The 72,089-nt window shown below is 45.1% G+C and overlaps 1 protein-coding gene across 1 annotated transcript; it reads right to left on the bottom strand.

Annotated features, from left to right (window-relative positions):
* Positions 1–26,413: 26,413 nt before the first annotated feature.
* Positions 26,414–49,143, bottom strand: STC2 (stanniocalcin 2). Its single transcript, XM_073650648.1, has 4 exons — positions 48,821–49,143; positions 30,016–30,158; positions 28,772–28,983; positions 26,414–27,120 (listed from the first exon to the last, which is right to left on the bottom strand). The coding sequence occupies exons 1-4, from the start codon at positions 48,975–48,977 to the stop codon at positions 26,718–26,720; spliced, it is 915 nt and encodes a 304-aa protein (XP_073506749.1). The 5' UTR covers positions 48,978–49,143; the 3' UTR covers positions 26,414–26,717.
* Between the last annotated feature and the right edge of the window lie 22,946 nt (positions 49,144–72,089).

Genomic DNA, 72,089 nt, shown 5'->3' with positions numbered 1-72,089 from the left:
ATATTAGCAAACAACATTGTTTCCAAGAGAAGACCACAATCAGGGTTAGACAAATACTGGTCTGACACAAACATGTACAAGATTTTACTCTGTATCGTCACACCATCCTCCATCAATTAAATAAAAAAAACAGTCCTACTCACCTTTCCATTGCTCCACTGCAGCTCCATTGCAGTGGAGCATTAATAGGCTATTAATATCAGCCCCCAGCTGTCGGCCTAGCCTTTGCTAGCTATTAAAATAGGGGGACCCCACGTCATTTTTTTTTGGGTCCCCCATTTTAATAGCTAGTAAAGGCTAGGTATTCAGCTGGGGGCTGATATTAGTAGCCTGGGGAGCTCGGTGGGTATTATCCCCTTTCCAGACTTCAAACATCTGCCCCAGCCGTCTGCTTAACCTCCGCTAGAGACTAAAATTACGGGGAACCCCACGCCAATTTTTTTCTTAATAAATCCTTTAATTTAACACCAAATGACAAGTACAGTAACCAACACTGTCACTGTACTTATTATATATGTGACTGACATGTTTCTATCTATCTAATCTATGTGTGATGCTCTATTCTTTCTGTTCTAAATTGTCAGGTACCGGTGTTATAACTGTGTGCGGCTCCTGAATTGCTGGCTTTTTTAAAGAGACAGGTGCATGAAAATCAGAGGGTTCCCAGTGCCCTGCTATGTTTTTCATGCACCCTCCTATATACCCTGCCTGCCTGTCTGCCTATATATTCTGCCTGCCTGCCATGCTTCATTGAGCACTGTTCGCATCGATTTGGGCAATTTTTGACCCTCTGCAGACCGCCCGGGAGGACCGCCAGAAAAATACTCAAGTTTCCCATAGACTTACATTGGGCTCATTGCTCGGGTCGAGCACCCGAGTATCACGATGTGCTCGGCCTGAGCTTTGAGCAACCGAGCATTTTAGTGCTCGCTCATCACTAGTCTTCACTAAAATGGCATTGGATAGCGCGCTATGCGCCGATTCTGACGCCACACTCCTCCCCCCCGGTCTCCGGCCCGAACAGAGGAGCTGCGGCAACACTCCTCCCGGTCAGGTATGTGCTTATGGTGCCGGAGATCACGGTATGCGTTCAGTGTCTATGCATACTTTGATCTCCGGCCCCACGCTCCTCTTACCTGTTACCTTGTATTGGCTGGATGCGTTCTTCTGTCTGGGGCCAGACTGCGCAGGCACATGTGCTCCCTCTTCCTAGTATTTGTGCTCCCCCTTCTTGTTATTTGCGTCCCCATCATGGCCCAGGCTCCCCCCATCCTGGTATTTGCACCCCCATCATGGCCCCCCATCCTGGTACTTGTGCTCCAGCCATTCTTGTACTTGTGCTCCCCCCATCCTGGTGAAGCTATGTAGTTCGCAGCTACACGGCGCATGCGCTATGGCGCTCTATTCCCCGTGCATGCACAGTGAGGCTGTGTGATTACCAGCTTCACTGCGCATGTGCTATGACGTGTTATGCTCCCGGTGCATGTGCAGTGAAGATGGTAATCACACAGCCTCACTGCGCAGGCGGCCGAACATATACAAGTGCACCTGTGTCCCACAATATCAGCTCTTGCCGAGAGCAGGATTCAAATACATGGGCGGCGCCAGCAGTGAGTGAATGCTGCGCCCGCGCATGACTGAATATGACAAGCACGCCCCATGACTGAATGAGCAGGTAGGATCTAAGTATATTAAACATTATAAAATCTTTATAGCTGCACCAATTTTCATGAAAACAGCTTTGAGTGATGCATATTGCATCACTAACAGCGCTATGGGGGCAGTCTGGAGGGTAGATAGGACGTGACAGGTTCCCTTTAAGATCTTTCCACAGGTGTTCAATATATATATACAGTACAGACCAAAAGTTTGGACACACCTTCTCATTTAAAGATTTTTCTGCATTTTCATGACTATGAAAATTGTACATTCAAACTGAAGGCATCAAAACTATGTATTAACACATGTGGAATTATATACTTAACAAAAAAAGTGTGAAACAACTGAAAATATGTCTTATATTCTAGGTTCTTCAAAGTAGCCAGCTTTTGCTTTGATGACTGCTTTGCACACTCTTGGCATTCTCTTGATGAGCTTCAAGAGGTAGTCACCGGAAATGGTCTTCCAACAATCTTGGATTGGAGTTCCCAGAGATGCTTAGCACTTGTTTGCCCTTTTGCCTTCACTCTGCGGTCCAGCTCACCCCAAACCATCTTGATTGGGTTCATGTCTGGTGACTGTGGAGGCCAGGTCATCTGGCGTAGCACCCCATCACTCTCCTTCTTGGTCAGATAGCCCTTACACAACCTGGAGGTGTGTTTGGGGTTATTGTCCTGTTGAAAAATAAATGATGGTCCAACTAAATGCAAACCGGATGGAATAGCATGCCGCTGCGAGATGCTGAGGTAGCCATGCTGGTTCAGTATGCCTTCAATTTTGAATAAATCCCCAACAGTGTCACCAGCAAAGCACCCCCACACCATCACACCTCCTCCTCCATGCTTCACGGTGGGAACCAGGCATGTAGAGTCCATCCGTTCACCTTTTCTGCGTCGCACAAAGACACGGTGGTTGGAACCAAAGATCTCAAATTTGGACTCATCAGACCAAAGCACAGATTTCCACTGGTCTAATGTCCATTCCTTGTGTTCTTTAGCCCAAACAAGTCTCTTCTGCTTGTTGCCTGTCCTTAGCAGTGGTTTCCTAGCAGCTATTTTACCATGAAGGCCTGCTGCACAAAGTTTCCTCTTAACAGTTGTTGTAGAGATGTGTCTGCTGCTAGAACTCTGTGTGGCATTGACCTGGTCTCTAATCTGAGCTGCTGTTAACCTGCGATTTCTGAGGCTGGTGACTCGGATAAACTTATCCTCAGAAGCAGAGGTGACTCTTGGTCTTCCTTTCCTGGGGCAGTCCTCATGTGAGCCAGTTTCTTTGTAGCGCTTGATGGTTTTTGCACTGCACTTGGGGACACTTTCAAAGTTTGCCCAATTTTTCAGACTGACTGACCTTCATTTCGTAAAGTAATGATGGCCACTCGTTTTTCTTTACTTAGCTGCTTTTTTCTTGCCATAATACAAATTCTAACAGTCTATTCAGTAGGACTATCAGCTGTGTATCCACCAGACTTCTGCACAACACAATTGATGGTCCCAACTCCATTTATAAGGCAAGAAATCCCACTTTTTAAACCTGACAGAGCACACCTGTGAAGTGAAAACCATTTCCAGTGACTACCTCTTGAAGCTCATCAAGAGAATGCCAAGAGTGTGCAAAGAAGCTGACTCGCCCCCTGGGCCGTGGGGCACGCGGATCCGGGCGATAGGGGAACGATGGGGGTAGTAGTGGTGGCGGCCCGGTCCCGCGGCTCAGGGTGGTCAGGCCAATGGTAGTCTGCTACGTGCTTCAGGTAATGTCTGACTACGCCACCCGTGGATTGCGGTTATTAGGAACCGCCGCTGCATGCAGACCGCTGGGGCTGATGAGGTGTGCAGCTAGGGTAGTGTGACTCCCCACGGGAAGAGTGCGGCCCCAGGGCAGTGTAGTGGATGGTGGGAGTGATGGTGGTGAAGGTCCCAGTACCGGTAGTGCCGGAGGAGCGAAGGAGCACATGGACAACAAGTTACAGTCCAGGGTCTTTACTCACAGTTCGTTTGTCCCGGGTCACTTCCGTCGGCAGTGAACGCCCGAGCCGTGCTGCGTCCACCAGGTGAGGGGCTCGGTCAACTCCCAGGCAGTTCAGGAGCATGGCACAGGACCCCCTTTAATCCTTTCTCTGGCCTGCCTCACCAGTGACCCACTTTTGTCCGGCTGCCACGGACTCGTGCGGTTAAACGTGGGCCCCGTCCTCCGCTGTCCTATATGGTGCCTTTCTAGCAGGTTTGATGAGGTGTCGCACCAATAAATGATCACGACGACCGGTCTTTGGCTGAGGGTAGTTTCTCCTCCACCAACTTGGGATCCGGTACCCTTAATCTGCCTGACCCTGCACCCTGGATTCTCGTGGGTTCTTAGGGTCCCTTCCACCTTCTTGTTCCTGAACCCTTCTGTTTCTCTGTCTCGCCTTGTCTTTCTCTGTTCCTTTCTGTTCCTTTCTTGTTCCGTTCTCTTGGAGCTGAGATGAGTCAGAATCTCAGCTCCCCTTCACCTCCTCCTCAGCCTCTCACTAGGCCCTTCTGGAGTAGAGCTCCTACAGAGCCTCTACTCCCTGTCTTCTCCTCTGGCTGAACTGACCCAGAACTAAGATGGTGCCCACCTTTTATACCTCCCTCTGACCATGAGCCCAGGTGACCAGCAACCAATGGGCTCCTATCTACGCTCAGGAACCAACCCCTATCTGCTCCTACAGCACTGGGTGTTCCACCCCCCTCCCCACTCCAGGCAGGGACATAGTCGGTTGTGCCTGCACTTATGTCTAGTGGGAGCACCGTTGAGCTGTCCCTCGGAAATGGGGTGTGTGTGCTGTATGCAGCTAACTGAGCCCTGGTCCATACTCCATCCTTACCTGGGAGTGGAATATCACACCTCTGGTCTGAGGTGCAATACCCCTGTAGCGGCCGAACCCTCGGGGCGCTACATTCCCCCCTGGTAAAGCACAGCACGTCCTCGGGCTGGAAAAGAGCAAAAACAGTTAATTACAGGACATGCAAAACTTTTTAAAACTTTTCACATCAGAAAACAGGCAACATGGTTCAATTCCCTTTATGGGAAACGCTTTCCTTTTCTTGTCACACTATTATAAAACACTTTGCTAATGCCTCTGGAACTCTTTTGTCATATAACACACCTTGTAAAACATTTGCATTATCACCTAACAGCATATTAAACTTTCTCATGTAAAACATTTTTAAGTAAAGCACATTCTTGGATTCTTGGATCATGGCCGCGGTGCAACTTGCGACCAGGTAAAGGTGCAACAGTCCAGTAAATCTTGAGGTAGACGTTGCGGTTTTTGTATAAAACCAGTAGGGGGCGCTTTAGGAAGCGCAACTATATACAAGGGATTTGACCGCTCTCAGTCCTCGGCCAGTTTTGGGAAGGGAATGGCTGCTCACAGTCCTTAGCCTGGTAGGGGATGAGGGGCACACAGGTAACAGTTCAATATTTGTCCCAACGGGGACCACACTTTCAAGACGGGAACAGTCCCAAAAACAGTTCTGATACCCTGACGGGTAACTATGTACACAGGAACTTTGCTACTTACTAGTAGCGGTGTCCTCCATATGCTCCTTCTTCCTCCTCATATGGTTCTTCAGACCCGTCCGGGTCCTCTTGGCTCTCCTCATAGCCGCGGTATTGTAGCTCCTCCTCGGTGAGCCAATGGACATGTAGGGCGTATGGTCCTTTTGCACCTACGTGGCGGGTAAAGGCGACCACATCACCAGGGTATAGGTCACGGCCACGATGTCCCTCAGGTAGATGACTCTCCACGTCCCTGCGGGTCACAAAGACGTCGCCTGCGGTTTCTGGGCCACTGATGAAGCCCCAGCCGTTCTCCATGTGGAACTTGACTATGGTCCCGGTGATTCGGGGACCACGGGCTGCTTGGGGGTCTTGGCGGGCCTTGCGCTTTTGTTCAGCACTCTGGGCTTGGAGCCGTTCCTCCCTGACGCGCCTCTCTCGTCGCTCCCGCTCAAAGGTCGCCAGTTGCTGGTGACAGGCCTCCAGACGACGGACCGCGTCTGCCCGGGTCTCTTGAGAGAACCCCATCAAGTTCTCGCTGGTGGGGTCCCACGCAAATTGGACGTCCTCCAGTGGGGGTAGGGTGACCTCGACGGGTTCAGGAGCCGGTATCAGAGGCTCACGCGGGGGCTGGGCCTTCCATGGCTGATTGCCGGTCACTTCAGCCGGCCACTCTAGCGGCAGTCCATCCGGACCGGTGTGATGTGCCAATAGGTCCACGCCCAGCGATGGTATAGTGGGGGGACCTAATCTTGGAGCAGCGCCCGGGGGCACTCGGCCTTGCGACCAGGCCGGGGGTCTTGTGGCTGCGCTAGGTGGCAGTCCCATCCGGGACAGGGGCGCAGGCTTAGCGATGGCGCCCGGGTCATCCAGGCCTTGCGACCGGGCCGATGATACTTCCTGCTTTACGGCGCCCGGGGTCAAGGGGCGTGGCGCTGGGCGGGGCGTGGGCGTGGCGCTGGGCGGGGCGTGGCCGCGGCGCTCGCCGCTTGAGGCCTAGCCGGGAGCAGTGGCGGCGCGGCAACAGGTGCGGTGAGTGGGGCTTCTGGTGCTACGACGGGAGGCTGGGGCAGGCTTGCGGGTGCTGGGCTTGGGATGGTGACGTCCCCTTCACTTGCCTCAGTCCTCGTTGCTCCCTCCGCGGCGTCGCCTCCGGTCCTCTCTCCTCTTGCGCCATCCTCAGAGGCAGGCAAACCCCAGGGTGCGGCTGAGGCCTGTCGCTGGTGGGTCTCGGCCTGCCGGGCCAGTTCCTCTCTCCACTCGGTGAGTGCACTCCGCTGCGCCCGGACCATCCTCCGCTCCAGGTCCTCCAGTGCAGCTTGCGCACGCTCCGGGTCTCTGGGGAGCTGCGCTAGGACTTCTGCTAGGCTGCAGAGCGGTTCGGCCTGCAGCAGGCTTCGGGCCAGGAGGCTGGTGCTGCTCAGGGAGTCCATCCCCGGGTGCGGTCTGTCTGGACTGATCCAGACCACCCCCTGCCCCGCAGTTTTCTTTCCTATCCGCCCCCATGGGGGGTGGTCCTGGGGCATTCTGCTGACAATCACTCTCAGGGGCAGCCCCCCCACGTTGACGGACATTTCCACAGCAGTGCTCATGGTTGTTGGGGGTGGGCTTCCTCTTTGGCGCCATTCTGGGACCCGGCCCACGATGGGAGGCGGCCTCCTGTGGTCTTTTGGCGCGCACATTATGGCGCTCGTTCTTCTGGGGCGGGCGCCATCTTTAGTACCGTGAAACAGTCTCTTTTCAGGCGCGCAGTACCCGTGGTTAGCTGGCACGAAATCCTGCCGACTACGCCAAAGCTGACTCGCCCCCTGGGCCGTGGGGCACGCGGATCCGGGCGATAGGGGAACGATGGGGGTAGTAGTGGTGGCGGCCCGGTCCCGCGGCTCAAGGTGGTCAGGCCAATGGTAGTCTGCTACGTGCTTCAGGTAATGTCCGACTACGCCACCCATGGATTGCGGTTATTAGGAACCGCCGCTGCATGCAGACCGCTGGGGCTGATGAGGTGTGCAGCTAGGGTAGTGTGACTCCCCACGGGAAGAGTGCGGCCCCAGGGCAGTGTAGTAGTGGATGGTGGGAGTGATGGTGGTGAAGGTCCCAGTACCGGTAGTGCCGGAGGAGCGAAGGAGCACACGGACAACAAGTTACAGTCCAGGGTCTTTACTCACAGTTCGTTTGTCCCGGGTCACTTCCGTCGGCAGTGACCGCCCGAGCCGTGCTGCGTCCACCAGGTGAGGGGCTCGGTCAACTCCCAGGCAGTTCAGGAGCATGGCACAGGACCCCCTTTAATCCTTTGTCTGGCCTGCCTCACCAGTGACCCACTTTTGTCCGGCTGCCGCGGACTCGTGCGGTTAAACGTGGGCCCCGTCCTCCGCTGTCCTATATGGTGCCTTCCTAGCAGGTTTGATGAGGTGTCGCACCAATAAATGATCACGACGACCGGTCTTTGGCTGAGGGTAGTTTCTCCTCCACCAACTTGGGATCCGGTACCCTTAATCTGCCTGACCCTGCACCCTGGATTCTCGTGGGTTCTTAGGGTCCCTTCCACCTTCTTGTTCCTGAGCCCTTCTGTTTCTCTGTCTCTCCTTCTCTTTCTCTGTTCCTTTCTGTTCCTTTCTTGTTCCGTTCTCTTGGAGCTGAGATGAGCCAGAATCTCAGCTCCCCTTCACCTCCTCCTCGGCCTCTCACTAGGCCCTTCTGGAGTAGAGCTCCTACAGAGCCTCTACTCCCTGTCTTCTCCTCTGGCTGAACTGACCCAGAACTAAGATGGTGCCCACCTTTTATACCTCCCTCTGACCATGAGCCCAGGTGACCAGCAACCAATGGGCTCCTATCTACGCTCAGGAACCAACCCCTATCTGCTCCTACAGCACTGGGTGTTCCACCCCCCTCCCCACTCCAGGCAGGGACATAGTCGGTCGTGCCTGCACTTATGTCTAGTGGGAGCACCGTTGAGCTGTCCCTCAGAAATGGGGTGTGTGTGCTGTATGCAGCTAACTGAGCCCTGGTCCATACTCCATCCTTACCTGGGAGTGGAATATCACACCTCTGGTCTGAGGTGCAATACCCCTGTAGCGGCCGAACCCTCGGGGCGCTACACAGTCATCAAAGCAAAAGGTGGCTACTTTGAAGAACCTAGAATATAAGACATATTTTCAGTTGTTTCACACTTTTTTGTTAAGTATATAATTCCACATGTGTTAATTCATAGTTTTGATGCCTTCAGTGTGAATGTACAATTTTAAAAGTCATGAAAATACAGAAAAATCTTTAAATGAGAAGGTGTGTCCAAACTTTTGGTCTGTACTGTATATAGTGAGACAGTGAGGGCAATCATATGCGAGGGCAGTTATGTATCTCCCAGAATGTGCTTAGAAGCATACTGAACCGCTGGAGTGCATTGTAATCAGAGCCACGGCTGTGGTTACCATGCAAAGTAAAAGTAAGTGTGACATGTGTAAAGTTATTTGACCAACTCAGTTTAGGAAATCCTGAATTGGGCTTTTATTTTTGGATAGATCTGTAGGATGGTAGTGGGACGGATTTCTCCCTCCAGTCCAGGTCTTACAAGTTGCCCATAGCCATGATTTTCATTTAAACCTGCAATTAAGGTTTGAGTGGTCAGTTTCTGTTTGGATTACACAGAGCTGAAGGTGCTCTGGACGTATGCCTGGTTGTGTGAAGCTAACACAGGCCAGAGCCAGGGACGTGGACAACCACAATAGCACCCGACAACCTTACGGGGGGGTCAAGTGCCATCAGGACTGGACTTTAGTTACGTGTTCCCGGCTGCGAACCGAAGGTGAGCAATTTTCATGTGTGCAATATTTGGACAATAAAGGACCTGTTATTCAACTTGCCTGGGTCACTGCCTTGCTAAATTCACTGGCGGAAACGCCGCTGCCTTACTGTATATACTGTATACATATATATATATACATATATATCAACTAAACCATCCATTGGCAGCTCACGAAAATAGTAAAAAAAGCATTTTTAAAGGGAATCTGTCAGCAGTTTTTTGCTATGTAATCTAAGGACAGCATGATATAGCAGCTGAGATACGGATTTCAGCAATGTGTGACTCATCGGGCTGAATGCTATTCTTTACTTACAATGAAGTTTTTATCACCAGGGCATTATCACTAACAGGACTGATGCCCGCAGGAGCAGTTTTTACATATATATATATATATACAAAAACAACTGGAGGCAGCACACCAAAAATATAGCAAAAAGTGGCTTTTAACCCCTTAAGGACTGAGTCACTTTGTAGGTTAATGACTGGGCCTCATTTTTCAAATATGACCAGTGACAATTTATGAGGTAATAACTCTAGAATGCTTCAATGGATCCTGCTGATTCTGAGAATTTTTTTTCAGACATATTATACTTCATGGTAGTGGTAAAATTTCTTCGATATGACTTGCGTTTACTTGTGAAAAAATTGGAAATTCGGCAAAAAATTTAAAAATTTCACAATTTTAAAACTTTGAATGTTTATGACTTTAAATCAGAGAGTTATGTCACACAAAATAGTTAATAAACATTTCCCACATGTCTACTTTACATCTGCATAATTTTTTAAACCAAAATTTTTTTTTTGCTAGGAAGTTATGCGGGTTAAAAGTTGAGCAGCAATTTCACAATTTTCCAACAAAATTTACAAAAACATTTTTTTAGGGACCACATCACATTTGAAGTGACTTTGACGGGTCTATATGACAGAAAATGCCCAAAAGTGACGCCATTCTAAAATCTGCACTCTGCAAGGTGCTTAAAACCACATTCAAGAAGTTTATTAACCCTTCAGGTGCTTCACAGGAACTGAAACAATGTGGAAAGAAAAAAATTAACATTTAACTTTTTTTCACTAAAATTTTACTTTAGACCCAAATTTCTTTATTTTCATAAGGGTAACAGGAAAAAAATGGACACCAAAAATTATTATGCAATTTCTTCAGAGTTTGCTGATACCCAATATGTGGAGGAAAACCACTGTTTGGGCACACGGCAGGGCTCGGGAAGGAGCACCGTTTGACTTTTCGAACACAAAATTGCCTGGAATCGAGACGGGAGCAGACGCCATGTCACGTTTGGAGGGCCCCTGATGTGCAGTATAAATCCCCCACTAATGACACCATTTTGGAAACTAGACCCCTCAAGGAACTTATGTAGATGTGTGGTGAGCATCTTGAACCCCCAGATGCTTCACAGAAGTTTATAACATAGAGCTGTGAAAATAAAAAATCTAATTTTATCCACAAATAATGATCTTTTAGACCCAAATTTTTTATTTTACCAAGGAAAACAAGAGGAAACGGGCCAACAAAATTGTTGTGCAATTTTTCCTGAGTATGGCGATACCCAATATGGGGGGGGGGGGGGACCACTTTTTGGGCGTGCGGCAGGGCTCGGAAGGGAAAGAACACTGTTTGACTTTTTGAACGCAAAATTGGCTGGCATCGAGAGAGGACGCCATGTCACTTTTCTAGAGCCCCTGATGTGCCTAAACAGTAGAAAACCCCTCAAATGACTCCATTTTGGAAACTAGACCCCTCAAGGAATGTATCTAGATGTGTGGTGAGCAATTTGAACCCCCAGGTGCTTCACAGAAGTTTATAACGTAGAGCCAAGAAAATAAAAAAATCACATTTTTCCCACAAAAATTTTCTTTTAGCCTCAAATTTTTTATTTTCATAAGGGTTAACAGAAGAAAATGGGCCACAAAATGTGTTGTGCAATTTCTCCTGAGTGTGCCAATACCCCATGTGTGTGGGAAAACTACTTTTGAGACACAATGCAAAGTTTAGAAGGGAAGAAGCGCCATATTGGAATTCAGATTTTGCAGAATGGTTTGAGAGTGTCATGTCACATTGGCAGAGCTCTTGACAGCAGAACCTCCTCAGAAGTGACATCATTTTATAAACGACACCTCTCAATAAATTCATCTAAGGGTGTAGTGGTCATCATGGGCGTACCCAGGATCAAAACTAGGGGGGGGAAGCCATGGTCACAGATACCGAAGAGAAATATATATATAGTACAATGCAAAGATTTCACTTCTTACATTACATGAGTGATATCTATTGTAAATTCCACAATAGCTCAGAAACCGGCGAATCGCTCGACACAGTATACTGGCCGCCATAAAATGCCCCATACAGGATACTGGTCCCCATATAACGCTCCATACAGGATACTGGCCCCCATATAACGCTCCATACAGAATACTGGCTCCCATATAATGCTCCATACAGGATACTGGACCCCATATAATGCTCCATACAGAATACTGGCCCCCATATAACGCTCCAGGCAGAATACTGGTCCCCATATAACGCTCCATGCAGGATACTGGCCCCCATATAACGCTCCATACAGAATACTGGCTCCCATATAACGCTCCATACAGGATACTGGCCCCCATATATGGCTCCATACAGAATACTGGCCCCCATATAACGCTCCATACAGAATACTGGCCCCCATATAACGCTCCATACAGGATACTGGCCCTCATATAATGCTTCATACAGAATACTGGCCCCCATAAAATGCTCCATACAGAATACTGGCCCCCATATAACGCTCCATACGGAATACTGGCCCCCATATAACACTCCATACAGGATACTGGCCCCCATATAATGCTCCATGCAGAATATTGGCCCCCATATAACACTCCATACAGGATACTGGCCCCCATATAACGCTCCATACAGAATACTGGCCCCCATATAACGCTCCATACAGAATACTGGCCCCCATATAACGCTCCATACAGAATACTGGCCCCCATATAACGCTCCATACAGGCTGTTCCCCACACATAATGCCTCATGCAGGCTGTTCCCTCCCCCACATAATTCCCCACGCAGGCTGTTCCCCCCACATAATGCCCCACGCAGGCTGTTCCCCCCACTTAATGTCCCATGCAGGCTGTTCCCCCCCATATAATGCCCCATGTAGGATGTCACCCCACCTTATAATGCCCCATGCAGGATAACACTCCCCCCCTTCCTTATAATGCCCCATGCAGGATGTCACACACCCCCTCCCTTATAATGCCCCATGCAGGATGTCACACCCCCCTCCCTTATAATGCCCCATGCAGGATGTCACACACCCCCTCCCTTATAATGCCCCATGCATGATGTCACCCCCCCTTATAATGCCCCATGCAGGATGTCACCCCTCTTATAATGCCCCATGCAGGATGTCACACACCCCCTCCCTTATAATGCCCCATGCAGGATGTCACACACACCCCCATCCCTTATAATGCCCCATGCAGGATGTCACACACACCCTTATAATGCCCCATGCAGGATGTCACACACCCCCACCTCACCCCCCTCCCTTATATTGCCACAGGCCTCCATATAATAAAAAAAAAAATCAAATACTCACCTCACATCTCACCTGCTGCCGCTGCTCCGGACTCCAGCATCGCCGGCCTCATCCCGCTCTGCGCTGTGACTGCTCAGGAGAGACCGCGGTGTAAAGACGTCACTGCTATCTCTGATTGACGACTAGCACATCAGGTCCTTCCACCTACCTACCATTAGGAACAACCTCAAAACTAATACCAATTGGGGAGGCTTACCCACAATTGAATTTACCTCGGGAAGACACATAAATAAAAAATCCTAGTAAAGTGTTTAAGAATCATCAGGTAAAACAGGTGCTTCAAGTGATTAGCACATCCCCCCCCCCCCTTGTTTTTTACTGAAGTCTTACCATTTCTTACCTTCCTCTAGGAAATTAGGTGCTCTGCTCTACCTCCAATAAGATCCCTTTATATCCACAAGCACCATCCCAGGATCATATACAGAACTCCCACATCAGGTATCTTGTTGGATTAAAAATTATAAAAATATATAAATTATATAATGTATAAAATTATATAATATTATACATTTTCTCTATTTCTCATATCTAGTGGAACTTCTTGTACATTAGGCACCTGTATGCCCTAGCCACCTGTATACCATACTCGGTGAAAATAATTTAGGAACGCACCAATACGAGGAAGGTAATTACTCCTCTTCATTAGCCTCTGTAATGGAGCAATGATACATCGTAACTTACACACTTCCTTTCTTTCCCTCTAGGGGTCATTACAAACCTATGATCTCTCTGATAATACTGACTGCCTACTATCAAATCGGATCTCAACTTATCTACTTTTTTGGACACAACCCTAATGACTTTTATATATTAAACATTGCTATTTACGTATTTTTAATTCTACTTCAAATAAACTTATTTTATCGATTTTAAAAAAACTCTACTCCTTTTCTATATCCGACAGCTGAGCGCGAATTATTATATCTATTTATTAACGTTTTTAGACAACTGTGGTTTTGTTTACAATTCGCCGCAGACCTGTTGGTCTTATTCCCGAGAGTGCCACTGTATACTTTTCCCTTCTGAAATAGTAAATTTATATGCCTTACCAGTTGAAAGCTGCCAGATTTAAATTGAATTTAGATATAAAATCCATGCTAAATCTTAACAGAATACTCAACGCATGACCATAGTCTAAAAGTAATATTAAAGAAAATTATACAGAAGTAGATGAAGATAAAACACTAATGTACAAAATATGCAGCTTTATGTTATACATAATAAAACTATGACTTTATAATAAATCATATGCTTCTTTCATTAAACTTAGAATGTAGAAGAGACATAAGGTTCCAAAATATTAACCAAATAACCAAAGTGTGTACTTTGACCATGGATAGAGGTCTGGCAGACAATGGAAACAACTCAGTCAATAAAAACTGCCTAGGAAGACAAAGTTCTTGCTGACCATTGCAACTAATAAGAATTTTGCTTTAGATCAGTGAGCTGCGCCTATAAAATTAAATATTGACCCTGATTGATAAGGGTAGAAAGGTAATTATTCATCTAAGCTTGGATATACAATAGTCTGCAATTTTCCTCCAAGCACCACAAGATGGCAGAAAAGAACAAGTCACTGTCTATATTATTTGGATACTATTACAGGGGAAACCAAGGGAAATCTACTTAACACTACACTGCAAAGCAGAGGTTGTGGGATAAAGGAGAAGCGAAGTGATTAACTGCTATGGACAACTGCTCCTTTTTTATCCTTTTCCTCTAGCAGTTTCACTGGGTAGGTTCTCATGTAACTGCTTTGCTTGGTTCTATTATCTTTGCTGCTATGGCCCTTTTCTGCCAACACAGGAAAGAGGGACATGCATATTGGTGCATGCTGCAGCAATCTTTTTTATGCTAAATCACACACCTAATCCATGCCCAGTTCTTTTTATGCACCCACCCACGAATAATACCACCAGTGAAGTCCCTTAGTGTTTCCACATATTACGATACCCCTTTTACGGCTCCAACACAGCATGATGTCTTCAAAACCAGTATGACACCATCAAAATGCCTCTTCACATAGTATAATGAAACCCACATACGATGTATGGCACAGGGCTAATAGTGGCAGACCACAAGGCTGATATGGGGTTCAGGAGTTGGGTGGACGAGGGGTGCCAAGCGGCTCTGCTTATCCCTCAGTCCAGGTTGGGTGTAACACATTTAATTGTGCCCCCAACCCATATGTACAATTATGCAGGCTTGTAATATATAGTGGCAAGGACCAAGAACTAACACTCACTAGTAGCCGGGGTGTTTTGGGCTCCCCAACAAGACACAATGCTGAGATTGTACTTCATAAAAACAAAAGGTACAAGTAGCAAAACCCAAGAAATGAGCGGAAGCATAAGTTGGTATACATGCGCCCTGTAGAAGCATGTTCACTCTGTGGACATTTAACAGTCAAAATCGAAGATAGAAGCAAAATGAGCAAATATCCTACAGTAAGTAAAAAAGTAAATAGTAATAGCACATATAAATAGCAAAGGATATTTAGTAAACACTGTTTTTGATCAAAAGAGCGTAAAAGCCACCCCACTGCGACAAGGTGTAACCCAATCGGGACAGTCCTATCTTCTAATATTAACCCCTTTCCGTCGTGTGTCGTAATAGTACGACACACGTCGACTCCCTACCTTTGGGGAGGCTCAGCGCCGGAGCCCGCACTTTTCCTGGCACATGACAGCGATCCACCCACGACTGTTAACTAGTTAAATGCCGCTGTCAATCTCTGACAGCGGCATTTAACTCGCACAAACCGGATGCGCGTCATTGGCCCCAGTCATCAGTGACCCCGTCACATGATCAAGGGTCGCCGATGGGTTGGCATGACTGCAGGAGACCCCTGCGGTTGTCATTGGCAGAGAGCTATGAGCACCGCCCAGTGGTCGGCGCTCATAGCAAGTGAGCAATTCTGCTACACACAGGCGATCTGATGGTCGCCTGTGCGTAGCATAGTCAATGAGATAATTGCAGCTTTAAGTCTCCTATGAAGACTATTGAAGCATGCAAAAAGTTAAAAAAGTTTTTAAAAATATTAAAAAAATAAAAAATATATAAAAGTTTAAATCACCCTCCTTTCACCCCATTCAAAATAAAACAATAAAAAAATCAAATATACACATATTTTGTATCGCCGTGTTCAGAATCACCCAATCTATCAATAAAAAATCCGATCGGTAAACGGCGTAACCAAAAAAAATTTCAAAACGCCAGAATTACGTTTTCTTGGTCACTGCTATATTGCAATAAAATGCAATAATGGCCAATCAAAACATCATATCTACCCCAAAATGGTATAAATAAAAACGTCAGCTCGACGCACAAAAATTAAGCCTTCACCCAGCCCCAGATTCCGAAAAATGGAGACTCTACAGGTCTCGGAAAATGTGGCCTTTTTTTTTTTAAAAAAAACCTTTGGATTTTTTTTTTCACTGCTTAAATAAAAAAGAACCTATACATGTTTTGTATCTACAAACTCATAATGACCTGGGGAATAATAATGGCAGGTCAGTTTTAGCATTTAGTGAACATGGTAAAAAAAACAAAAAAAACAACTGTGAAATTGCACTTTTTTTGCAATTTTACTACATTTGGAATTTTTTTCTCGTTTTTCAGTACACGATATGGTAAAACCAATGGTGTCGTTAAAAAGTACAACTTGTCAAAAAAAATAAGCCCTCACATGGCCATATTAACAGAAAAATAAAAAGTTATGGCTCTGGGAAGAACGGGAGCAAAAACAAAAGCGCAAAACGGAAAATGGCCAGGTCATGAAGGGGCTAAAGCCTCACCTTCTGTCAGCCGTCCTCAATGTAGATGGGGACAGAGCAGGACAGGATCCTGACTGTTTCAGACACCTACCCATGGGAAGCTATATAAATGAAATTCCTATCTCAAAAAAGGGGGCCACACCTAATAGCGGCAGACAACAAGGCTGATATGGGGTTCAGGAGCTGGGAGAGGGGGTAAGGTGCCAAATGCATTTGCTTATCCCTCAGTCAAGAAATGGTGAAACACATTTAATTGGGCCTCCAACCCATATTTACAATTACGCAGGCTTGTAAGATACAGTGGCAAGGACCAAGGACTAACACTTACTTATTGCTGGTTGGAGAGTTTTGGGCTCCCCAACAAGTCACAAGGCTCAGACTGTACTTAATAAAATACAATGTGAAGGCATTTCTTGTCTGAATGTTACTATAGAACTTTCAACAGCAATTCACAGTAGTCCAGTGTTAGCCTGAATGACTTGCTGTGCACCAGCTTATGCCACGGCCTATTCCTATTCCTGTCCCGATAGGTCTCTCCCATTCAGACCTCTCCGGTTATATTCAGGTTGCTGACCCAGTATTGCACTGGTTGCTCAACTAGGTCCCCATTAATCTGGTTCCACCTGTGCCACCTATAGCACAGTATCTGCTGTTCAGCAAATAAGCTCACTCTTTTCGAAAGACAATTGGCTCCCAAAACTGGTCACTACTCTTCTTCTAAGTGAACCTTCCATTTCTTCCCATGAGATTGTGGGGTTACGATTTTCCTCTTTATGACTTTTCTTCTCTATCTATCTGGTTCCTTCCTCTGCTGTGTTTTTCTTTGTCAACTCAAACAAGCCGCCGTCCCTCCGCTTCTCTATATATCCAGCACACCCAAATATTTCTAGCGCCACCAATTCATTCATCAATCACACTCCCTTATCTTGCCATTCCATCACTATCTGCACATTAATCAATCCTATCTCACACAGAGAAAGGAGAAGGCACTGTATTATGTAACAGTTTATTTTATACCTTAAAACTCACAGCACAAACTAATAACAAAATTATGTATTTCTTTAATAAATCACAGGCTCCTCCTAATTATAGTGGGCATAGTGAGGACCCCAGCAGACTACAATCCTGTTACTGAATGAAAATCATCATAAAAAAAGACCAAGACCAATATCACCACCATATACTGGCCATTTAGTAGTAGATACCAGTTCTGTAGATTGTATAAGAAATTACAGTACAGTTACATCCTATTTAAAAGTAATAATGCTGCAGAAAAAAATCACCTAACTCCAAGTTCCTAACAAGCCCACTAGCCTTCTTCTATACACTCCATCTAAGATGGAACGTTGCTGCAGGTCCCTTCAGAAGACAGAAAGTGGTATAGCAGGCCAGTTTTATGACAGGGTCTAACAGTCTTGGGGTTCTGTGCTCGTGTAATTGCAGTGTCATTTCGGCAGAAAATTATTCAGTTTGGGGGCTTTAGCGGGAGTCAAAGCCCTTTTTAGTAGGTCGTATATTTGAAGAAGTGGTGTCTGCATTATAAACTGTTCTGTTGGTTGTAGTTACAATATGCACTATATATCTTCCCTAAGGAGGAGAGGTTACTGTTCCGTAATTTTTTCCATCAATCTCCTTTGACATTCCAAACCATGAATCACATACTGAGGTATCGAGTAAAGCTATTGCATCATTATGTTTCTCATTTGATGTTGAGGCATATTCTTTTTCATAGTTTATGGTCATATACCATTACAGTTACCTTGACATTCAACTAAACATTTCTGTTAAACTTAGTGACCTGTCATGTTAAAGCAAAAAGCTATGGTATATTAATGATACATACAGTGCCTTGAAAAAGTATTCATACCCCACAAACTTTTCCACATTTTTTCACGTTACACCCACAAACGTAAACATTTTTTATTGGGATTTTATGTGATATACCAACACAAAGTAACAGGTATTTGTGATGTGTAAATGGAATGATAAATGGTTGTCTAAATATTTCAAAAATATAAATCTGAAAATTGTGACATGCATTTGTATTTATCCCACCAGTGTCAATACTTTGTTGGACCACCTTTAGCTGCAATAACTGTTGCAAGTCTTTTGGGGGATGTCTCTGCCAGCTTTGTACATCTTGAGGTGACATTTTTGCGGATTCATCTTTGCAATTTAGCTCCAGCTCAGTGAGACTGGATGGAGGCGTCTGTGAACAGCAGTTTTCAAGTTTTGCCACAGAATCTCAATGGATTTAGGTCTGGACTTTTACTGGGCCATTCAAACACAAGAATATGCTTTTATCTAAACCAATCCATTGTAGCTCTGGCAGTATGTTTAGGGTCGTTGCCCTGCTGGAAGGTGAACCTATGCCCCAGGGTCAAGTCTTTTGCAGCATCTAACAGGTATTCCTCCAGGATTGCTCTGAACTCAGCTCCATCCATCTTCTCATCAGCTCTGACCAGCTTCCCTGCCCCTGCTGAAGAAAAACATCCCCAGAGCATGATGCTACCATGTTTGACGGTGGGAATGGTGTTTACAGGATGATATGCAGTGTTAGTTTTCTGTCACACATAGCATTTTGCATTTAGCCCAAAAAGTTTTACATTTGTTTCATCTGACCAAAGTGCCTTCTTCCACATGCCAAGTAGGGGATACAACTAGTACAGTGGAATGTAAAAGTTTGGGCACCCCTGGTCAAAATGACTGCTATTGTGAAGAGTTAAGCAAGTTGACGATGAAATGGTCTCTAAAAGGCCTAAAGTTAAAGATGACACACTTCCTTTGTATTGTAGGCAAATATATATATATACAAATATATATATATATATATATATATATATATATATATATATATATATATATATATATAGACACACACACTGAACATATATTGTCATTTTTTTACATTTAAAAAATTACAAAAACGAAAATGGACCAATGCAAAAGTTTTGGCACCCTTGGAGATTTGTGTGCTCAGATAATTTTGACCAAGGTTTCAGACCTTAATTAGCCTGTTAGGGTTATGGCTTGTTCACTATCATTATTAGGAAAGGCCAGATGATGAAAATTTCCCAGCTTTATAAAAACCCAGCCCCCTTGTAATTTTTAAAATGTAAAAGATGAAAATATATATTTTTTGCCTAAAATGCAAAGGAAATGTGTCATCTTTAACTTTAGGCCTTGTAGAGATCATTTCATCTTCAACTTGCTTAACTGTTCACAATAACAGTAATTTTGATTTTCCACTGTAAGTGGAAGAAGGTGCTCTTGACAAAATCTTAAAAATTTTAATGTTGAATAAGTGGACCCCATACACATTGCATTTCAGCAAGATCGGACTTACTGTATTGTTTTCTCTGAGAGTTGTATAGACATAAATGTCCAGCAGCTGCTTACCCTCCTGCTCCCTACATATATAACACTTGGAACTGAATGCATGTTCATGAAGGAGTGGGGCTGGTATTGCACATCTGAGAAGCATTCAAGACTTCCAGCTTTTGTTCAATTGGCCAATTTTTAACTAGTTGCCACGTTATCACAAAGCAATGAGATCAGCAAAAAAAAAATTAAGGTTGTTCCTCATATAAACCATCCAGGTAATATCTTTATGATATTCTACAGGATTTGTCCAATTTACAGAGTACAAATAGGGCAGAAGTTGCCAGGAGTGGACTGTTAGAACCCTCCTGTTAGTTTTTGCTATCTTGCGTTTTGCGGTCACGTGACCAGCTGCCTATATATTCCAGCTCCGCCCTTCTGGCCTTGCTGGACTTCAGTGTTGTTTTACTGTCTTTCTAGCCAGGTGCTTCGGTGCCTATCTCTGTCAGTTCTTGGTCCTCTGGGACCTTTAGTACTTTTTGTCAGTTTGTCCTTTTTGCTCTGCAACAACTTCTGTTAAGAGGTGTCCCATTTTTGTCCCAGTCCTTAGTTCTTTTAGGGACCCCTCCCTTAATTCTATAGGTCTCCGTTCAGACTAGCCGAGGACAAAGGCGGGTCTGTTCACAAGGAACAGGCAGCCCGCTACATCGTAGGGATTCAGCTTAGTCTTACTGTAGGGATGGCTTTCCCTTTTCATTCCTTAGTTTATGTTGCAGATCATAACATGGACACAGACATGAGTGGACATAGAAAGAAGAGGTTCCATGTTCCAGAACATCATTTGGGCCCTTTGCAATCCAAATAGCTTTGGAGGTGCAAGGGGCCCCTTTACCTCTTGTCCTCTGTGCAACTATGATGTAATTCTATACCGATAGCGCTGTACCGTCACTTTTTGAAATGAGAAACTGATTTAAATGATTACCTTAATCGCATCAGATTCCAAAGACATACTGATAGGGAATGTAGATTGTGAGCCCCAATGGGGACAGTGCCGATAATGTCTGTAAAGCACTGTGGAATTAATGGCGCTATATAATTGAGTTAAATAAAATAAATGCCATTCATAACTTTCTTTTAACAATTCAATGAAAAATTCTAATTTGTAATGTGGGGATTTGTGGACTAATATTCTCAGTAATAAATATTTTATACGGTCAAGGTCATTTGAGTTTGTAGGACGTTGTGTGCTACCATGCCAATCTTGGGACAGGAGAAACTCCATCTAGATAGCCCTAGAGTCTCCATCCCCTAAGGCAGAGGTCACACTTAAGATAAAAATATCAGCATATCACACTTAGCACAGAGAATTACAACTTTTTGTAGAAAAATGTTTCAGTTTCAAATTTTACAGACTGATATTACAATGCACCTTAGCTACATGTGCACTGTTCTGGGGACAAGGTTAAGATTGTCGATGTTATATTGTGGTCATAACGTAGGACTCTACACAGTAGGTGGTCAGAAGCCACATGTGGCTTAAGAGCCACTGTTGGGAATCACTACCTTAATTGATCCACTGTAACCATAATACCACTTTTATGGTGCTTACAACCTTGACCAAGGTAACATCTCAGCAAAATATTAACTTATGTATGTGAACCAAAATCTTGGATATCTTGGTGTTGTTGTAACTTGACATCTACATGGAAACATTCCCATAAATGCTATGTTTGGAAATTGTTTGCATTAAAATATGTAATTCTTAGCCTTAGGCTTGCGAAATGACTGCTTAATAAAATATTCACTTTTATCCTTGAAGACACTTTATATGTAACACAAGTCTAAAGGGAATCTGTCACAAGGTTTTTGCTGCCCCACTTCAGAGCAGCATGATGTCGGAGCAGGGACCCTGATTCCAGCTATATATCACTTACTGGGTTGTTTGCTGCAGTTTTGATAAAATCACTGTTTCATCTGCTGCAGATCCAGCAGTTCTCTAAATGCTGAACTCTGTATAACCCCTCCTACACTACTGATTGGCAGCTTTCTGTGTACACTGTGCATAGGCAGAAAGCTAATTGTTGGGGTGTGGTTATACAGAGTCCCTGAATATGGAGGACTACATGGCAGCAGGTTTACTAGTCTACCAGTGATAATATCCTGCTGATAAATTAATAATTGTATAAAAACGACACTACTCAGCCCAGTAAGTGACACATCGCTGGAATTAGGGTCTCTGTCTCTACATTATGGTGCTGTCACATTAGGTGGCAAAAACGCAGTGACAGATTCCCTTCAAGGCCATGTTCACACTGCATTCAGCATCAATATTTTGTGTATATGTTGGTGTGACCCAATGGATTTTATATGAATATTGTAAATACCTAAGCACATCAGTAATAGGTAAATACACACAACTCTGATTAAACATAAAATGTTTATTAACAATAAAATAATTATAGCAATAAATAATGTGTTATGACATTAATAACATTACAGATCCGCATAAAATTATATTAAGTTGCTTAACAAAATATACTACTAGTGGCGTAAAATATGTACAACACAAGGTGGGAAAGAATGTTAAATTAGCTGAGCCAGAGACCGTGGGGGAGATTTATCAAAAGTGGTGGAAGGAAAAGTGAAGCCACTACCCATAGCCCATAGCTACCAATCAGATTGTCTCATTCATTTTTGTAAAGGCTTCTGAAAAATGAGAGGTGGGATCTCCAGTTTTAATAAATCTCTCCCAGTGTACCTGTGTTTGTACATGTGTATAGTAGGAAATGTGTGTGCACAAAGTGCATGTGTATAGATATATGTATGTATATTGTGTTCATAAAGAAAAACAATACAATAAATAGAAGCAAGAAATATATACAATATGAAAAACTCAACCAGTAGATATACAAGTAAACATACGTCACTTCATCCGAAACGTCATCCAGTCCCAACCATTCTAATGCGTGAGTTCAAAGACCTATATAAGCTCACACATATATATATATACAGAACATGTATACAAACATACACACACTCCATCGCAGCAATATTCATTATATAAAGATGAAGAAATGAATCCCCATAATAGGAAATAATCATTTTAGATGATGCATGCTGAGGTGATCTGTTGAAGAAGACATTCAATGTTTTGCATGGACACGTTGGATGAGTGATATGCCTATAGCGTTCTACCTATACAGGCGAGCATTACCCATTGACAATAACTACTGAATAATAGGCTATTGATCAAGGTATTTGGTTAACAGGTTTTGGAAACATTTTCTAAGTGTGGATTCACATGCAAAAGATTTATTGCAGTATTTTATGTCCTCATGTGTGAATGGAAATTGCAGAAATCCATACACTAGTTGCCAAAACAACTCCTTAAGATGAATTAAACTGATCAGTTGCAGAAATTTCTGAAACAAAATTTGTCTCATGTGAATCCACCCTAATCAACCCTGAAAGTAAGTCCGACCATACACATTAGATGGCTGTTGGCCAATCGATGCTTTGGCTGATCGATATCAGCCGTCTCTCCTGTACTCACGAACACACGCTCGGCTGAGTGCTCCTCTGCTCTCTATGAGAAAGCTACAGACAGACATCACTGTTTGCTGAATATCTCCGGGAGAACAATGTGATCGGCAGTCCGAAATTGGACATGCCTTATCAACATCTCCAATGACGATCAGTTGGCCGGTGCCCCCTTACACATGGGTTTGTTGGTTGAACTCTTCGATATCAGTAAGTGCGGCCAACATTAGTCTAATGTGCATGGGGGCCTTAAATTTAGGCAGGGGCAAAGGTGCACCCACGATGTGCTAACATAATGCCACCAAGAAGATCAGCGTGGATTTCAAATTGACTATAGCAAAGATCAGTTTTATTGTTAATGGCCGCATAGTAACCTGTTGTTTAACTGCATAACTGCACGAAGATTGACTATGAAGCATTACTTAGCCGCAGTCAATATGAAAACTGCACTGATCTCCATACAAGCATTGTATTGGCTGATCTCTATGTCAATGTGGTTTACTTTCCAGAAATTACTCATCTTTAATTAGGAGTCAGATTCTGTGCTAGGTAAAAGGAGAGGCAATCAAAGGCTGGTCTGGTCCCTTCAGATAAGGCAATGGTCCCAGTGTAAAGGCACCCATAAACTATAGCTGAAAATTGTCCAAACCTTCCGATTTCACCAACATCTGATGTGTATAGGGGCCTCTCGTGTCACCCCCAACAGATGATGTCAGGGAAGAGCAAAGATCAGGCAGCTGAAATTTCAATGTCCAATTCTTTTCTTTTCTCCTCTTTCTCCGTTGAAAAAACATAACATCTCGGCCAAGCCGAATGGAAGTTTGGCCAACAACGATCTCATGTGTATGTCCAGTTATAGTAAGGAGAAGAAATAAAGCTGGTGGACAATCCCTATATGAGTATACGAGACGTCTAATGAAGAATAGGGGTGTGGTTGTGAGGATGCATCTAACAAAAAATGTAGTTTTCTCTTCACACAATACTATTAAACTGGTAAAGTTATGTAATAAAATAAAGTGTGTAGATTTCCTATAGAAATGATAGTAATTAGAATCAATTATAAGTAATGACTGGATCCTTTCAGGTTATAGCTAAGTTATAACTTTTAAAAAGTAACCATCGTTTTCATTTTTATTTCATAAATCAATAGTACACTTGAGAATAAGCAACTTTGTAATATATCTTATTAGAGAAATCTGCTTTTTTCTCTGTCAAGACATCTTTAATTTTCAAAATTCTCAATTCACAGGTAAAATCTATATTCAGTGAAAAGAGATTATTACATTACTGAGATAAGAAATGTCAGTTAGTGCTAATAAGATTCTATGTACACAAGGGAGGGGAGCTCTGCTTCTAGCTCATACATGTTGCTCGTCCTTCGTAGTTGAAGATGACCAAAACTTCAGGGTTTAGACGAGGATCAGTGGCTGTTGGTCCGGAGGTGATTGAGGCCAATCTGGGCTCGGAAGTCTCGCCCACATATGGGACACAAGTAAGTAGACATCGTCAGGACAGTAAATACTGCTTATCCCTTGTGCAGAGCTCGCTTTCGTTTGCCTCAAAGAAGTTCCTGTCCTCAGCTGCATGAGCACCGGAAGTGATACTGCCTCACCACAGTCCAGGCCAAGCGTCTCCCATTCGTTGACTGTCTACAAAGAAACTTATTAGTGGCAACTGCCATCTCCTATCTTAGTAATGTAATAATATGTCTTCACTGTATACAGATTTTACCCGAGAACTGAGAATTTTGAAAATAAATGATCAGTTCTGACAGAGAAAGAAGTAGATTTCTCTGATAACATATATTACAGAGTTTTTTTTATTTTCATGTGTACTCTTGATTTATGAAATAAAAATTAAAATTACTATTTCTCATTATCAAATCCAACATTAAGGGGAGTAACTTGAATATCAACCTTTCTTTATAGAGGAGCAGTATATCATATGGTATAGCTTAAAAACTATCATACAGCTTAAAAACTGAACTAACTTGTTAGATGCGCAGATGAACTGTCTGAATATGCAGCAATCATTACTTATTCGTAACCTCTAAGGGGACGAATGATCTTTACTACAGTTTGTATATGGGCAGCATATCCCTGTATATGCAAGGAGATGTACAATGATTATGGGCGATTTTTAAACTCACATAAAAGATTCAAACAGCTCACAAATAAGCGTTCCAATAAACATTCATTCTGACAACCATTGGCCCGTGTAAAAGGGCCTTAATCTACTTTAGTTGTTTCATTTCATCTCAATCTTGTTATTGGTACACATCATATGTAAATGTATTGTAATATCGACGCTCCCACCATGCTGCTGTAATTAGCGGCACAAAAATCTGCTGTATTTTTTGCCTGGTAGCAAAGGTAGAAAAATAAAAATCAAAGTTGCAAACTGCACAGTAGTGCAATTGAAGAAACTCTCCACGTAAGTAGTAAGTTGTTACAACCTAAAGATGCGGTAATCCAATGTCACAAGTAACGTGTAAGCTGGATCTGTTACTTATCCAAAATGTCCAGCCTTTAAAAGATAAGAAGTAGAGGTCATCTGTGAATCGTCCATCAGTTGTAGATTTTTGCTTCTGTGCAAGAGTTCTGCGATATCTCTGATGGTAAGTGAGTCTAAGTTTTCAGGCAACGCTCCGGCCGGTTGCGTTGCGGTCAGCTGATTTGCTTCTGAGCAACTTGCTTTGGGCGATGTGATGTCACTTGCTACAGAAAGGTCCATGAAACAAAAGATACTTAATCCTATGGCTAATCCTACGCGTTTCGAAGGTAGCGTCCTGTTTGTAACAAACTTGTCTCTATATTCACTCACCGGGTCCACACGTGACACAATCCCTGAGGAAGAAGGACGCTACCTTCGAAACACATAGGATTAAGCACATCTTTTTGTTTCATGGACCTTTCTGTAGCAAGTGACGTCACATTGCCCAAAGCAGGTTGCTCAGAAGCAAATCAGCTGACCGCAACGCTATCGGCCAGAGTGTTACCAGAAAACTTGGACTCACTTACCATCAGTGACATTGCAGAAGTCTTGCACAGAAGCAAAAAGCTAGAACTGACGGACGATTCACAGATGATCTCTACTTCTTATCCATTTAAGGCTGGACATTTTGGGTAAGTAACAGATCCAGGGGACACAATACTTGTGACTTTGGATCACCGCATCTTTAGGTAGGAACAACTTACTACTTGTGTGGAGAGTTTCTTCAATTTCACTACAGCTCAGTTTGCAAATTTGATTTTTACATATCATATCTAATACCAGCAATCTCTCAAGGTCAACTGAGCAGAAGAAGGGTACGGTTCTGAAAGTCTGCTCCATCTTCTCCATAGGAGCTTGGGGTAATGCTGCAGGATCTGAGAATGAACTGCAAGCACAGCATTGCCCTTATGTATTATAAATGCCTTGGAATGTCCATAGTAGGAAATATGAGAAACTTCTGAATGAAGGAGAAGGGAAAAACCTGGTAATAAGACAATTTCACCTTCGGATATCTGTTAGACCGACCGGTTTATCAGAGCTTTCTGTGGCACTGAACACCATTTTGTTGAGGCTTGTCTTTCCACGATTATTTGGTATTAACCTGTTAACTTTTTCACTTTTGGAGGCTTTGGCATCTCTTTCCAAATCAGACTGAAATGAAAAATCACTATTGCTGCGAGTGGACTTCCCTGTGTCTCCTTTCACTAAATCTCCTTGTTTTCTTGCTGGGCTGGTATTGGACCCTTCTGAAGCATCTGCTTGTATGGCCGAGGTACAAAAGCTAAGAATATAACAAAGGCTTCCCCAATTCTGTGCACACTGGGCTTGTACACTACGGGTAATTGCCTCTTTCACCTCATCTCCGCAGGTTAGCAGAATGTTGACCAAGTCAACATAAGGCCTGTAGAAAGAAAGAGTTTATTGACAGCTGAATGATGTATACGATCTAAAAGAATTACAACTGTATATTACACCACATCCCATGGATTATAATATTCATTATGGCTGTCAGATAAGATTTTTTCTAATTTCTATAGATATTTACATAAAACACATATATTGCATTTCCTTACTTTTTAACTGTCGCTTTAATTGTTATGTCATAAATCAATAGTATACAAGAAAATATGCAACTTTGTAATATATCTTATCAGAGACATCTTCTTTCTCAGCCAAAATTGATCAGTCCTTATGAAAATTGTCAATTCCCCTGTAAATCTGTATTCAGTGAAGACAGATTTTCCCGTTACTGAGATAGGAGATGACAGTTGATACAGATACAATATTATGTAGATGGAAGGAGGGAGGAGCTAGAGGCAGATGTACTCCTCCTATCTACAGTAGATAGAATTACATCAGTAGCTGCCATCTCCTATCTCAGTAATGGGAAAGTCTGTCTTCACTGAATACAGATTTTAAAGAAGAATTGAGAATTTATGAAATAAATATTAAAATGATGGTTACGCTTTGGTCAAGTCAGAAAAGTAGTCAAATATGGCAACAGCATGGGTTAGAACAGGAGGAACTGAGCAGATTCAGTGTAACTTGTATCTTAATCATTAAAACCCTGATCCTCCTATGCTTAGTAGCCCAGCAGGCGGTCCTAACCCGTGACTAACAGCCATCTCTGTATGCATGTTCATGCTCAACTCCTGCACTGAGTAAAGCCGCCGGGGCTTTTCAGTCAATAAGTTACAATTGATTTTTCCCATAAAACCTGCTCAGACTCTGATATTCTATAACATGAAGTTGATGGGTTGGATTGCATTTTATTAGTGATAGATTTCCTTTAAAGTGTTCCAATGGCACTACCTTCATATCTTCTTTAAGAAGAATAGTTAAATTCTCACCAATATCCTGTTTAAAAGTCTTTAAGTAGCAACAGCATAATCATGGGACATATCTAGTAAGACTAAGACGATGATTACTTTCTCTGATCTTTCATGTTGTATTTAAGAAAAACATCTCAAATTTCCGTCCAAGCCCATGACATAGACAAGGTTATATATTAATGTCTATTATAGGGGCTTACATCCCGAATTTGAAAAGTGTTCCTACCATCTTATACTGTATATGGGACCAAGGTGCATATTTTGATTTGGAAAGGGCAAATTCTGATGAAAATGGTGGGGTTAGACAACTTTGATCAGATATGGGCCTTACCGATAAGAACATCCATGGACACTGCTACATAGAAATGACGGCAATAACAAATAAGTGCCCCCCCCCATAGTGTCTCATTGACCAGATAGCTAACCAAGTATTACACACATCTTAGGTATATTGTTGTATGTGTTGGAGTGATAATAATCCAGATAATAATCCAGATGTGTGACAGCTTCAAGGTTTCTTAGTTTCACAACAAAAATAAACAGCCCAAATTCATGACTATTCAGCTATCATTAATAAAAATATCAACTCCACATATGACATGTATCTCAAATGTCAGTTTTATGCTACTAGCTAAAAACTTTACAAGAAGGAATTCCTGAACTAATGGACATAAAATGCTCCTGGCAAATCTGCGACGCTTCCTGACCATCATCACTTACTCATGTAACAGAAGGTCTTTGAAGTGAATCATCTCCACAATCACTTGGACATTTTCCTTGGCAGCAGAGCAGAGGTCATGCTTGGCATAGCATTCTTTTTGGAGCTGGTAGACCATCTCTTTAATGGCAGGACACTTACGACTGATACAGCTGAATTTATGTCTTAGACCATGAGCTTTGCATTTAAGGGCATCTTTGATAAATGATTTTCCCTGAAATACAGATTTAAAATTTTACAATTGTGTAATACAATAAGCAATATCTGCATGGCTTGGTCTTTAAACTCATTATCATCGGATGCCATACATTACATGAATACCCATATAACCGATCCTTTGCTACTCTTAGCAGTTATCAAGCTTTGATCCTATAATCATACTTGACAGTTGTGTATATAGAAAAGAGGGGACATATAGCAATGATCAAAATGGTTTCCACAACTCATTTTCTTGGTTTGCATCCCAGGACTATTGGTTTACTCCACCTTCCACGAGCTTTGTGGAAACCCTACTCGTATACAGGACAAAAAGTAGTTCCTCCACAAAAAAAAGTTTTAAACCTACTCTTTTCAGCTAGTAGCAAAGAGGATGGCACTAATCAGAGGTGGGCCCCTTTCTCCAAGGTCCCCATGGTAGCATTAGCTGGCCTCTATAGAGTACATTATGTCTAGTGATTAATTTGTTGTGTGTTCTGCTGGAACAGAAGTAGAAATCAAACAATGTCCTATGAGGAATGGTTAGAGGATTTGGGAATGTTTAGCTTGCAAAAGAGAAGACTGAAAGGAGACTTAATAGCTGTCTACAAATATCTCAAGGGATGTCACACTGTAGAGGGATCAGCTTTATTCTCATTTGCACAACGAAAGACTAGAAGCAATGGGATGAAACTGAATGGGAGAAGATACAGATTATATATTAGAAAAAACTTTTTGACAGTGAAGGTGATCAATGAGTGGAACAGGCTGCCACGAGAGGTGGTGAGTTCTTTTTCAATGGAAGTCTTCACACAGAGGCTGGACAGACATCTGTCTGAGATGGTTTAGTGAATCCTGCATTGAGCAGGGGGTTGGACATGATGACCCAGGAGGTCCCCTCCAACTCTACCATTCTATGATTCTATGATTAAATTCCATTGCTCTAACTGCCTTAAAGAATTTGGATATTTCGTAAGAAATTACAATACTATTAGAAAATCAAATGATGAAATTTCAAATCACGAGTATTTTAATACTTGTCTTACATTACCTGTGCATCAAATCTACCGGCATTGTGTAAAAAGGTCATGCAGATTTCATGTAGACCTCGGATCTCACAGGAATTGTTCTCAAAGCATTCAAAGACTCCACATCCAACATCTCCAGCATTCACTAGACAATGTTGAATTTCAGCTGAAACCATAAAAAAAAGAAACAGTTATAAAAACAATTATGATCATAAAATGTGCATAAAGAAAGAGGATTATATTGGATTGTAAACTACTCTACTTTCAGTTGATGTTTGGGAGCGTTGCCCCCTTTCTCTGCTTCGCATAAAGAAAAGTGGGTCATACATGAGACTTCATGAGATTAAAACAAAGGTGGCATGCACTAAGGCTTTTGTGACAGTTTTCTAGTATCAAAAAGTTGCATATCTTAGCACATGACAATTTTAGTGCAAAAAATTCTGACTTTTTGCTAGTTTACTCCTCTTTAAAAGTCGGCATGGTTAGCTATACAAATGAGGTTTAGATTTATGATTTGCGATGTTTTAAAACTCCCTGCAGTAAGAGTGTGGCATAAAAAGTGGAGAAAATTTCTAGACAGAAGTGTGATGTCTTAAAATGTGACAATTTTCATGCTAGACTTGGATACACATTGAGGCCACAATGAAAAATTACTTTAAAAAGTCCCCTCATAATTTTTTTATTATGCTCACTTACTCAGGACCATCATATTCAACAGAACGTTACAATATATCTTTATGAGGAATCCAGAGCAGAATTCCCAAAGGAAAGCCATGCAAATATGGGGAGAACATACAAACTCTTTGCAAATGTTGTCCTTTGTAGGATTTGAACCCAGGATCCCAGTGGTACAAAGTAACAGTACTAACCACTGAGCCACCATGATGCCCACAATAAATGTTCCCTATATACATAAGGTGAAGGGCAGAGATGCTCATATGTCTTCAAAATGTATATGATCTACTGGCAAGAGGTGGTAGAAAGGTAGGGGAAGTATGGGGACAACAGTTAAGGAAAACTGTAATTTAGGTTATATGCTTGTAGAAAAAAAAGTATCCTTTCAGGGTGCATTCAAAGTTTTGAGCATGGTAGGTAGTGATGGAAAGAGTGGATTGGAGTTTGCATGTTGGGTATTATCTGAGACTTGTAATGAAGCTTCTCTTTAATAGAACTGTCCAATATCTAATGTCAATCAGTGAAAGTACATCACAATTTATAAAATTACTTTTGTTTGAGCAAATATTTAAACATCTATAGAGTTTTGCATTTAAATGGTTATGAAGGTTTAAGCGATTTTCTCACTACATCGACCATTTGTCCTATGCGCTGGGAATAGAGACTAGTCATTGCGAAAGAAGGCAACCATGGGGAGCTGTACGTGGTAAGAGTGGCATGGAATACAGTCTCTTAGAGGGAGGGCATAGTTGTTATCTGATTTGAGGTCTGAATACATATTTGAGTCAGGTTTGAGGCCTGAGTTTCTTCAGGTACATTGTGTGGGATGTCATTAATATTTGGGTCTGAATTAATGTTGAGGTCTGATCAAGGGTTTGAATTCATTCTGGGAAAAAAGGCCACATGGGACAGCAGAAAGCAAAGTATTGATGGCAGCATTAAAGAATGGGGGATTTTTGTTGCTATAGCAAGTGGCAACAGTAATTGGGAGCCAAAGATGTCTGGGTACTAAACTCTGTAGTTATCAGAAGATGTCATACCTGCCTGGGCAGAAAAAGGACGATAACATTTACAACCAGCGAAGAACTTAGACTGGACTGGGCTATAATAGATATACATTTTATGGTTGGAATTATTTAACATTTCTATGGAATTAAACCTAGATCATCATGTGTTTGCCATATGTATGGCTCCTCAGAATAAAATTTGCCAGACCATCCCTGCCCCATGGTATAGTCCTTTTAATGAATGCTGTAGCTGACTGTGACACTGTGAACTCCAATAGGCTGGCTGTATCCATTACTGTCCAGTGAAATCGTTCATGGCACAATAATAGTTCTGATATCTTCTACAGTATTATCAGCCCCTGTGAATGTAACATTCATTAATGTGAGGCAATCTCTTTCTGTCTCATTGTTTGGTATTGTTCATTTTCTGCTTTACCAGATTGCAAAATATAATGATACTACTTATAAATAATGGCTAGTATTTTTACTATTATTCCAATATTTGGTTGCAGTTTCATAGCTATAAATTATTTCTTCTCTTGGGCTCCAGAGTCTTGTGACACTAAATTCCACTGCCATTGAAAGCCTAGAGTAACACGAAACACATTTAGGTTCTCGTATTCTACTCTCTCTGTCCAACTGACTCACTATTACAAAGATGGTGAACATCAAGTGATGCATTATTGAAGAAGTGTCTGCAGACTCACATGATCAATACAGCATAATATACCGTGCAATGTATAGTGAGGCTCCAATGTGAGTTGTGCAGAGACAGAGCTTCATGTTCTTTAGCAATTACCAAAACATAGCTTATGATACCAGCTCATGTTTTCCTGATGTGTGGCATATCCTATAACTGGAATGTAATTCTTGGAAGCACTTATTTTAATTGATGACTCGAACAGCAGTGCTGAGACACGTCTGTGTATACTTCTGCTTACTTATAATATTGTTCAGGTGTGGACTAAAATTTATACAGTGGATATAAAAAGTCTTCACACTCCTGTTGAAATGCCAGGTTTTTGTCATTGTCATATAAAAAAATCATACCAACAAGAATAATTTCAGAACTTTTCCCACCTTTAAAGTTTGCTCACACTGTCATATAAAAATCAAATTTTTTACTCAGCAGCTATTAATCATTTACATGACCATGCACAGTTTCCTATGCTACAGAATTGTAATGTATCTGTAAAAATCAGATGCCATACTGATGGTCCATTTGGCATCTGATTTTTTTTCTCACACCCATCAGATTTCAGAGTGAAATCGCAGCATGCTGCAATTTTTTTTTCATGCCGAATACAGCTGAGAAAAAATACGCAGATCTGCACTGCCTCAACTGAATAACATTGGTCCGAGTGCAATATATTTTTTTCTCGCATTGCACTCATCCAAGTAATACGTTAGTGAACCTGTAATGTTACCCATAATCTGTAAAATTCAATTAAATATAGAACAAGAAAGAACTAAAATAATGTGGCTGCATGAATATGTACACCCTTTGATGAAGTACCCTTTGAATTTATGACAACATTCAGCCTTTTTGGGTAGGAGTCTATCAGCATGGCACATCTAGAATTGGCAATCTTTGCCTACTCTTCATTGCAGTAGTGCTCCAAATCTGTCAGATTGCGGGAGTCATCTCCTGTGTACAGCCCTCTTCAGGCGACCCACAGATTTTCAATTAGATTCAGATCCGGACTCTGGCTGGACCATTCCAAAACTTTGATCTTCTTCTGGTGAACTTATTCGTTTGTTCATTTGGAGGTATGCTTAGTGTTGAAACAGAGGCCTGAAATTTTTTTTTTCCAAAATTGACTGATTTGGAAATATTCATACTTCCTTGTACCTTGACTGAAGCCCCAGTTACAGCTACAGAAAAACAGTCCCAAAGCATAATGCTGTCCATGCCATTCTTCACTGTGGGTATGGTGTTTTTTTGGTGATGTGCAGTGTTGGCTTTGCGTCAGACATTTATAATCATGGCCAAAATTCAACCTTATCAAACCATGACATGTATTCACACATGCGTTTAGCAGACTTAACAGAAGTTTTGGCAAAACATAGCTGGGCTTAGATGTTTTCCTTTATAAGAAAGGGCTTCTGTCTTGCCACTCTACCCCACAGACCAGACATATGAAGAATATGGGAGATTGTTGACACATGCAGTACAGAACCAGTACTTGCCAGAAATTCCTGCAGCTCCTTTAATGTTCTTTTAGGCCTTTTGGTAGTCTCCCAATGCAATTTTCTTGTCTTTTTATAATTTTTAAGCGATGTCCAATGCTAGATGCCACTTTTTGATGACCATTTACAGTCATATGAAAAAGTTTGGGCACCCCTATTATTCTTAAGCTTAATGTTTTCTAAAAATTGGTGTTTTTGCAACAGCTATTTCAGTTTGATATATGTAATAACTGTTGGACACAGTAATGTTTCTGCCTTGAAATGAGGTTTATTGTACTAACAGAAAATGTGCAATCTGCATTCAAACAAAATTTGACAGGTGCATAAGTATGGGCACCCTTATCATTTTCTTGTTTTAAATACTCCTACCTACTTTTTACTGACTTACTAAAGCACTTTTTTGGGTTTTGTAACCTCATTGAGCTTTGAACTTCATAGCCAGGTGTATGCAATCATGAGAAAAGCTACTTAAAGTGGCCACTTGCAAGTTGTTCTCCTGTTTGAAGCTCCACTGAAGAGTGCCATCATGGGCTCCTCAAAACAACTGTCAAATGATCTGAAAACAAAGATTATTCAACATAGTTGTTCAGGGGAAGGATACAAAAAGCTGTCTCAGAGATTTAACCTGTCAGTTTCCACTGTGTGGAACATAGTAAGGAAATGGAAGAACACAGGGACAGTTCTTGTTAAGGCCAGAAGTGGCAGGCCAAGAAAAACTTCAGAAAGGCAGAGAAGAAGAATGGTGAGATCAGTCAAGGACAATCCTCAGACCACCTCCAGAGAGCTGCAGCATCAACTTGCTGCAGATGGTGTCACTGTGCATCGGTCAACTATACAACGCACTTTGCACAAGGAGAAGCTGTATGGGAGAGTGATGCGAAAGAAGCCGTTTCTGCAAGCACGCCACAAACAGAGTCGGCTGAGGTATGCAAAAGCACATTTGGAGAAGCCAATTTCTTTTAGGAAGAAGGTCCTATGGACTGATGAAACCAAGATTGAGTTGTTTGGTCATACAAAAAGGCGTTATGCATGGTGGCAAAAAAACACAGCATTCCAAGAAAAACACTTGCTACCCACAGTAAAATTTGGTGGAGGTTCCATCATGCTTTGGGGCTGTGTGGCCAATGCCGGCACCGGGAATCTTGTTAAAGTTGAGGGACGCATGGATTCCACTCAGTATCAGCAGATTCTTGACAATAATTTTCAAGAATCAGTGATAAAGTTGAAGTTACGCAGGGGATGGATCTTTCAGCAAGATAATGATCCAAAACACCGCTCCAAATCTACTCAGGCATTCATGCAGAGGAACAATTACAATGTTCTGGAATGGCCATCCCAGTCCCCAGACCTGAATATCATTGAACATCTGTGGGATCATTTGAAGAGGGCTGTCCATGCTCGGCGACCATCAAACTTAACTGAACTGGAATTGTTTTGTAAAGAGGAATGGTCAAAATACCTTCATCCAGGATCCAGGAACTCATTATAAGCTACAGGAAGCGACTAGAGGCTGTTATTTTTGCAAAAGGAGGATCTACTAAATATTAATGTCACTTTTCTGGTGAGGTGCCCATATTTATGCACCTGTCAAATTTTGTTTGAATACAGATTGCACATTTTCTGTTAGTACAATAAACCTCATTTCAAGGCAGAAACATTACTGTGTCCAACAGTTATTACATATATCAAACTGAAATAGCTGTTGCAAAAACACCAATTTTTATAAAACATTAAGCTTAAGATTAATAGGGGTGCCCAAACTTTTTCATATGACTGTATATAGTGTTCCATGGTATATCTAATGCCTTGGAGATTTTTTTGTACCTTCCTTCTCACTGATAACTTTCAACAGTGAGATACCTTTGCTGTGTTTTACGGTGTTCAGTGATAATGGCTTTTGCTGTAAAATGCAGCTAAGAAATGTTAGGCAAATCCTACTAGATCAGTTAAACTTTAAATGGAGTTAATCAGAATCACTTTAAATGATGGCAGCTGTATACTGGCTACTATTTAACATGTGTTTAATTTGATTGGCTAATTTTGAACACAACCACATCTCCAATTATAAGAGTGTGTTCCCACTTATGCACCCAAATTATTTTACTGTTTGTTATTTTTATTTCCCCCATCAAAATTATTTCAGTTTGTTTTTAAATGTAAAGATTATGTAAAAGTCTGAAATGATTTTTCTTGGTATGATGTTTTTCTGTGACAAAAACCTGCCATTTAACAGGGGTGTGTAGACTTTTTACATCTACTGTATATTATAGACATGATTCCTATGAGCACCTATTTAAGGCTTTCTAAAACCAGAACCCTAGTAAAAGGGAGCCAAACACCCTAAGATTATAGGATTCTGTTGGTTGTTTCATGCTGCCTATCAAAGGTCAGTGTGAAGTTCTAACAGGTTCCCTCACTATAGAAAGTCATGTTATATTATAAAATGCTACTGCATTTCAAAGAAATCTTTGCTTGCCAAACAATCTGGGCACAAGAAGAAGAGGCTCATAGCTTGGCTTGATTGTCAGGTACCATTTAGCCCTTTACCGCTCTAACCACTGCAGAAATGATCAATAACCCTTTTATATAATCCACATGGTAACCTCTGGCCCATTCTACACATTTAGGAATATTAGGTATGGACTAAATTCTAAACTACTTTATGTTAAAAAATGTGAAGTAAAAAATGTTACTTAATATGGGTGGCAATTTCCTTTAACTTGTGATAGTTGAGAATTTCTGCTAGCCAAGTTCAGAATTCACTCCAAACAAAAATATAACAAACCTTCTACACTTGCTTCAGTTTGAGTTTCAAAAAAGTAAATGTAAAAGTTCCAAAAGCTGCAATTTGGGTCTACACTGGCTTTTAACTACAGAGAGAATATTCCAAATATTCTGGCTAAAAGGAAAATAAGTCCAAAGGTTGTTTTATTTGGTATGATAGTCATTCATTGGGTACAGGTGTAATAGAATTTTATTATAATGCAATGATCAAAATTAGAGATGAGCGGTGTTCGACTAGAACTGTTCGCCAATCTCAAATTCGAGCTGTTTTGGGCGGTGTTCGAGTTGTTCGACGAACCCGAACGATTTGCAAAAAATTCGGCTGTTCGAGGTTATGTTCGATAACTGTTCGTGCACCAAAAGCGTGTCCTGCATGTCTGGCGCTATTTAGAGCACCAATCATGCAGGGATTGTCTGCCACTCACTGTAATGCCACAGCCATGGTGGTTGTGGCATTACAGTGATTGCCCAAATCGATGGGAACAGTGCCAACAGTGAAACATGAAAAGCCGGCAATTCAGCAGCGGCATACACCTGTACCCGACAATTTAGAACCGAAAGAATAGAGCTTCACACATAGATTAGATAGATATAAACATGTCAGCCACATATATACGAAGTACAGTGAAAGTGCTGCTTACTGTACTTGTCATTTAGCGTAAAGGATTTATCAAAAAAAATAATAGTGTTTTCATGCACCGTCTCTTTAAAAAAGCCGGCCGGCAATTCAGCAGCGGTACCCGACAATTTATAACAGACAGAATAGAGCTTCACACATAGATTAGATAGATAGAAACATGTCAGCCACATATATACGAAGTACAGTGACAGTGTTGCTTACTGTACTTGTCATTTAGCGTAAAGGATTTATCAAAAAAAATAATAGTGTTTTCATGCACCGTCTCTTTAAAAAAGCCGGCCGGCAATTCAGCAGCGGTACCCGACAATTTATAACAGACAGAATAGAGCTTCACACATAGATTAGATAGATAGAAACATGTCAGTCACATATATATGAAGTACAGTGATAGTGTTGGTTACTGTACTTGTCATTTAGTATTAAAATAAAGGATTTATTATTAAAAAAATTGGCGTGGGGTTCCCCTTAATTTTAGGCTCTAGCGGAGGTTAAGTAGACGGCTGGGGCAGATGTTTGAAGCCTGGGAAGGGGGTAATACCCACGGAGCTTCCCAGGCTACTAATATCAGCCCCCAGCTGAATACATAGCCTTTACTAGCTATTAAAATGGGGGACCCCCCAAAAAAAATGACGTGGGGTCCCCCCTAATTTAATAGCTAGCAAAGGCTAGGCAGACAGCTGAGGGCTGATATTAATAGCCCAGGAAGGGAGCCATGAATATTGGCCCCCTCCCAGGCTAGAAACACCAGCCGTCAGCCGCCCCAGAAATGGCGCATTCATAGGATGCGCCAATTCTGGCACTTAGCCTCGCTCTTCCACGCTGCCCTGGTGCGGTGGCAGGGGGTAATAGGGTTGGGGTTGATGTCAGCTTATAATGCCAGCTGACATCAAGCCCAGGTTAGTAATGGAGAGGCGTCTATAAGACACCCCCATTACTAACCCCATAGTCAAAGTTAAAAAAAACACAAACACCCAGAATAAAGTCCTTTAATTGAAATAAAGACACAATCCTTTATTGTTCTAAATTAAACCATACTTACCGTCACGCCCATTCCAGCTGAAGCCAACGATCTCCTGCAATAAAAGAAAAATAATAAAGCAACCTCATCCTTACCTTTCCATGGTTCCCACGACAGCTTCAGCTCTGCTACATCGAGATGACAGGCTGGACCGCAGCAGAACGCTGCCATCCAGCCTCTCATCCCGCAGACACTGAGAAGCGCAGGCTTGCTTGCGCTGCTCAGCGTCTCTCTGTGACGACATCCAGATGAGCCGAGTTCATGTCCAATGAACTCGGCTCACCTCATGCACGTCACTGACAGCGTGGGAAAATTCTCACGCTGAAGCGGTGAGTGCAGGAGAATTCTCCCACGCTGTCAGTGACGTGCATAAGGTGAGCTCATGTCCAATGAACTCAGCTCACCTCCTGCACGTCACTGACAGCGTGGGAGAATTCTCCTGCACTCAGCGCTTCAGCGTGAGAATTCTCCCACGCTGAAGCGCTGAGTGCAGGAGAATTTTCCCACGCTGTCAGTGACGTGCATAAGGTGAGCTCATGTCCAATGAACTCAGCTCACCTCCTGCACGTCACTGACAGCGTGGGAGAATTCTCCTGCACTCAGCGCTTCAGTGTGAGAATTCTCCCACGCTGAAGCGCTGAGTGCAGGAGAATTTTCCCACGCTGTCAGTGACGTGCATGAGGTGAGCCGAGTTCATTGGACATTAACTCGGCTCATCTGGATGCCCTCACAGAGAGACACTGTGGAGCGCAAGCAAGCCTGCGCTTCTCAGTGTCTGCGGGATGACAGGCTGGATGGCAGCGTTCTGCTGCGGTCCAGCCTGTCATCTCGATGTAGCAGAGCTGAAGCTGTCATGGGAACCATGGAAAGGTAAGGATGATGTTGCTTTATTATTTTTCTTTTATTTCAGGAGATCGTTGGCTTCAGCTGGAATGGGCGTGATGGTAAGTATGGTTTAATTTAGAACAATAAAGAATTGTGTGTTTATTTCAATTAAAGGACTTTTTTCTGGGTGTTGTGTTTTTTTTAAATACTTTACTAGAAATTCATCGTGGTCATGTCTAATACTGGCGTGACCCCATGAATTTCGGGCTTAGGGCCAGCTGATAATGCCAAGCTGGCCCTAACCCCTTTATTACCCAGTGAGCCACCGCATCAGGGCCCTGGATGAGTTGGGTACAGCGCCAGAAGATGGCGCTTCTATGAACGCGCCATTTTCCGGGGTGGCTGCGGACTGCAATTTGCAGCGGGGGTGGCCCAGAAAGCTTGGGCCTCCCTGCGCTGCGGATTCCAGCCCCCAGCTACCTAGTTGTACCTGGCTGGACACAAAAACAGGGCGAAGCCCCACGTCAATTTTCTTTAAATTATTTCATGAAATAATTAAGAAAAAAAGGGCTTCCCTATATTGTTGTGTCCGGCCAGGTACAAATAGGCAGCTGGTGGTTGGGGGCAGCCCGTTCCTGCCTGCTGTACCTGGCTGGAAACAAATATAGTGCGAAGCCCCACGTCAATTTTTTTTAAATTATTTCATGAATTTCCTGAAATAATTTAAAAAAATTGAAGTGGGGCTTCGCACTATATTTGTGTCCAGCCAGGTACAGCAGACAGGAACGGGCTGCCCCCATCCACCAGCTGCCTATTTGTACCTGGCCGGACACAACAATATAGGGAAGCCCTTTTTTTCTTAATTATTTCATGAATTTCATGAAATAATTAAAAAAAATTGAAGTGGGGCTTCGCACTATATTTGTGTCCAGCCAGGTACAGCAGGCAGGAACGGGCTGCCCCCAACCACCAGCTGCCTATTTGTACCTGGCCGGACACAACAATATAGGGAAGGCCTTTTTTTCTTAATTATTTCATGAATTTCATGAAATAATTAAAAAAAAAGTACGTGGGGCTTCGCCCTATTTTTGTGTCCAGCCAGGTACAACTAGGCAGCTGGGGGCTGGAATCTGCAGCGCAGGGAGGCCCAAGCTTTCTGGGCCCCCCCCCCCGCTACAAATTGCAGTCCGCAGCCACCCCGGAAAATGGCGCGTTCATAGAAGCGCCATCTTCTGGCGCTGTACCCAACTCATCCAGGGCCCTGGTGCGGTGGCTCACTGGGTAATAAAGGGGTTAGGGCCAGCTTGGTATTATCAGCTGGCCCCAAGCCCAAAATTCATGGGGTCACGCCAGTATTAGACATGACCGCCATGAATTTCTAGTAAAGTATTTAAAAAAAACACAACACCCAGAATAAAGTCCTTTAATTGAAATAAAGACACAATTCTTTATTGTTCTAAATTAAACCATACTTACCATCACACCCATTCCAGCTGAAGCCAACGATCTCCTGCAATAAAAGAAAAATAATAAACCAACCTCATCCTTACCTTTCCATGGTTCCCACGACAGCTTCAGCTCTGCTACATCGAGATGACTGGCTGGACCGCAGCAGAACGCTGCCATCCAGTCTGTCATCCCGCAGACACTATTCTTTCTGTTCTAAATTGTCGGGTACAGATGCTGAATTGCCGGCCGGCTTTTTTAAAGAGACGGTGCATGAAAACACTAATATTTTTTTTAATAAATCCTTTACACTAAATGACAAGTGCAGTAACCAACACTGTCACTGTGCTTCTTATATGTGTGACTGACATGTTTCTATCTATCTAATCTATGTGTGATGCTCTATTCCTTCTTGTCTAAATTGTCGGGTACCGGTGTATTTGCCGGCCGGCTTTTTTAAAGAGAGTGTCTTCTGAGCAGTTTGTCAGCTTTTGGACACCTTTGCAGGTGTTTTCTATGTGTTTCTATGTGTTTTTGTTTGCCTGCCATTGGTTTTAACGGTGTTCGACGGTGTTCTAAGGTGTTCGACGAACAGTTCGACGAACAGTTCCTCGAACATCCCGGTGTTCGACGAACCGAACCGAACCCGAACACTACGGGGGTGGCTCAACACTAATCAAAATGTCTTACAAATCAGCAAGAACCATTATGTCCATTTTTAGGATTGACTTAGAATTGCAGTTTTTATGAAAGCAATATTAAGAATTGACCTAGTTTCATTTTGCATTTGATATGATTCCCTCAACTGTCTATGCTACAGAAGTGTGTGCCAGTTCATTCCTCATTCATGTCACATGAGTGAATGAGAATCTCAGTAACTTAGTAACATAAATGTTTTGGAAACACCAATCTCGCCCCCCATCCATGGGTATTAAGTGCACTAAGAGTTGTAAATCGAGGATATCAAATACTCCACAAAATGCTGACCTTACGACCTATGGGAGCAGTGTAAGTTTTAAACATCTGCCGGAGCAACCAGGAAGTGTGATCCTACTTGTACTTTACTTGGCTTTTATACTTAGCAAACATTTCTTTACTAAGAAAAACATACTGTTGAGAATTGACTGTTCTCACAAGGTATCAAGCCATGTTCTGCTAGACAAAACTTTTGGAGTGTGACCTAAGCCTGAGTCTACTAACCCAAGAATGTAAGGGTATTACTATAAAAGGCTCGAAGCTACATTCATATCTACATATAAAGTTCTGTCACATCCATGCATTAATTAGATTAAGTAATTTTGATATTCTATTGTTTTCGTCAGGTTTTGTGTTAAATATATTTTTTTAATTTAATTTACAATGATTTTGTTTTTACATATCACATTCATTATTATTACATTATCATATTCATTGTTTTTTTTAGACTTATATCTTCTCATTGTTTCAGGAAACAACACATGTCCATAGTCACAATGGTAGGATCAAAACCCTTTTATTTCGTATTGAAGTGTCTAATGAGTTGTCATTGTGAAAGGAGGGGGAGCAGGGTCAGGTGTGAAATCACCTATTGTGAACGATGGATCAAGTCATATCAGCTGTGTATAGACGTGTTCCCTGTCATTGTAATCCTGCCTTTGATAGTAATTATCATTGCTGTAAACTCTTCCGGAAAGGACAGAAAATATAAGTCTAAACAAACCCTAGTGGCCACTGTAAAAATTGAAGATTACTAATTATTTTTTTAATACTATATATGAATCATAATATGGAAAAAACATTGCTAATTTAAAAAAATACACAAACCCTGATCTAAATAATAGATCTGATGATAGACTCCCTTAAAGTCCTTGGTGCTCATAAGCTCCCACTAGATCTACCCTTGCCACTGACAGACAACTTTCTGCCTATGCAAAGTATGGGCATTAAAAAAATTTGTTGGTGCTATACACATATAATATTTATAACAAAGATAATACTAATACGTATTGCCACCTACTGGTAAGAGGTTCTTTAAATTTGTGACATAAAGTTTCATATGGCATTTTTGACGGAATTAAGGCACTTTTATCCTTGAAAGTGTATGACATTGTAAATGCAAATTGCCTCTTCAGAGCAAAAGAGGACTTGTACCCTATAGCGCCACCTATTGGAAGTAGCAATCCTACAAGTCACAATCAACCCTTTAACAAGTCTTGCAATATGACTTAGGATAAAAGCCAAATCAGAATCTCAATTTGCAGACACGGTGTTTCGGGCTGTTGGCCCTCGTCAGTGCAAAGTATAAGAACTGATTTGGCTAGATGAGAGGCGCTGGGCTGGGGTCTAAGGGGTAACGTTTCTCCTTATGGAGAGTGACAAACAAGCTCTGGCAAGTCAAGGTAAGGAGGCTTATTCGCCATGCAATGCTCCTCTGGGAAATTTAATATGCAAATTGCCTCTTCAGAGCAAAAGAGGACTTGTACTCTATAGCGCCACCTATTGGAAGCAGCAATCCTACAAGTCACAATCAACCCTTTAACGAGTCATGCAATATGACTTAGGATAAAAGCCAAATCAGAATCTCAATTTGCAGACATGGGTATTTCTTACTTCATGCAATTTACAAACTTATGTCACTAGAAAGAAAGCTGTAGTATAGCAGCAGTTCATTATTCTTAAAATATTTTAGGAGGTTTTACCATAATCAAGAGCGGTGTTCTGTGCTCCCCGTTTAAATACAGTGTTGTCTTCGTGCATGCACACTACCACTGCATTCAATGTCTACGGAGACAGCAGACCAGCGCACTCACCTATCTTTATCAGTCCTATAGACTTTGACTGAAGGGGCAATGTGGAAGATTGACTACTGCTCCATTGAAATGGGGGACACAGGTCATTTGTTCTTGTGATCAGTGGGGGTCTCAGTAGTTTGACCTCCAGTAACTACACACTAATCACCTATCTTGTGGATTGATAAGTTTTGATGAAGGGAATACCCTTTCAACACTTCCATTTAATAGCATTGGATACAATCTGAAAAGCTGTATATCTATGCTGTACAGTATGTTCTTTGTAAGTTTATTGCCTCCATCTCCAGATATCGTAGTGATTTGCAGCTTCTCACTAAACTGATATAAAAGTATGTACAATCAGATATGTGACCCCGATAGGAGGGGTTGTGAGAGCAGTAGCTAAATTTATGTAATGTATTATTTGATAAAATAATAATTATTGGATATATTTACAGTACCGTGCACTAATACTGCTCATTCTGTATTCGCTATGCCAATAGTCATCTGAGATTTCCCTGACCACTCTAAGATGACGTTCAGTTCTCTTTTATAAAACAGATTATTTTGTTTCTTGAAACTAAGCGTTTTCCATATTCTGAAAAGGAAAGCACTTCAAACCAATGGCACATTTTCTCCATATAAAACAGTCTGGAACAAACCTTTTTTGTGCTTTCATATTTTAGTTTATGAAGACTTAAAGGGGTTTTACCATGAACAAAAGTTAATTTTAATCAATAGATCTTGGGATGATAGTAACTTTCACAATTATATGTGTTTAAATAAAATGTTCCTGTGCTGAGATAATCTTATACATGTGCCCCTGCTGTGTACTGTGTAATGGCTGTGTCTGACCGTGCAGGAACATGGTCTGATCATACCACAGCTCCTGGGCAGGGGAGAAAGCAAAAGAGAGAATACAGATATTATAGTATGGGATCACAGCTGATTCTTTTGGTGAGGTAAAATATTTCCCTGCCTGTGTTTAAACAATGTTTTACCTCCAAGAAAGAATCATTTGCGATCCGATGCTGTAAAATCTATATACTCTTTTGCTTCCTCCGCTTCCCAGGAGCTGTGGTATGATCAGACCGTGTTCTGTACACAGTCAGACACAGCCATTACACAGTACACAGCAGGGGCACACTAAGGCTATGTGCCCACGTTGCATTTATGAAGCAGAAAATTTCTGCTGCATAAATGCAAGTCCTCTCCCGGAAAAACGCATGCGGAATTCCGCACGCGTTTATCGTGCATTTTTCGCGCGTTTATCACGCGTTTTCCACATGCGGAATTGCCTTGCGTTTTTTATGCATTGGACTAAGGCAATTCCGCTTGCGGAAACGCAAAATTAAATGACATGCTGCGGATTTTTGAACGCGGCATAAACGCTGCGGAAAAATCCGCAACATGTGCATAGAACTTGCGGAATCCCATTGGGGACCATGGGGTGCGGATATACATGCGTTTTTCAAGCGTTTACGCTGCGAAAATTCCGCAGCATATACGCTTGAAAAATGCTACGTGGGCACCCAGCCTTATAAGATTATCTCAGCACAGGAACATTTTATTTAAACACATCCAATTGTGGAACTTATTATTATTCCAAGATCTATTGCTTAAAATTAACTTTTGTTCACGGGAAAACACCTTTAAGGCTATGTGCCCACGATGCAGAAATGCTGCATATTTTCTCCACTTCTCCCTGGCAGGAAAAACGCATGCGTTTTTTACATGCGTTTTTCCCGCCAGGTAGAAGCGTTTGTCAAGCGTCTTTGCATGCATTTCTGCATGCGGGTTGTCAAGCGCTTTTCCAAGCGATTTTAGCATCACTCGGAAAAGTGCTTGACAACTTGTTCACACTATATAAATCCATGCAACCGGCATGGATTTATAGTAGTGTGACCAAGTTAGTTAAAAAAAAAGAATAATGGTAAAAAATAAAAAAAAAAAGATTATACTTACCTTCCGATGTCCTCCCGATGTTATCTCCGCCGCGTCTTGGTGTCTTTCACTGCTCGCGGTGGTGTGAAGGACCTGCGGTGACATCATTCAGTCATGTGTCAGGTCACATGACTCAATGACGTCATGGCAGGTCCTTCACAACAGCGCGAGCAATGCAAGAAACCGGATGGAGCGGACAAAACACCGGGAGGACATCGGTAGGTGAGTATAATCTTTATTCTTTATTTTAAATTCTTTTTTTTACAGTTTCTATGGTACCGAGGTCTGGATGAGAGTCTCCTCTCTTCCAGGCCTGGGTACCATAAGCACATTGAACCGTGTGATATCCATTTATCCACATGTAGTGATGCGGATGTCACGCGGTCCAATGCAAGTCAATGGCGGCGATTACGCTGCGTGTCCGCAAAATTAATGGACATGCTGCGGATTTTTGAGCGCAGCATAAATGCTGCGGAAAAATCCGCAGCATGGGCATTGACATTGCGGCTTGCCATTGGGGACCATGGGGGGCGGATTACCAAGCGTTTCCCAAGCGTTTATGCTGTGTAAATTCCGCAGCATAAACGCTTGGAAAATGCTTCGTGGGCACACAGCCTAAGTCCTTATGTTGCTCCCATATAAATTAATAAGAGCCTTGAATGCGCTTAAATTCTAGATGTAATTGTCAGGTGCGCAGTTTTTAACCAATAAAAAACAAACACAATGAGAGAGAGTATACAGACAGGGCAGCATGGGATTGCAGCTGATTCTTTCTGTGAGGTAAAACATTTTTTCTGTGAGGTAAAACACTGCTCTTAAACAGGCAGGAAAATCTTTTACCTCACAGAAAGCAGGGGCTGTGATCCCATGCTGTTCTGTCTTTATACTCTCTTTTGGTTTCTCCCATTCCCAGGAGATGTGGTATATTCAGACCATATTCCTGCACGATAAGACACAGTCATTACACATCACATACCAGGGGCACATTTATAAGATTATCTCAGCACAGGAACATATTTGTAAACACATCCAATTCTAGAATTTATTAATATCCTATGATCTATTGATTAAAAGGTACTTTGTTCATGGGACAACCCCTTTAAACATTGCCTTAAAGGTTAGAAATTAGGCTTAGTCTATCTTTTGATATTTTTCGGTATGAAATGATTGGGAATGCACTGGAGAAGAAGCAACCAAGATCAAGACATAATAATTTTGCAGACTGAAGTGTTAAAAGGGTTGTCTAATCTTCTCAGTTCCTACAGTCTCAATTTTGCAATCTACCTCTTATTAAAAATCCTCTTTGTTCTGCAGAACGGCGAGATTATTAATTCTATTGTGTAAGGCTCGTTGCCTATGTTACCAGCCACTTCTGCAGTCTATGAGAGGTGACCAGTCTCCTAGGCACGGTGCACAGTGCTTACAAGCTATTGCCAATAGATCCAGCCAGCTTCTGTGCTACTGGGCTCCACCAAAGCTGCCGGTCTGGACTGTCAATTATCAGGAGCGTAACGCCTCCCAGGCAAGCAGGAAGTCGGGAGGCAGGTAGTGACCCGCTTCTGAAGATAGAACATGGGACAGCCCCTTAACTTATTAAAAAGAGTTCATTTTAAGCAGACGAGAAAAAATTGTCAGCTCAGTGGAGAAAGAACAGGAACTTTCTCGGCTCGATGCTATCTACTTGGCACAGTGTAAGCCAGTGGCTTGTAAACAGAATAAATCATTATCAAGCCTAGCTTGCTAGGAATGTAACTATGCCTGACAGAGGCACAATCAGGCTTGGTTTTGTAGACCACAGAGGTAATGCAATGTTCCCCTAAGGGAAAACTGCAAAGAAATGCATAGTGTACACAGCGAGAATGAAAAGCACATTACATGCTTAAAGTTGTGTTTTTAATTCTTAAAAAATGGGTTATGTAGATATGCAAATTATAATTCTGAAAATCAGCACATACCATTACACTCTGAATAGTCTTTACAGTAGCAGCTTTCTGTGCAGAATGCTTTCTTGGGCATCTCCCAATCACCTCAACGTACTAGTGTTACCCAAATTGGCAAACTGGATCTCACTGACATGTTTGCTAAGCACCAGACAGGGCATTTCTTGTAAAAGATCTCAGCCTTGGTCTTTCTCAGACAAAACACCCAGCTATTTACTACTGCAGCTAGTCTGGGGATGTGTGTTTTTTCATCCTCTGGGTAGAAGACATTAACTCTGCAATCCCCATGTGACTGGAGTAACATTCCAGCTCTGCTATGCACTCTTAGCACGTGGTTTTACACAAGCATTGCAGATAGTATCTGGTGCTGGCACACTGCAAATCACAGCACTTGTCATCAGGCCCCATGTTATTACTACAAATGTCTTATTCAGGCGGCACTTCTTTTACAGGATTACTGAAATATGTGCTATATCCCATTAAACTGACAATGTGCTCTCTATGCAGTGACATAGCGCGTTACGGAGATGCCTGATCCTCCGGCAAAATGTGGGAATAAATAATAATCATAATCAATAGTAGTAGAAACCTTGACAGATGTAGCAGAGCGGAATTGTTTAGTTGGTGATAAGTCATACCATAATACATTGCAACTACTAGGCACTGTATAACTAATGACAAACTCAGCTCAGCTGCAGCTTAAACCCCCAAGTCTACAATCTATCTCTCTCTCTTTCTCTCTCTGTCTATCTATCTATCTATCTATCTATCTATCTATCTATCCCTCTATCTATCTATCTATCTATCTATCTATCTATGTCTCTATCAATCAATGGAATCTATCGGTCAATCTATCATCTATATCTATCTCTCTATCTATCTATATATATCTATCTATATATATCTGTCTATTCTATCTACCTATCATCTATTTATCTATATCTATCTATCTATCAATCTATCTATCTATATATCTCTCCCTATCATCTATCTATATATCATCTATATCTATCTATATCCATATCTATCTATTTATCTATCTATCTATCTATCTATCTATCTGTATGTCTATCTATCTCGCTCTCTCTATCAATCAATGGAACCAGCAAACAGACAAATGACAAATATAACTGGGCATGCTGGTCCCAGTTGTGGGATAGTCTCATACACTGGGAAACCCTATATTATAGACAGTCCTGGCTGCAGCCAGATTGTAGTTAACTGTAACTTGGTCATGACCCATTGACACACTCCTATTAAGTCTTATTGCATTTTTATGAGAGCTGCGCAGTGCACCCATGCATTTCTAGCCACAGAGCTTGCAATCTAAAGCATAGTAAATAATGAATGGCAATTGAATGGCAATTGATAAAATGTAATGACAAACTGACCAATTCAAATCCCTTAGAGAGCTGAGTTTTCCATTTGAAACAACTTATCAATGTGATGTCAGTAGATCCAGATAGCACAGGCTTTGTTTTATCACAATATGAAAAGAAAGTAGCCACAAAAAGGGATATGACAAAAGTGACAAATTCATCTCTACTATACCTGCAACCTGGGATCAGCAAAATGCCTGTGCCATAAATACCTGTATTCTGCAGGGAGAGCCTTCCTTTCTGATTAGCCAGCTTGTCTCTATCCTGGGTACTGTCAGGCAGGTCAGTAGCATCTGTCCCATAAACTGCATCAAGGCTTGCAAACACCAGCCCCAGTGTCACAAGCCTGCTGAGGAGTTCCCTGCACATGGTCCTGTCTTACTGAAGTGAAAGGCTGAGAAGAGATATCAGCCTGCTGTGCTCTGTAGCCCTATCCTCAGCCAGCCCCTTCCACTGTCAGTACAACTGGCGCTAGGAATGATGAGGATCTGGGAGGGATGGTGCCTCAAATATCCCCTGGAAGCTCTGGTGTCACTTGAATGAAGGAGTCAAGCAGGTGTTGTCTTCAGTGGGAACCAATAGCTTCATGCAGGCACTTTGACAACACACTTAGTGGGAGGGAGATCCAGCCCACATACTACTACTGAAAAGGAACATGCATGTCAACTTGTCCCATCAGTCACTACTTGCTTCACTTCTCTCAAGAGGCTGAAGGTCTTAATCATCCAGTGTCTTAGCTCTGCTTATGCTCTGTTAGTTCTTACTTTAGGGATATCTATCTAAATTCATTCTATCTGTCTGTCTGTCTTGATGTCTATCTACTCTATCTATCCAGGGTTGCCAATCTGACTTTTTATTTTTTCAGGGCTGCCTATCAAAAAATCATGGACAGACAATATTTTTTACAGACACATTGGAAAACCATAATAAATCATTATGATTATAGTGATACCTGTCTACAGCCCATAATTCTGATATGAAGACATTAGTTGCATTCACTGTAAACTGTAAAATGATGAAAATTACAGCAAATTATCTGTATAAGTTTCTTTAACCTAAAAAAAAAAAATCACTGACGCCTTAATTTTTTTTACAACAGGGCAAAAAAGTGACCAATTTTGATGGACTGTCCTGGATTATCTAGACAGTTTGCAACCCTGTATCTAGCTTATCATCTATCTATCTATCTGTCCATCTATCTATCTTATCACATATCTATCTATCCATGTATATCTATCTATCTACAGTATATATGTATCTATCTATCCATATATCTAAAGACATGACAAAAAACAGCACCAGCAAAAAACTTAGGTGCAAAGCCCCCACATCTACATGCCAGGTCAGAAAAAGTCTCAGGGGAGCTGCTGTCCTGTATGGGCTGCTTAACACACACAAAGCTGCCTCTTTGGTTCCTAGCACCGCATTGTGTAGATGCTTGTACTGTGGGTAACAATCTAGATCAACAGAACAATAAACATACAGTATTGTGGAGGTGTAAACCTTGGAAAATTGAAGAGCAGGTGGGTTAGAAAGAAAGAAAGCAGCACAATACTCAGAGCGAACCTGACGAGAGATTCATGTAGCCCGAACCACAGGCAGCATGTATCAGACACTGGCTGCATTATTGTTTTACGCTGAAACACTACTGTGCGATTGAAAACAGAGAGATCTGTCACTCTTGGGAAGAAGGTTGGGGAGAAGCTACCAGGGGCCTGCTTCAGACTTGCCCAAGATGGATATTTCTTCAGGCTGGATTTTCAAAGTATGTTTTATCTTAAAAATTTTAGAGTGAAACATACAAGGCTGCAATTATGCTGCTGGTCTCTGATTCATGCTGCCCATGAATCTGTTTTCAGGTTCCTTTTAAGAAAGTGTGAATACGCATAATACTTAATGGATGGCTATGGGGTGCATTATACTTTATGGATGACTATGGGGGCACATTATATTTTATTGATGATTATGGGGTTCATTATACTTTATGGATTACTATGGGGGTGCATTATACTTTATGAATGACTATGGGGTGCATTATACTTTATGCATGACTATGGGGTGCATTATACTTTCTGGATGACTATGCGGTCCATTATACTTTATGGATGACTATGGGCTATGCATTATACTTTCTGGAGGACTATAGGCTGTGCATTATACTTTCTGGAGGACTATGGGGGTGCATTATACTTTATGGAGGACTATGGGCTGTACATTATACTTTATGGATAACTGTGGGCTGTGCATTATATATAAATGACCATGGGTTGTGCATTATACTTTATGGATGACTATGGGCTGTGCATTATACATTATGGATGACTATGGGGAGCATTATACTTTATGGATGACTATGGGCTGTGCATTATACATTATAGATGACTATGGGGTGCATTATATTTTATGCATGACTATGGGGTACATTATACTTTATGCATGACTATGGGGTGCATTTTAGTTTATACATGACTATGCAGTGCATTATACTTTATGGATGACTATGGGCTGTGCATTATACATTATAGATGACTATGGGGTGCATTATATTTTATGCATGACTATGGGGTACATTATACTTTATGCATGACTATGGGGTGCATTTTAGTTTATACATGACTATGCAGTGCATTATACTTTATGGATGACTATGGGCTATGCATTATACTTTATGGAGGACTATGGGCTATGCATTATACTTTCTGGAGGACTATGGGGTGCATTATACTTTATGGAGGACTATAGGGGTATATTATACTGTATGGAGAACTATGGGCTGTACATTATATTTAATGAATAACTATAGGCTGTGTATTATACTTTATGGATGACTATGGGCTGTGCATTATACTTTATGGATGACTATGGGGTACATTATACTTTATGGATGACTATGGGGGTACATTATACTTTATGGACGACTTTGGGCTGTACATTATATGACTCACACCCTGGGCCGTGGGGCACTCGAGACCGGACTTCAGGGCAATGCTGGGAGTAGTAGTGGCGACCCGATCCCGTGGCTCAGGGTGGTCAGACCAGTGGTAGTCTATGATGTGCTGTAGGTAATGTCCGACTACGCCACCCGTGGATTGCGGTCAGGGAGGACTGCCGCTGCAAGGCAGACCACTGAGGCTGGTGTTGGGGATGCAGCAGGGAATAGTACGACTCCCCACGGGAGGAGTGTAGCCTCAGGGCAGGTAATAGGATGCTGGGGGTGATGGTGCAGGCGCAGCAGTAACCCCACAGAGTCCAAGAATGCAGTCCAGGGTCTTTTACTGATCTTATCACAGACCCACCAGGAGTACAGGGTAGGAATGGACCTGGGTGTCTGAGGGCATTCGGGCGAGCTCTGCTGGTCAGGGTGAGTGGGTAGGCCTACCGTTCTCTCTCTCTGTCCTTGCTGACTATCTCCCCCTTTAGTGGTATGATAGCCCACGTCCCTGAGCTTGCCGTGTACTACGCCTGTATGGCTTGCGACTCGGGCCTTAGGTACATGTAGCTTCTCCGTGCTGTACCGGTCCTTCTGTGTGGCGGAGCCTCCAGGCTTCTTGGGCCAAGGGACCTGAAATCCCTTGCGGGTTGGTTTTCTGCTGCAGGACCTGCAACCCTGACAGCCTCGGACCCCAGTGTCCGGTTGTGTAGTCTCTCTCTGCCAGGACCGGCTCTCGTCGCCTCTGTCCCTGGCTTTCTGCTCCTCCTTTGCCTCCAGGACTCCTCAGCTGCGGCTGACCTGTCCCTCTCTTCTGGGAACCCTTCTGGATACTTCAGAAGTGGGTCCTGGTCTCTCTAACCCTGCCCTCAGTACCAGTTTTTATAGGGGCAGCCTGCTCCCCCTACTGGCCTGGGACAGGAGGTGCTGCATGCAAATGGTCCATGACCAGAGAACCTCCCTCCTGCTCTCAGACACAGCCTTACAAGTTTGTGGCATCCAGGCCTGGGGTGACACATTCCCCCCTAGGAAAGCTTAGTACTCCGGGACTAAACAAGAAACACGATACAGGGTATAAATTATAACATAAACATAACAGAGAAGAAAACAACAAACAACACCACATATTGAGTTCTTTAGGTCACAGGATGGCCTGTGACCGGGTGTCCATATCACCAACACAACGGGGAGCCTTAACCAGGTGGGGGTCTGTCCTAGCCCCAAGTCCTTGACGGTCTTTGTTCATTCCTTGGTCAGGCTCCGAACGCAGTCCATACAAAGTCCCGGTTATTAAAAGTTCATAACCTTTGAGTCCGTACGGTAACTGTAAGAAACTGAAATACACAATTACTAACCATGCTTATAACTTTGCAAACATTTCAACACTTGGCAACAGGGTTATTTACAGTTTTAGTGCACCCTATATTCTCCAGCGAGCGGGTATTTGACCCCTAGTGCTCCTGGTTGACCTCCTTACCCACTGTCTGGTGGTGGACCAACCTGGCTTTCCCCACCATCATTGAGGCTACTGCTACTAGCTGGTTGTACAGGCAGGGCAGGCAGCTGTCTGCGGGTCCTTTGGCTTACCGCAGGCATGGCAGGCTCACTGTCAGCAGAGGGTAGACTCTCCTGGGCTGCTGGCGTGGGTTCTTCCGCCTCTGGGGCCGCTTGCTCTTCTTGTTCTTCCTGTCCTCCTGTAGGCTCCTGCTGGGTAGGCTGAAGGAAGTGTAGGACGGGTACCACTATTGCGCCATTTATCTGAGTCCAGATCGGGGGAACTCTCCGAGAACTCTGCTGATCATCTCTTCCTTATCCTCTGCGGGTTCAAGGTCATCTTGATCTTCACTTGGACTCTGTAGTTGCTCGGGGCACTGTTTTAGGTGGTCTCTGGAGACGGTGCTAGTGGTTTCTCCTCCATCCTTGGTAATCACACATACCTTCGGGTTGTCGTGGTCGGACTGCAGTACTGTGTACGGGTCTCTCTCCCACTGGTCATCCAGCTTGTGAAACCTTCTCTTCCGCTTCAGGACCTGCTCACCAGGTTCCAGGGGACCAGCAGGGGCGTGTTGGTTGAAGAGCCTCTCTTGCTTTTCCCTCGCTTGAGCCAGACTCCTCTCCACACTCTCCTGTACCTTCTTGTACTGTAGCCGCCGTTCCGTATCCCAGTCCGCGTCTGGGGAGGTATCCTCAGGTGTCAGGACTCCCATTTCCAGGTCGATCGGCAGCTTACCTGGTCTTGCTCGCATCAGGTAAGCCGGGGTGCAATTTGTAGCATTCACCGGGATATGGTTGTACAAGTCAATCAGGTCTGGCAGCTTCTCCAGCCACAGGCTGCGTTCTTTCTATGGGTAACGTCTTGAGGAGATCAATGACGATATTGTTCATTTTCTCACACAGCCCGTTGGTTTGCGGGTGGTAAGGCGTTGTCCGAATTTTCCTACAGCCGTAGAGGTTGCAGAACTCCTGGAATACTTCAGCCTCAAACGCTGGACCTTGATCTGTCAAGACCTGTTGCGGATACCCATTGTAGCATCGACGTCTCTGCCCCTTGCTAGGCAGAGACGCCGTCCCTCTCACCTCCCCGCTTCTGGCGCGGCTTCCTCCAGCGCTTCTCTCCCCGCTGCTTCCGGCACACGCTCCTTCCCCGGCAGCGTGCTTAGGGCGCGCGCGCGCGCTCTCCCCCTCTCTTAAAGGGACCGCGCGCGCCGTCCTTAGGACAATTGTCGTTGGACCTCCCATATATAAGGCACCTCCTCCAAAATGGAGGTGCCCGAGCAATGTTGTTTGCACTGTGTCTCACTTGTGCTTCAGCCCTCAGGTTCCGCTGCTAGCCTGACTTCTCGTCCTGCCTGCCAGCCTGTTACTTGCCTTGTCCGCCAGACCGCTCACCTGGGAGCGTCCTTCAGTTACCTGCCTGTTACCTGCCTCATCAGTCAGACCGCTCACCTGGGAGCGTCCACCAGTTACTGCCTGTTACCTGCCTCGTCTGCCAGACTGCTCACCTGGGAGCGTCCACCAGTTACCTGCCTGTCTCCTGCCTCGTCTGTCAGCCCGCTCACCTGGAGCGGCCACCAGTTACCTGCCTGTTACCTGCTGTCTCCGTCAGCCCGCTCACCTGGGAGCGCCCGCCAGTTACCTGTCAGGTATCCGCCTCGCCTGTCTACCCAGAGACTGTCCCGGTCACTTGCCGTGACCACCTGCCTGTCTACCCAGAGACTGCCCCCGTCACTTGCCGTGACCACCTGCCTGTCTACCCAGAGACTGCCCCCGTCACTTGCCGTGACCACCTGCCTGTCTACCCAGAGACTGCCCCCGTCACTTGCCGTGACCACCTGCCTGTCTACCCAGAGACTGTCCCCGTCACCTGCCGTGACCACCTGCCCGTTTACCCAGAGACTGTCCCTGTCACTTGCTGTGACTACCTGCTTGCCCTCCCTGGGAGTCACCCGCTTCCTTACAAGGACTTCCCCCTTGTATTGCAGCTCAGAGGTTCCACCTCCCGGACCCGTAACAGTTTGCTCGGGCCATGGAACCCGGTGGCACCCAAGCTCCCTCACTCTCTGACCTATACCATGAAGTCTCCCGTCAGAGATCCCAGCAGGAGTCCATCCTGAACCACCTGCGGAATGTCAACTCCTGCCTGGACACACTAACTGCTCCACCAGCAACCACCGCTAGTGTCACGACTCGCACCCCGGCAGCGCCGCTGCCCACCAATACCATGGCATCCTGCCCCGGACCCCGGCTTTCTGCACCTCCTCGCTTCGGAGGCGACCCCACTCAAGCTCGGGGCTTCATAAACCAGTGCACCCTGCACTTTGAACTCTTGGTTCACCAGTTTATCTCCGACCGGGCCAAAGTGGCATTCATCATGTCCCATCTCACTGGGGAGGCACTGGCATGGCTTAACCCCCTGTGGGAGAGAGGGGATCCCCTGGTATCCGATCTGTCGTCTTTCCTCACTGCTTTCCGGAGAGTCTTCAATGAACCGGGACGAAAGACCTCATCTGCCTCCTCTTTGCTACGTCTCCGCCAAGGGAGTCTCACCGTGGGCCAATATGCCATACGGTTCCGCACCCTCGCTTCTGAGCTTGCCTGGGATAATGAGGCCCTGGTGTCCGTCTTCTGGGAGGGTCTTTCCGGTCGAATTAAAGATGAGCTCCCCGGTCGGGATATTCCTACCACCCTGGATGACCTGGTGTCGCTGGCTACCCGGATTGACATCCGGTTTCAAGAACGCACCAAAGAGACCACCCGTGAGAGAAGGTTTCCCCGCCTAGCTCCTACTTTCCAGAAACCTGTCTCCTCTTCTGTCACTCCCCGGACGCACTCACCCGAGCCCATGCAGATCGACCAGACCAAGATGGTCAAATCTCGCCAAGAGTCACGCCGAGCCGAGGGGAGCTGCTTCTATTGTGGCAGTAAGGAACACCTGATTCGTTCCTGCCTGGAGAGGCCGGCAAACTCCAGTGTCTAGGACCGCTCGGAGAGGTCGCCCTAGACAAAAATAAGTCCTCTCCAACCCTGACTTTGTCTGTATCTCCTGGGGAGAGAACCGTCACTTTGAACTCGCCCACCTGGATTCTGGATCCGCTGGAAACCTCATCTCCCAGTTCCTGGTTGAGAAATACCGTATTCCCACCAAGTCTCTGGCTGAACCTTTGTCTGTCGCCTCCGTGGATGGAAGACTCCTTCCGGTGACCATCCTGCTCGCCATGGAACCCATAACCCTGCAGGTGGGAATGCTGCACTCTGAGGTAATCTCCTTCCATGTGTTGTCCGGACTCTCCCACTCCCTATTGCTAGGTCTGCCTTGGCTCCAGACACATGAACCCGTGTTGAACTGGCATTCTGGTGAAGTACTCCGGTGGGGGCCGGTCTGCCATAAGACCTGCCTGGTTCCGGTTCGTCCGGTTCGTCCTCCACCTACCCCAGCTAATTTACCCGGTCTTCCGGCTCCTTACTGGCCCTATGCTGACGTCTTCGGTAAAAAGGAAGCAGAGACATTGCCGCCTCATAGGCCATATGATTGCCCGATCGACCTGGTACCTGGCGCCACTCCACCCCGTGGGCGTATTTATCCCTTGTCTGCGGCCGAAACCCGGGCCATGTCTGAGTACATAGAGGAGAATCTGGCCAGGGGATTCATCCGGAAGTCTACTTCCCCGGCTGGAGCCGGATTCTTCTTTGTCAAAAAAAAGGATGGCTCGCTACGCCCCTGTATTGACTATAGAGGACTCAATCAGATCACGGTTAAGAATAAATACCCCCTTCCGCTCATCTCTGAGTTATTTGATCGCTTTAAAGGCGCCAGGATCTTTTCCAAGCTGGATCTACGTGGAGCGTATAACCTGGACCGTATCCGTCAGGGAGACGAGTGGAAAACGGCATTTAATACCCGGGATGGACACTATGAGTACCGTGTGATGCCCTTCGGTCTCTGCAATGCTCCCGCCGTCTTCCAAGAACTGGTCAACGACATCTTCCGTGACCTTCTTTGCTCCTGCGTGGTGGTATACCTGGACGACATCTTGGTCTTCTCTCCGGATCTTCCCACACACCGGAGGGATGTTCGTCAGGTCCTGCTTAGGCTCAGGCAGAACCACCTCTATGCTAAATACGAGAAGTGCCTTTTTGAGCAGACCTCTCTTCCATTCCTGGGCTATGTTATCTCCCAGACAGGCTTGCGAATGGATCCCGAGAAGCTCTCTGCTGTCCTAAAGTGGCCCCGCCTGGAGGGCTTGAAGGCGATACAGCGATTCCTGGGCTTCGCTAATTACTATCGTCTCTTCATTCCTCACTTCTCGTCTCGGACTGCGCCCATATCTGCGCTCACCCGTAAGGGAGCAAATCCCAAGGTATGGCCACCCGAAGCTGAGGAGGCCTTCCTTTCCCTGAAGCAAGCCTTCTCCTCTGCCCCTGTGCTGCACCGTCCGGACTGCAACAAACAGTTCTACCTGGAGGTTGATGCTTCCTCCTCTGGAGCCGGAGCGGTGCTCACCCAAAAGTCTTCATCCGGGAGAATGGTAACCTGCGGCTTCTTCTCTAAAATCTTCTCCTCCTCTGAGCGCAATTACTCCATAGGAGACCGAGAGCTGTTAGCCGTTAAATTGGCGCTGGAGGAGTGGCGTTACCTGCTTGAAGGGGCTCTATACCCGGTGATCATCTACACGGATCACAAAAACCTGGCATATCTCCAAAATGCCCAGAGACTTAATCCACGTCAGGCCCGGTGATCTTTGTTTTTTGCCCGCTTCGATTTCATCCTTCATTTCCGCCCGGCGGACAAGAATGTCAAAGCTGATGCCTTGTCCCGATCCTTCCTGTCCTCCTACCAAGAGGAGGAGCCTATGCACATTATCAACCCCTCCAAGGTGATGAATGTGGCCCCCTTGGATTTGACTCGTCTTCCACCCAGCAAGACGTTCGTGGCACCTCCTGACCGTGAGAAGGTTCTTCGCTGGGGTCATTCTTCTAAACTAGCTGGCCATGCTGGCCAAAAAAAGACCTTCCTACTCATTTCCCGGCATTACTGGTGGTCTACCCTGCGTAAGGATGTGGTAGACTTCGTCTCTGCCTGTTCATCTTGTGGGCGCAACAAAGTTCCCAGACACTTACCAGCTGGTCATCTCCTGCCGCTTCCCATACCTGTTGCCCCGTGGCAACACATCGCTATGGACTTCATTACCGACCTTCCTGTCTCTGCCGGGTGTACTGTCTTTTGGGTGGTCGTGGACAGCTTTTCTAAAATGGCCCACTTCATTCCCCTGCCTGGTCTTCCGTCTGCACCTGAGCTGGCTAAGGACTTTATCCGCCATATCTTCCGTCTCCATGGCCTACCCCTCCACATCGTGTCGGATCGAGGGGTTCAGTTCACCTCACGCTTCTGGAGAGCCACATGTAAACTGCTGGACGTCACCCTGGACTTCTCCGCTTACCACCCTCAGTCCAATCGTCAAGTGGAGCGGATCAATCAGATCCTTACCAGCTATCTCCGGCACTTTGTTAATGCCCACCATTCTGATTGGGTGGATCTCCTCCCTTGGGCCGAATTCTCTTACAATAACCACGAGAGTGAACCCTCTTACAAATCCCCGTTCTTTATTGTCTATGGCCAGCACCCACGGATCCCGTTTCCCGTCTCCGCCTCTGTGGACAACCCTGCCGCGCAGTCTCTTGTCAGCGAGTTTTCTACCATTTGGGAGAGTACTAGGTCCGTGCTTCTTCTGTCCTCCGAGCGGATGAAGAGATATGCTGATAAGAGACGTCTGGATACGCCTCAATTCCGTCTGGAAGACAAGGTTTGGCTCTCCTCCAAACATGTACGGCTCAAGATACCCTCCTACAAGTTAGGTCCTCGCTTCATCGGCCCATTCGAAATCCTCAGGCAAATTAATCCAGTGGCCTACAAATTAAAACTCCCGGCCACCTTACGGATTCCCAACTCCTTCCACGTATCTCTCCTCAAACCCGTTGTCTTTAACTCTTTTTCCAACAATCCAGGTACTTCCCCTGCTCCGGTTTCCGCTGAGGACGTCTTTGAGGTAGAGAGTATTCTGGCCACCAAGAGGGTAAGAGGAAAGACCTTTTTTCTGGTAGATTGGAAGGGGTTTTGTCCTGAGGAGAGAACTTGGGAACCCAGGGAGAACATCAACGCCCCGCTTCTCCTTGAAAAATTTCTTTCTGGCCTAAAAAAGAGGGGGCCTAAAGGGGGGGGGTACTGTAGCATCGGCGTCTCTGCCCCTTGCTTGGCAGAGACGCCGTCCCTTTCACCTCCCCGCTTCTGGCGCGGCGTCCTCCAGCGCTTCTCTCCCTGCTGCTTCCGGCACGCGCTCCTTCCCCGGCAGTGTGCTTAGGGCGCGCGCGCTCTCCCCCTCTCTTAAAGGGACCGCGCGCGCCGTCCTTAGGAGTCCCCGGCCAATTGCCGTTGGACCTCCCATATATAAGGCACCTCCTCCAAAATGGAGGTGCCCGAGCAATGTTGTTTGCACTGTGTCTCACTTGTGCTTCAGCCCTCAGGTTCCGCTGCTAGCCTGACTTCTCGTCCTGCCTGCCAGCCTGTTACTTGCCTTGTCCACCAGACCGCTCACCTGGGAGCGTCCTTCAGTTACCTGCCTATTACCTGCCTCGTCAGTCAGACCGCTCACCTGGGAGCGTCCACCAGTTACTGCCTGTTACCTGCCTCGTCTGCCAGACTGCTCACCTGGGAGCGTCCACCAGTTACCTGCCTGTCTCCTGCCTCGTTTGTCAGCCCGCTCACCTGGAGCGGCCACCAGTTACCTGCCTGTTACCTGCTGTCTCCGTCAGCCCGCTCACCTGGGAGCGCCCGCCAGTTACCTGTCAGGTATCCGCCTCGCCTGTCTACCCAGAGACTGTCCCGGTCACTTGCCATGACCACCTGCCTGTCTACCCAGAGACTGCCCCCGTCACTTGCCGTGACCACCTGCTTGTCTACCCAGAGACTGCCCCCGTCACTTGCCGTGACCACCTGCCTGTCTACCCAGAGACTGTCCCCGTCACCTGCGGTGACCACCTGCCCGTTTACCCAGAGACTGTCCCCGTCACTTGCTGTGACTACCTGCTTGCCCTCCCTGGGAGTCACCCGCTTCCTTACAAGGACTTCCCCCTTGTATTGCAGTTCAGAGGTTCCACCTCCCGGACCCGTAACACCCATGTGGACGGCTGAAGTGTTGCTGGAAGGCTCTGGCCGCCGTTTGGGCTGTCAAGTCTTTAACAGGAACCACTACCAGGAACCGGGAGTAATGGTCCACAATTGTCAGGGCATAGACGTAGCCCGACCGGCTTGGAGCCAATTTCACATGGTCCAGAGCTACCAGCTCAAGAGGCTGCCTGGTGACGATAGGCCTCAAGGGTTTCTGCTGGCTGGTACGGTCCTTCCTTCTGAGGTGACATGGGCCGCAGTCCCTGCTCCACTTCTCGATGGCCCTTCTCATGCCGACCCAGTAGAACCGCTCTCTCAGTAGGAACTCCAGTTTCTTCGACCCGAAGTGTCCCGCTCTGTCATGGTAGGCCTCCAGGACCATTGCTGCATCTCGCCTTGGGACCACTATCTGCCAGGTCAGCTCATGCGTCCGGTGGTTGACCAGCCTTCTGCACAGCTTACCCTCGTAGAGGAATAGCCTGCTTTTCTCCTTCCATATCTGTTTGGCTTCCTCTGGAGCGTCCGGGCCAGGGCTAGCATCTTCCTGGGTTAACATGTCTTTCACCAGGCGTATTGCAGGGTCGCTATCTTGTGTTTCAGCCCAGCCGTGGTGGGGTAAGGGATTGAACATGACGGTGGTTAAGTCCTTGTCTCTTACCCGGTGAGAATGCTGGGCGGCCCCATACTGGTGGAATGCAGGGAGCTCTATTTCCTCCAGCTCTTCCGAGTCATCTTCTCCTTCAGGTAGGTGGGGCATTCTTGATAGGGCGTCTCCGTTGGCGTTGGTTCTGCCCGCCCGGTATTTGATTGTGAAGTCATAATTGGATAGCCGTGCCATCCAGGGCACCTAGTCTTGCATTGTCCAGATGTGTCAACGGGTTGTTGTCCGTGTACACAGTAAACTTTGCGGAGGCCAGGTAATGCTTAAACCGTTCTGTGACGGCCCATACCACTGCCAAGAATTCTAGCTTGAAGGAGCTGTAGTTCTCCGGGTTTCTTTCAGTGGGCCTCAGCTTCCGGCTGGCATACGTGATCACCCTTTCTCTGCCCTGTTGGTTCTGTGACAGTACGGCTCCCAGCCCCACATTACTGGCATCTGTGTGGAGGATAAAAGGCTGGCCATAATCGGGGTAGGCTAGTATCTCGTCCCCCGTGAGGGCCATCTTCAGCTGGCGGAAAGACTCCTCTTTCGGCTTGTCCCACTTGAAGGGTGGCTTGTGACTTCTGGATTTAGATTGCCCTATCAGGAGGTCCTGCATAGGGGCTGCCATCTTAGTGAACCCGGGGATGAACCTTCGGTAGTAGCCTACCAACCCGAGGAATTGCCTCACTTCCTTGATGTTAGAGGGGCTTGGCCAGCTCTTGATGGCTGTAACCTTGTCAGGGTCGGGGGCTACTCCCTCTGCACTCACCACATGTCCTATTATTGGACCTTCTGTTTTAACAGGTGGCACTTTGAAGGCTTCACTTTCAGGCCGTAGCCTGCCAGGGCTTCGAACACCTCGGCCAGGTGCTTTAGATGGTTCTCGTAAGTCTTCGAATACACGATCACGTCGTCCAGGTAAAGGAGGACCGTCTCGAAGTTTTGGTGCCCTAGACAGCATTCCATCAGCCTCTGGAAGGTCCCTGGTGCGTTGCAGAGCCCGAAGGGCATACAGTTGAACTCGCTCAGTCCCATCGGGGTGGTGAAGGAGGTCTTCTCCTTGTCAGCCTCTGCCACAGGAACCTGCCAGTACCCACTTGTAAGGTCCAAAGTAGAGAAGAAATTAGCTGATTTTAGAGCTGCTAAAGACTCCTCTATTCTAGGTAACGGGTACGCATCTTTATGGGTGATACGATTGATTTGTCTATAGTCCACGCACATTCTCATGGTACCGTCTTTCTTTTTCACCAAAACTAAGGGAGCTGCCCAGGGGCTACAGCTATCTCTAATGACCCCAGCTTCTTTCATTTCTCTCAGCATACCATTGGCGTTCTGATAATGTGCAGGGGGTACAGGCCTGTGTCTCTCTTTTATTGGTGGGTGGCTCCCCGTGGGGATATGGTGTTCTATCCCATTTACTCTGCCGAAGTCTAGCGGGTGCTTACTAAAGACTCTCTCGTACTCCTGTACCACCCGGTAGACTCCTTGTTTTTGGAGCAGGGGAGTGGAGTTAGCACCCACATGGAGTTTCTGGCACCAGTCCTCCTTTTGTTTCTGGGAGCCATTACTCTCCGCCTGTGGAGATTGAGGCAACGGTTCCACGGCCCGGATTGCTTTGTGCTCAACAGCAAACAGTTTGGCAAGTGTAGCGTACCTGGGTAGGTGTACCTCCATCTCCCCAATGTTGAGAATGCGAACGGGCACCCTCCCATGACGGACGTCCACCACCCCCTGGGCTGTCAAAATGGTGGGCCTGCTGTCTGAGTACACGGGTTCTACCATGGCTTGGTAGTCTCTCCCTCTTAACCCGATTGCAGTCCGACACCAGATCATCATTTCACTTTTGGGAGGCATGGCAATGGGGAACGGGTCGCTCATCCTCACGCTACCGATCTCACCATCAGACAGTTCTACCTGCTGCCGTCTCATCAGGGCTCTTATCTCTTTCTGGAGGACCCTCTGTTGGCTGGAGCTCGCATTCATCGCCACCTGCTGTAAAATCACAATTACTTCTGAAATACAGTTTTCAATCACATTAGTACCCACAGTTATTTTAGGGTGACTTTCACGACGGTCAATGTCCACAATGATCACTCCCTGTGCCGGCAGTTCCACCTTACCAATCTTGATGGTCATCTCTCTGAACCCCACCTGCGGCACGGGTTGGCCATTGCTGGCAATGATGCTTAAGTCATCGTCTGGGTAGCGGGTTATGTCAGCGTCACTCCAGTACCGCTTGAAAAGTACGTAGGGAATGGTAGTCACTTGAGACCCGGTATCCAGCAGTGCACTCAAGGGGATACCGTCCAGCACTACGGGTAAGACCGGGCGTCCTCCCACGTACTTATCACGCCAATTAGACGGGCCTGATGACCTTATGCCTGGGGGTTGGCCCTCTGCCCCAGGTCGGACCCATTTAAAGTACAGTACCTTGCTATGTGTCCTGGCTGACTGCAACGGCGGCAAATCGGCTGTCCATCCTCAGCGTAGCGGTCGGAGGGCCTTCCTCTGAACGGCAGGATCCTCCTCTGTCGACGCTGCGGGACATCCTCCGGACTGGAAGCCAGCTCGATTGGTCTTGACGGTTCCACCTGCAATGACTGTACGGTCCTGGTTAATGCAGCCACACTCTTTGTTAGCTCCTGGACCTGATGGTGCAGGTCTGCAGGCTGGGATGGATTTAGGGCCTGTGCATCAGCCCCCACAAGGTCTGCAGGGTAGGGCGCTGCCCCCTGGTGGTAAGTGATGGCAGGGCGCCGGGAAGCTACAGCGCCACCTGCTGCGGGTTCTCTGAGCACTCGGATGGCCCGATCCTTGAACTGCGCAAAAGTCAAATCGGGGTTCTGTAGGGCCATGAGGCGCAGCTGGGTTCTGTGGGAGCTGGACAGCAGACCTTCTATGAACTGGTCAGTCAACAGTTTATCAGAGTCCTGCACGCTACCAGGGTCAGCTTGAGGCTGGTGTTGGGGATGCAGCAGGGAATAGTACGACTCCCCACGGGAGGAGTGTAGCCTCAGGGCAGGTAATAGGATGCTGGGGGTGATGGTGCAGGCGCAGCAGTTACCCCACAGAGTCCAAGAATGCAGTCCAGGGTCTTTTACTGATCTTATCACAGACCCACCAGGAGTACAGGGTAGGAATGGACCTGGGTGTCTGAGGGCATTCGGGCGAGCTCCGCTGGTCAGGGTGAGTGGGTAGGCCTACCATTCTCTCTCTCTGCCCTTGCTGACTATCTCCCCCTTTAGTGGTATGATAGCCCACGTCCCTGAGCTTGCCGTGTACTACGCCTGTATGGCTTGCGACTCGGGCCTTAGGTACCTGTAGCTTCTCCGAACCTGGAGGCTCCTTCTGTGTGGCGGAGCCTCCAGGCTTGTTAGGCCAAGGGACCTGAAATCCCTTGCGGGTTGGTTTTCTGCTGCAGGACCTGCAACCCTGACAGCCTCGGACCCCAGTGTCCGGTTGTGTAGTCTCTCTCTGCCAGGACCGGCTCTCGTCGCCTCTGTCCCTGGCTTTCTGCTCCTCCTTTGCCTCCTGGACTCCTCAGCTGCGGCTGACCTGTCCCTCTCTTCTGGGAACCCTTCTGGATACTTCAGAAGTGGGTCCTGGTCTCTCTAACCCTGCCCTCAGTACCAGTTTTTATAGGGGCAGCCTGCTCCCCCTACTGGCCTGGGACAGGAGGTGCTGCATGCAAATGGTCCATGACCAGAGAACCTCCCTCCTGCTCTCAGACACAGCCTTACAAGTTTGTGGCATCCAGGCCTGGGGTGACACATTATACTTTATGGATAACTATGGGCTGTGCATTATATATGGATGGCTGCGGGCTGTGCATTATACTTTATGGATGAATATGGGCTGTGTATTATACTTTATGTATGACTATGGGGGTGCATTATACTTTATGGAGGACTATAGGGGTACATTATGCTTTATAGAAGACTATGCGCTGTGCATTATACTTTATTGATGACTATGGGTTGTGCATTATACTTTATTGATGACTATGGGGGTACATTATACTTTATGGATGACTATGGGCTGTGCATTATGCTTTATGCATGACTATGGGCTATGCATTATACATTATGGAGGACTATAAGCTGTGCATTATACTTTATAGAGCAAGATGGGCTGTGTATTATACTTTATAGATGACTGTGGGATGTGTATTGTATTATATGGAGGACTATAGGCTGTGCATTATACTATTTGGAGGACTATTGGCTGTGTATTATACTTCCTGGAGGACTATGGGGGTGCATTATACTTTATGGAGGACTATGGGGTACATTATACTTTATGGAGGACTATGGGCTGTGCATTATGCTTTATGGATGACTATGGGTTGTGCATTATACTTTATTGATGACTATGGGGGTACATTATACTTTATGGAGGACTATTACTATATGACTATGGGCTGTGTATTTTATTATATTATATGGAGGACTATGTGACGCACCCCCTGGGCCATATTCTTTAGGGGAATACCCGGAGCCGGATCAGATGGGAGTTGTAGTCGCCGAGTGGCAGTGACCCGGTCCGTGCCCAGGGTGTCAAGCTCAGAGTATGTGGCAGTCCTACAGATGTTATAAAGTTCTTTATGTCGACTACGCCACCCGTTGTATTGCGGTCACTACGGCCGCCGCTGCAGCAGGGTCCGCTGAGGCTGATGGTGTTGGTGCAGCTTTTGATAGTATAACCCCCAACGGGTGGGGTATAGCCTCAGGGGGTCAGGTGCAGAGGATGGGGGTTGTGGTGGTGCAGCATAGATGGTAATTAAAGACAGAGTCGGGTTGTGCAGTTTAGGGTATTTACTTACTGCTGATGTTCCGGTCACTCCAGCTTCAAGTGACCACCCGAGCCGTGCTGCGTCCACCAGGTCCTGGATTCAGCCAACCCCCAAGCAAGTCCGGAGCGTGACCCTGAGCCCTCCTTCCTGTCCTGTCTTCTGGCCGTCCCCACCAGGGATCCACCTAGGTCCAGCTCCCTCGGGCCTTCTGTTGGGAAACCCTTGGCCTTGGGTTCCCTGACCCTACACGTGGTTTGCCTTCAGGGTGGATGTGGTGGGTGGCCGTGGCAGATCCTGCCCACGGCCTCCGGTCTCTGGCTAGGGTGTGCTTTAGCCCCCACCAGTTTGGGATCCGGTACCCAGTTGCCAACTCTTCACCCGGTGATGGACTTTGGGTTCTCAGAGTCCTTTTCTTTCACCCCCTCTGGGTCTTTCTTCCTTTCTCCTCTCTCTCTCTGGGGCTAGGGCTGCTCTGCTCCTCTTCCTCTGACTTCTCTGCAAAGACTGGCTGACTGACTGACCCTGATCTTAGATGGTGCCCACCTTATATACTCCCTCTATGTGTGAGCTCAGGTGACCAGCACCCAATGAGCTCCTATCTTTACCCAGGCTGCTCCCCCTATCTGCCCCTACACTACTGGGATGTACCACCCCCCTCCCACTCCAGCCAGGAACAGACTCGGTCGTACCTGCACATTTCTAAGTGGGAGTACCGTTGGTCTGTTCCTCGGAAATGGGATGTGTGTAGTGCATGCAGCTTTCTGGGCTCAGATCCACACTCCATCCTTCCCCGGGAGTGGAATATCACACCTCTGGGTTGAGGTGCAATACCCCTGTAGCAGCCGAATCCTCAGGGTGCTACATATGGACTGTACATTATTCTATATGGAGGACTATTGGCTGTGTGTTATACTTTCTGGAGGACTCTGGGGGTGCATTATACTTTATGGAGGACTATGGGCTGTACATTATACTTTATGGATAACTGTGGGCTGTGCATTATACTTTATGAACTATTGGATGAACTATTGGCTTTGTTTTACAGTATATCACAAAAGTGAGTACACTCCTCACATTTTTGTAAATATTTTATTATATCTTTTCTTGGGACAGCACTGAAGATATGACACTTTGATACAATGCAAAGTAGTCAGTGTACAGCTTTTATAACTGCGTAAATTTGGTGTGCCCTCTAAATAACTCAACTCACAGCCATTAATGATGATACTGCTGGCAACAAAAGTGAGTACATCCCTAATTGAAAATGGCCAAATTGTGCCCAAAGTGTCAATATTTTGTCTGGCTACCATTATTTTCAAGCACTGCCTTAACTTTCTTGGGCATGGAGTTCACTAGAGCTTCACAGGTTGCCACTGGAATCCTCTTCCACTCCTCCATGTCGACCTCACGGAGCTGGTGGATGTTAAAGACCTTGTTCTCCTCCACCTTCCGTTGGAGGATGCCCTACAGATGCTCAATAGGCTTTAGGTCTGGAGACATTCTTGGTCAGCCCAGAACCTTTACCCTCAATTTCTTTAGCAAGGCAGTGGTTGTCTTGGAGATGTGTCTCATGTTGGAATACTGCCCTGCGGCCCAGTTTCCGAAGGGAAGGGATCATATCCTGCTTCAGTATGTCACAGTACATTCATGACCACCACCATGGTTGACTGTAGGCAAGACACACTTGTCTTTGTACTCTTCACTTGGTTGCCACCACAGATGCTTGACACCATCAGAACCAAACAAGTTTATCTTGGTCTCACCAGACCACAGAACATGGCTCCAATAATCCATGTCCTTAGTCTGTTTGTCTTCAGTAAACTGTTTGTGGGCTTTCTTGTGCATTATCTTTAGCAGAGGCTTCCTTCTGGAATGACAGCCATGCAGACCAATTTGATGCAATGTGTGGCATATGGCCTGAGCACTGACAGACTGACCCCACTACCCCTTTAACCTCTGCAGCAGTAGCGTAGCTATCGGGGGGCAGAGGGTGCGGTCGCCCCAGGCCCCGTGCTCAGGGGGGCCCACCACGGGGCTCCCACCAGGAGCTACGCTATGCTTAAGTATATCGGAGTGCACAGCGCTCCGATATACTTAAGCCAGGGCTGCACAGCAAGCGACTCGCTGCCGGCTCCCTTCTCCCTGTGCTCAGCTGTATTCACGTTTCTTAGACATGAATACATCTGAGCAACACTGCAGCGAGGGGACGTAGGGGAACTCTCATCATCTCACTGCCCCGATGTGCAGTAGAGTGAAGAGGTTGCACACAGCTGACCTCATCAATCTGCTGTGATCATTGAGCCGCAGAGCGGCAAAGGATGTGTCCTGCTTGCATGTAATGAGGCAGTGGGGAAAATTGTGAGAGGGAGCAGCAAGGGGGGAGGACCATAAAGAAAAATGTTGGGAAAGTAAGGAGAGGAGAAAGCATGGGAACAATATGGAGGAGGGGGTGGGCCCATTTGGAGAAGTGGGGGACATTATGGAAACGTGGGGGCCGTATGGAGAAATGGGTGTTGAACATGAAGAAGTGGGGAAACGGTATGGAGAGGTGGGAGCATAGGTGACAATATTGGTATGGGGGAACAGGATGTAGAATTGGGAGCATCTGAGTGTCATATGGAGAAGAGGGAGTGTGGTGGGATTGTATGGAGGAGTGGGGGGACCATATGGAGGTGTGGGGGGACTATATGGAGAAGTGGGGGACATTATGGAGAGGTGGGGGGACCGTATGGAGAAATGGGTGTAAAATATGAAGAAAAGGGGGGGACAGTATAGAGAGATGGGAGAGTAGGGAACAATATGGAGAAATTAAGGCACAGAATGGAGAATTGGAAGTGTGTGGGTCCAGATGTAGAAGTGGGAGAGTGAGGGGATTGTATGGAGAAGTAGTGGAACAGTAAGTAGAGATGGGAGTGTGGGGGGACAGTATGGAGAGCTGAGAGCGTGGAGAACAATATGGAGAAGTGGGGGCACAGTATGGGGAAGTGGGGGAACAGTATGTTGAGATGGGAGTGTGGCAGGACAGTATGAAGAGGTGAGAGCTTTGGGGACAATATAGAGAAGTATGGGCATAATATGTAGAGATGGGAGTGTGAGGGGACAGTATGGAGAGGTGAGAGCTTTGGGGACAGTATGGAGAAGTGGGGGCACAGTATGAAGAAGTTGGATTCATGTACTGACAGTGCATCTGGTAATGGATTCATGTACTGACCGTGGTTATGATCGTGTACAAATGTACCAATCCATAACTGATCAGGTGTCGTCACCCTGCTGAGGCAGTCACCTTTCAGCCACTGCCACCCTATTGTGGCCGTCACCCTTCTGCCGCCGTTATCCTGCTACTGCCATCACCCTGTTGCTGAAATGGGAAAGGTAAGCACCTTATAGAGCCAGAACTTATAGGGACTTTTATTGTATATGAGGGATGTTAATGTGAAGGCACAGTATCTTGTGGGCAGTATGCAGAGGAGGAAAAGTGTGGTTCTAGTGCTGTATTCATCTACTGGTTCTGGCACTGCATTCATTTACCAATAGTGGTTCTGGTGCTGCATTCATGTACTAACTATGGTTCTGTGTATATGGGAGCTGTGGGCCCACCATACTGTATATAGGGAAGCTGTAAGGCATTATATTGTGTATAAAGGAGCTATGGGCCCATCATACTGTATATAGGGGAGCTGTGGGTATATCATACTCTGTATAAGGGAGTTATGGGCTCACTATACTGTATATAGAGGAGGACCCAGTGGACATTATTAAATGTCAAGTGGACACTATTGAAGCATTATTGTTATTGGTAGCTCTCAGAGTACTGTAATCATCAAAGGGGCAACATGTGGACACTTTTCTATGGCATTTGCACAGTGCACTAATCTTTTCAAGGCAGAAATTTTACCATCTAGAGGGCATAAAGGAGGCATTATTACTTTCCAAGGTGCACAGTGGTGGCATTACTATGTGGGGCAGTAAGAGGAGCTGTTTTTGTACCACACAGCAGGTGCAGTAATAGGGACACATTCAACAGCAGAGGCTCAGCATCAGGGTATCAGCAGGATGAGGAGTTTGTTTAGGTTGAGGATAGATGGGGACGGGTCTAGAAATGTGAGAAGTCAAATGTGTTTTCGTTGTAATTGTTACACACACGCTGCTAGGTTCAGATAGGGCGAGAAGGGTTTCATGAATTCTATGGAATCATGGAGGAACCATTACTCAGGGCTACCATAGGGTGCAGCTTCTCTCAGGCATACGATAGATTCAATTGCTGACATCTGACAAGAGTCTTTTTAACAGTTTAACAGTGGAATTTAATCTGAAGCACGGCCAGTGCAATTCAGGGATATTACAGCAACAATCTTCATTACAGTACAGTCTCAAGAGTTTCTTGAGCAAAAGACTCCAGTAACAATACAGTAGTTTCTTCACAAGACACAGTATTACAGTCTCTTCAGTTGCATAATTCAGCATAGATTAGATCTCTTAGCAGCACACTTCTATGCATACACAACCACAGGCTTTTCCTTCACAAGGACACAATAATACACAGCATTCTTTATCCTGCATGGAGATGCAGGGGGGGGGGGGGTTTGATGAGGGAGATGATCCCTGTGACAAAATTCCTTCCAGTCCTTATCTTCCTGCTCGATAATACTCTGCACTGTTAGTTCAGGGAGTTTATCTGAACTATGTTTAGTTTTTCTCCTGATCTGAATCCTGTTCAGTTGCTTTCTGTCAGATCCAGATAACACACCACCTTTCTCTTCGGCTTCAGCCAGACTACAATAACAATTTCCCCACAATCCCCCTGGGGTTTTGCTAAAACACTCCCTGTCTCCTGTAACTGTGTTAACCCCTGTAGTTGCTGGATGCTTCTAAAGCACAACACTTCGTGTCTCCTATGCTTGTGTTATTTGTAACAGTTGCTGGATGCTTTGGAGTCAACAGCACTACTTCTGCATGTCACATAATCTCTGCAGACGAGTCCTGGCTGGAGAAGTTGTCATGTCGGTCTGGGCCAGATGGAAAAGACAGGAAAATAAATGACTCCACCAGAAAGAACATCAGCTGTAAGTTACTATATATAACTGTACTGTGATTACTTGTATGTTCTGCAGTACTGGTATATACCACTATATGGTCACCATATGGTGATAATATCAGTGTTGGTCTTTGTGTAGAGATTCATTTTCAGAGCGTTCGTCTCCTGAGGATCCTCTATACCCATGATCAGGGTTCACCACCATAGTTGTAACCACAGTTACCTGGTTAGGGGCCCACTCAGATGTTTCACCCCCCCCCCTCCTGAGCTGAACCCCTACCTACACGTCTGCTCTGCAGCAATGCTGGCAGCCCTCATATGTCTATTTTGAAAAGATAACCTCTGGATATTATGCTGAGCATGAGCAACTTCTTTGGTCAACCATGGCGAGACCAGTTCTGTGTGGAACCTGTCTTGTTAAAGCGCTGTTTGGTCTTGGCTGCAGCTCAGTTTCAGGGTGTTGGCAATCTTCTGACAGCCTAACCATCTTTATGTAGAGCAAAGCAGCAATTATTTTTTTCAGATCCTCGGGGAGTTCTTTGCCATTAGGTGTCATGTTGAACTTCCAGTGACCAGTATGAGAGACCTTCTGCATATGACTTCCCCAATCCGGGCTGAATATCATAATATCATCGAGGTAGGTTGTGGCATACTTTTTGTGAGGGGCTAAGGTCTGGTCTATGGCCCTCTAGAAGGTAGCTGGGTCTCTTTGCAGGCCCAATGGGCTTTTGGTATACTTGAAGCAACCATCAGGTGAAAAAGAGGTTGTCTTCTTTTTTGGCACTTTGAGAGAAGAGGATTTGCCAGCAACCCATCTTCAGGTCCAGGGAGGTGATGTATCTGGCTGACCCTAGCTTCAATATGAGTTCCTCATCGCGGGGTATCGAATACGTGTAAATTTTAGCCCCTTCCTTCAAAATCACCTTATGGCAGACTTCGGGGATTCTATGCGGCTTTTGGTTCACCTGCACATGTGGTTCCGTCAGTATTCCTTGTTCATCAACCTGCGTACGTCTTGATAACTCCGAAAACAGGTCCCAGTTCTGCTGAAGAAGTTCTAGGCACTGTTGTTTCTGGGCCGGTGACAGTATATCTGCCACGGAAACACCCTTAGTGTCACCTTCTGGTCTGTCCAGCCCACATGGAGTTTCAACTTTGTTCCTCTGTTGCCCAGCCTTGACAGATAGTGGCATGAGAGGATTTTGGAATAGAGAGGTGGTTGCAGTTAACTGGCAGGTGGGACAGGACTTGCAATATTTTAGGATTTCACGGTGACATCTGGGCCAATAGTACCTCTGCATGACCCGTTATTGAATTTTGTCCACGCCCAGATGACCTCCCAAAACATGTGATTGGGATCTGTCCAACACCCTTTGTCTATAGGGTGCTGGTACCAATAATTGCTCCACTATATCCTCCC

The sequence above is a fragment of the Phyllobates terribilis genome, unplaced genomic scaffold, assembly GCF_046119375.1.
Source record: "Phyllobates terribilis strain yellow unplaced genomic scaffold, ASM4611937v1 Scaffold_11__3_contigs__length_659146591, whole genome shotgun sequence".
Taxonomy (NCBI): domain Eukaryota; kingdom Metazoa; phylum Chordata; class Amphibia; order Anura; family Dendrobatidae; genus Phyllobates; species Phyllobates terribilis.
Note: the sequence above shows the minus strand (reverse complement) of the source record. Positions and strands in the feature narration are given on the sequence as shown.

Coding starts and splice junctions, on each gene's coding strand:
- STC2 (XM_073650648.1), bottom strand. CDS start 48,977: ATGTGCAGGGAACTCCTCAGCAGGCTTGTGACACTGGGGCTGGTGTTT. Junction 30,159..48,820: donor GCTCTCCCTGCAGAATACAG/GTATTTATGGCA, acceptor TTATGGTTTCAG/CTGAAATTCAACATTGTCTA. Junction 27,121..28,771: donor AAAGACCTTCTGTTACATGA/GTAAGTGATGAT, acceptor TTCTTTCTACAG/GCCTTATGTTGACTTGGTCA.